Source organism: Cucurbita pepo, chromosome 14 (assembly GCF_057944985.1).
Source record: "Cucurbita pepo subsp. pepo isolate OVF chromosome 14, ASM5794498v1, whole genome shotgun sequence".
Classification (NCBI taxonomy): domain Eukaryota; kingdom Viridiplantae; phylum Streptophyta; class Magnoliopsida; order Cucurbitales; family Cucurbitaceae; genus Cucurbita; species Cucurbita pepo.
The window spans coordinates 10,948,314-11,003,797 of NC_141811.1; the positions used below are offsets into that span (position 1 = coordinate 10,948,314).

The 55,484-nt window shown below is 33.8% G+C and overlaps 6 protein-coding genes across 10 annotated transcripts; 5 read left to right on the forward strand and 1 right to left on the reverse strand.

The window, feature by feature from the left end:
* Positions 1-1,047: 1,047 nt before the first annotated feature.
* LOC111809617 (uncharacterized) lies at positions 1,048-7,026 on the forward strand. Its single transcript, XM_023695962.2, has 4 exons — positions 1,048-1,484; positions 2,488-2,566; positions 2,643-2,711; positions 6,734-7,026. Exons 1-4 carry the CDS (start codon positions 1,156-1,158, stop codon positions 6,839-6,841), a joined length of 585 nt encoding a protein of 194 aa, XP_023551730.1. The 5' UTR covers positions 1,048-1,155; the 3' UTR covers positions 6,842-7,026.
* A 7,732-nt stretch (positions 7,027-14,758) lies between these two features.
* LOC111809618 (ACT domain-containing protein ACR8) lies at positions 14,759-17,183 on the forward strand. The gene is made up of 7 exons (XM_023695964.2): positions 14,759-15,090; positions 15,218-15,263; positions 15,371-15,485; positions 15,576-15,643; positions 15,747-16,319; positions 16,403-16,507; positions 16,588-17,183. Exons 1-7 carry the CDS (start codon positions 15,017-15,019, stop codon positions 16,948-16,950), a joined length of 1,344 nt encoding a protein of 447 aa, XP_023551732.2. The 5' UTR covers positions 14,759-15,016; the 3' UTR covers positions 16,951-17,183.
* Positions 17,184-22,406: 5,223 nt separating this feature from the next.
* On the forward strand, positions 22,407-26,959 carry LOC111810289 (putative nucleoredoxin 1). Of its 2 annotated transcripts, XM_023696978.2 has the most exons (5): positions 22,407-22,564; positions 23,818-24,297; positions 24,366-24,845; positions 25,612-26,237; positions 26,551-26,959. In XM_023696978.2, the coding sequence occupies exons 1-4, from the start codon at positions 22,469-22,471 to the stop codon at positions 26,233-26,235; spliced, it is 1,680 nt and encodes a 559-aa protein (XP_023552746.2). In that variant the 5' UTR covers positions 22,407-22,468; the 3' UTR covers positions 26,236-26,237; positions 26,551-26,959. The 2 variants fall into 2 exon arrangements, with proteins under 2 accessions (XP_023552746.2, XP_023552745.2); XM_023696977.2 differs by lacking the exon at positions 26,551-26,959 and having other exon boundaries at positions 25,612-26,418.
* An 800-nt stretch (positions 26,960-27,759) lies between these two features.
* LOC111810576 (serine/threonine-protein kinase rio2) lies at positions 27,760-38,261 on the forward strand. 2 transcript variants are annotated; one of them, XM_023697299.2, is made up of 15 exons: positions 27,760-27,917; positions 31,109-31,235; positions 31,346-31,392; positions 31,521-31,591; positions 31,671-31,784; positions 31,896-32,071; positions 32,186-32,274; positions 32,695-32,812; positions 33,022-33,095; positions 33,239-33,286; positions 35,502-35,670; positions 36,011-36,124; positions 36,252-36,341; positions 37,134-37,187; positions 37,854-38,261. In XM_023697299.2, the coding sequence occupies exons 2-15, from the start codon at positions 31,152-31,154 to the stop codon at positions 38,046-38,048; spliced, it is 1,443 nt and encodes a 480-aa protein (XP_023553067.1). In that variant the 5' UTR covers positions 27,760-27,917; positions 31,109-31,151; the 3' UTR covers positions 38,049-38,261. The 2 variants fall into 2 exon arrangements, with proteins under 2 accessions (XP_023553067.1, XP_023553068.1); XM_023697300.2 differs by having other exon boundaries at positions 37,137-37,187.
* A 2,668-nt stretch (positions 38,262-40,929) lies between these two features.
* Positions 40,930-43,470, forward strand: LOC111810709 (AT-hook motif nuclear-localized protein 1). The gene is made up of 6 exons (XM_023697465.2): positions 40,930-41,027; positions 41,123-41,462; positions 42,264-42,331; positions 42,425-42,556; positions 42,685-42,846; positions 42,999-43,470. The coding sequence occupies exons 2-6, from the start codon at positions 41,141-41,143 to the stop codon at positions 43,236-43,238; spliced, it is 924 nt and encodes a 307-aa protein (XP_023553233.2). The 5' UTR covers positions 40,930-41,027; positions 41,123-41,140; the 3' UTR covers positions 43,239-43,470.
* Positions 43,471-46,869: 3,399 nt separating this feature from the next.
* LOC111810896 (protein cornichon homolog 4) lies at positions 46,870-49,985 on the reverse strand. 3 transcript variants are annotated; one of them, XM_023697730.2, is made up of 6 exons: positions 49,825-49,985; positions 49,611-49,691; positions 48,596-48,777; positions 47,384-47,506; positions 47,231-47,300; positions 46,870-47,167 (listed from the first exon to the last, which is right to left on the reverse strand). In XM_023697730.2, exons 2-5 carry the CDS (start codon positions 49,680-49,682, stop codon positions 47,267-47,269), a joined length of 411 nt encoding a protein of 136 aa, XP_023553498.1. In that variant the 5' UTR covers positions 49,683-49,691; positions 49,825-49,985; the 3' UTR covers positions 46,870-47,167; positions 47,231-47,266. The 3 variants fall into 3 exon arrangements, with proteins under 3 accessions (XP_023553498.1, XP_023553496.1, XP_023553497.1); XM_023697728.2 differs by having other exon boundaries at positions 46,870-47,300; XM_023697729.2 differs by having other exon boundaries at positions 46,870-47,300; positions 49,611-49,706; positions 49,825-49,981.
* Positions 49,986-55,484: the final 5,499 nt, after the last annotated feature.

Below are 55,484 nucleotides of genomic sequence, written 5' to 3' on the forward strand. Positions count from 1 at the left end.
TTTTATTCTACCAAATAATAATGAATCAATAATGTTCTTCCTTAAAAAAAAAAAAAAACCAATAATTTTGATTATTCTATACTAAATAATTATGTTAATTAAATATTTAATCTCGAATATTAATTATGTAATTTTTTTTCTTCTAAATATATATTTTTAGTTCATAGTATTTGGGTGTAAAAAAAGATTCAGTGTATCTATCCATTTACTTTTTTTTTTTTTTTTAACAATTTTCAATTTATTCCATTACTTAAATTTTAAAATAATATTTACTAAATTGAAAAATATTTAATGGAGGAAAAAAAATCATTTAATAAAGGAAATTTCTAATTAAATTTATAAGAATTAGTAGAATGTTTGAATTTTCCATTAATTTACAAAATATAATGTTATTGTTTTTTTTTTAATACATTACAGCTGTATTTTAGTTCTTAAAGTTTTAAAATATTTTAATTTCTGTTTGGTTTTTGGGAAATTAAACATTTTTTTTTTGTTATTGATATTTGAATTTAATTTTTAACACATATATTTATTTTTTAATTTAATTATATATATATATATATATATATATATATATATATATATATATATATATTATTTGTTCTCCAACTAAATAATTTTTTTATATAAATCTCAATTAAATGTTTAAAAATAAACTAAAGAGATGTTTTAAAAATTAATATTACTTTTATTAAAATTAAAAATTTAAATAAACGACAGAAGTAAATATACATTATGGTTGGATGGTTGGATTTGTAAAGTCCATTATTTAGTAAATATTTTTTTTGTTTAAAAAATTTACAACGAGAACAATTGAGTTGGATTTATAAAATATTTGGATCGGGTGTTATATTTTCTTTTATAAAATAAATATGAAAAGTGACGGGAATATTCATATTTAAAATTTAAAATATAAAAAATATAAAAATCTTTAGTAAATATACATTTTATAAGCTCATTTCATTTTTATAAAAATAAAAGAAAATGCATATAATAAAACACATAAATTAATTAATTAAAATTCATATTTAACGTAATTTAGTGGGAAAATGAGGAAGAAGATGAAGAAACCAAAATCATAGAGATGATGGCGATTCGCTGTTTTCAGAGCAAATCTTTCAGTGTTTACTGAATTTTCCACCCAATTTTCAAATCATGTCGTTCTCTTCCACCTTCTTACATTCCTTCTCAATCCCCAAATGCCCCATTTCTTCTTCTTCTTCTTCCTCACTGCCGACGTCCAGAGATTCTGCCGCTACTTCTCAACTTCCTACCGGAATTCGACTCCGGAGAGGCGGCGCCGGTCGGGTTTTGGACTCGAAATCCATCCTGGTTTTGGTCGGCACTGGTTTCACATTCTCCCTTCTGGGACCTGAATCGGCTTCTGCTGCGACGGAATTCCAGTCTTCGCTGCTGTTTAACGAGCCCCAAAATGCTCTGTCCTTGCCCACCTGGGCCGTACATGTTTCCATCGTCGTTGAATGGTGAGGATTTGTCAATCTGTTTTGTAATGATTTCTTGAAATGGAATTTGTTCGATGTTTTTTTTTTTTTTTTTCCAGAAATTTCCCTAGTTATCATCTTCAACGTGCTTGTAAGAAGTGATAATTTCTCCAAATTCATGAGAAGTTCGACTAATTTTAGAGAGAAGTGTAGGAATGTTGCTGAAAGTTTTGTCCAAAATGTTTAGATGCTATGATAGGGAGTCTCACCTTAGCTAATTTAGGGAATGATCATGGGTTTATAAGTAACAAATACATCTCTATTGGTATGAGGCCTTTTATGGAAGTCCAAAGCAAAGTCAGGAGAGCTTATGCTCAAAGTGGACAATATCATACCATTGTGGAGAGTCGTGATTCTTAACATGGTATCAGAGTCATGCTCTTAACTTAACCATGTCAATAGAATCCTCAAGTGTCGAACAAAGAAGTTGCTAGTCTCGAAGGTGTAGTCAAAAGTGATTCAAGTGTCGAACAAACGGTGTACTTTGTTCGAGTGCTCTAGAGAAAGGAGTCGAGTCTCGATTAAGGGGAGGTTGTTTGAGGGCTCCATAGGCCTTAGGGGAGGCTCTATAGTGTACTTTGTTCAACGGGAGAATTGTTGAGGTTTGTTGGGATGGAGTCCCACATTGGCTAATTTAGGGAATGATCATGAGTTTATAAGTAAGAAATATATCTCTATTGATGTGAGGCCTTTTAGGGAAACTCAAAGCAAAGTCATGAGAGCTTATACTCAAAGTGATATCATACCATTATGGAGAGTCGTGATTCCTAACAAAGTGCTATATTTATAGGTTAGAGTATATTCAATCTTTTATAATTCACAAGTGTTCTTTAATTATTTCCATGGAAATAGACTCTGCATTTTAGTTACCCATTTGATGAATAAGAAATTAAAGGAAAAGGAAGAATGATAAACCAAGCCATTCATATGCTGCTGCTGGCTAGCTTGGTTCATAATTTGTTGATCACAAGTCTTGTGTCGTAAGGATTGCAGCAATGGCTTTGGTGTGGCAGTATGGAGAGAAATCTGGCAATGAGTCTTGGAAAGGACTTTCTTGGGGAATGGCAAGTTCTTTTTCTTTGTCTATAATTGCTTTTTCATCTATCTTCTCCCATCCACTTATTTATGTAACTTGAGCAGGTACCCTCGCTAGGTGGAGCATGTTGTGCTTGCACATTGCATTTTTTCTACAATTCTGAGTCTCTTGAGGTATAGTAAGTTTCTGTTTTTGCAAGATCTTGCTGGACGTAATGAAATGACTGATAGTGTTCGTATATTCTAAATAATGCGTACGAATTTTTAATCCAGTTCTTGATCATGATGATTTGTTAAAGTTCTTAGCTGATATAGTTTAGCTTCTTTCAATTATGCTCAGGATGGAATTTAGACCATTTCAGTGTAGTTTGATTAAACTCTTCAATTTAGTCCTAAAAGAAACCATTGATTAGGAAGCTTTGGCTCTCGACGTAATGGTATGAACACTGCCTGTTATTGATATTTTAAGGGTAATTATCAATACCAAACCTTAACAAAACAGCCAAAAGATGCCCCCCTCGCTTACGCTGCACAAGTACCCTCTCTACCCCTCAAATACCGTCATTGCTTCTTCTCCAGGAAAAGAAGTTCACAACCCGTAGGCCTTCTACCTCCACGCGGCATTGCTCCATCAGGCTTTCGCTTGAGTCCTTGGTACTCATGACAAACTTTTCTTCCTATCAAACTCTCCCCTGCAGCCACGTATACTCCCCGCCTCTATTTCGCTTCGGAAATTCTTAATTGGGGGTCTATGAATATGTCCATCTTCGTTTTGGGTTTTCAATTCTGTCTTTGAACTGTGATCATAAGGAGAATCAAACTTCTTGCTGCTTGTTTTGTTATCAATCAGGACTCTGAGTTCCTACTCCTATCTTGAAATTTTGTTACCGAGCAACTGTTTCTTCTATTTCGGTTTCATGTTCAGTCAAGTATTTGAACTGGCATGGAAGTCCTTAAATTATGAATTTCTCACGGTGCAGTTTGTTTAAAAAAAAAAAAAAAAAAAAAAAAAACTATTATCTTTGAACAACAACTAAGAAGGTAGCTGTATGCGGCACCATGGCATAGATAATGCTGCAAATCTGGGACCCCTGAGTTTTGTTCTAACTCTTACAGATACATGGGTTTTAAACCCATGATCAACCCCTTAATTAGCCGATGTAGGACTCATCTCCCAACAATTCTCAACAATCCTCCCCTTGAACAAAGTACACCATAGAGCCTCCCCTGAGGCCTATGAAGCCCTCGAACAAATTACACCATTTGTTCGACACTTGAGTCACTTTTGACTACACCTTTGAGGCTAACAACTTCTTTGTTTGACATCTGAGGATTCTATTGACATGGCTAAGTTAAGGCCATGACTCTGATACCATGTTAGGAACCACAAACCTCCACAATGGTATGATATTGCCCACTTTGAGCATAAGCTCTCTTGGCTTTGCTTTTGGTTTTCCCAAAAGACCTCATACCAATGGAGATGTATTCCTTATAAACTCGTAACCAACCCCTTAATTAGCGAACGTGGGACTCCTCTCCCAACAATTCTCAACACCTCTCTCTCTTCAGAAGAAACTGAACCAAGCTGATCTCTGTTCTGGGTTTAGGTTGACTGGATTCAGATTCCATTGCTGTTGTTTCAAAACAACAAGGCAGACTTACCATGAAAAGAATAAACAACCTCTCTTTCTCTTTCACTCTTCAATTTGACATGTTCTTGTTTGTCAGGAAATTTTGTTGTGGTAGTGCATGTTAGTTTATTTAATCTTGTATTACAGTTTTAGTATTTGTGGATAAATAGCAAGGGTAGTTAGTGTAGGTTATTATCGGTTGTTGTGTAGGTTATCAGTAGTTATTTTTCTCCTATGTTTAGTTTTTTTTCTGCTATCTATATAGGTGTACAGCAAGTTGAAGAGAGATAACTGAAGTCGGTTTTTGCTTGTTGTCTCTGTCTGTTGTCTCTGTGTGTTGTCTCTTCCTTGTATGAGTGTTGTCTAACAATTGGTATCAGAGCGTGGTTACATGCCAAAGATCATGTCGTCGAAGACTGCAACAAAGGAAAGTCTGGTATCACTCCAATACCCGACGTTATCGAGAACCAACTACTCAGCATGGGCTATGAAGATGAAGGTCTATTTGCGTGCTCAAGGGGTGTGGGACGCAATCGAATCAACTAAGTCTCTGGATAGTCTTGATGAAAGGAAGGATCAAATGGCCTTAGCAGCTATCTATCAAGCAATACCTGAAGAGATGTTGTTTTTGTTAGCAGAGAAAGAGACAGCAAAAGAAGCATGGCAGACGTTAAAAACTATTCACGTCAGTGCTGAACGTGTAAAGGAGGCAAAGATCCAAACTCTAAAGATTGAGTTTGAAATTATGAATATGAAGGAGTCCGAGACTATTGATGATTATGCAGCAAGATTGACAGAAGTTGTTAATAAAATACGTACTTTTGGAGACAAGTTTGAAGAGGCATACTTGGTGAAAAAATTTCTCCGCTCAGTACCTCCTAAGTTTCTTCATATCGCATCGGCAATAGAGCAATTTGCCGATTTAAAGGTGATGACCATGGAGGAAGTCATGGGTCGTCTTAAAGCATACGAGGAACGGATCGGTGGCAACAAAGAGAATGCTGAGCATGTCTTATTGACTGAAGGAGAATGGAAAGCAAAAGAATGTAGCGACAATGGAGGCCATAGCCGAGGGCGAGGTCGCAGTGGTCGCTGGAGAGGGAGAGGTCATGGACGTGGAAACGACTCGTTTCATCAAGAGAAGAAGGCTGACAAGAGCAAGGTAAGATGCTACAATTGTCAAGGCCTAGGCCACTATGCCTCAGAATGTCGGAAGGTGAAGTGTTATAATTGCCAAAAGATTGGCCATTATGCATCCGACTGTAGATCGAAGAAAAGGGAGGACCATTATGCATTCGACTGTAGATCGAAGAAATTGGAGGATCAGGCGCACTTGGCTGAGACGCAAAGTGATGAGGATGAGCCAGCCTTACTTACAGCACAAGTTTGTGAAGTCCGAACTCTCGGTTCACCAGAGTTGACGGAAATGGCTCTTTATGAAGAGAAGATTGTCCTGGAAGAAATTGAGAAGAAAAACAACATTTGGTTCCTAGATACGGGAGCCAGTAATCACATGACTGGTTGTCGAAGTTGGTTCTCGGAATTGAACGAGTCAGTGACCGGCACGGTGAAGTTTGGAGATGGATCACTTGTAGAGATAAAAGGACGTGGAGATGTGAAGGCTGCGTCTGTGAAAAAAACAGAGAAGATGATCGATGAGAGAAAATCGATGGCTCTGTGAAGATTGAATCGGAGGAAAAAACAAAGAAGCGAGAAGAGAAGAAGAGCGATGGCGAGAAAATCGTTGGCACTGTGAAGTTTGAATCCGAGGAGAAGAGCGATGGCGTTGTGGCGGAGGTCCAGAATGTGGCAACGGAGGTAGCGAAAGAAAAGGAGATAAAAGAGAAGGACTGTAACGGCGAGAAGAAGGAGAAGGAGGACGGAAACAATGGCGGTGCTATTGAAAAACAGGTCGCCGGAGAAACGAAAGCGGAGAAGGAGAAGGAGGCCATTGTTTCCGGCAGTGCAATTGAAGTGGCACAGGTAATTAAACCTGTTGAGGAAAAGCCATTGGCCGGACAAGTAGAACAGGTAATTAAAACTGTCGATGAAAAGCAGTTGCCCATTGAAAAGAAGACAGAGAAGAAGGAAGGCGGAGATAATGGCGGCAGCTTTCATCCTATGAAGCGGAGTATATTGTGGCGACATCAGTTTCTTGTCAAGGAATATGGTTAGGACGTTTACTGAAAGAATTGGTTTGAAGAATGTAAGAATGTGAAGATCGAAATACAAGATTAAGGGGATGATTTGTTAGTTTATTTAATCTTGTATTACAGTTTTAGTATTTGTGGATAAATAGCAAGGGTAGTTAGTGTAGGTTATTATCGGTTGTTGTGTAGGTTATCAGTAGTTATTTTTCTCCTGTGTTTAGTTTTTTTTTCTGCTGTCTATATAGGTGTACAGCAAGTTGAAGAAAGATAACTGAAGTTGGTTTTTGCTTGTTGTCTCTGTCTGTTGTCTCTGTGTGTTATGTGTGTTGTCTCTTCCTTGTATGAGTGTTGTCTAACAGTGCAGTTCTCTCCCTGAAAAGGATATAAAATGACTTGGATTTGGTGTTGAGTGCAGGTATTGGTGGCCCTTCAGGCAATGCTAACGGTTATAGGAAATGCTACAATGTGCATTGCTGCATTTCGCATATACAAATCATCACAAGAGCGTTCAAAGAACTTGTAAAGGAAACTCAAGTCTCTGTTACACTAACGTATGTACGTACCACTTTCTTTGTTCTTATTGCTGATCCTTTTCTTTAACATTCTAAAATAATTTTTTTGGCAATAGATCTCGATCAATAAGCAATCGTTTGACAATGCTTTTCAAAATAAAGTCATAGATAACGAGAGACATGTGTTTAGTATCAATTTTGTTTCTCGTTTCTTATAGTTTAGGAAGCATTTCTAAACTTGTATCTGATAATTGTATCTACTGTTTCTTATGAGTTTATTTTTTTAATTGTCGGGCATTTCATACCAGTTTAACCAAAATTTATTTAATGGAGTCGTGTCATGAAGTTGAATACTCTTGAGTGAGGTTCTTTTGGTCTCTTTTGGTAAGGGCTTGATAAAGCATTTCACTAACTGAAGAAAGCGTCAAATGGTCATGAATTTATTTCCTTTTTAGAACAACAATAATTGTATTGAGGACCAATACTAAGGCCTTGGGATGTGTGGCTGACTCGCTCTTTGAGTGGTTGAATTCGAGTTCTTCAAAGGCGTTCCTTGAAAGGGAAGCTAATATAGGCCTTGAAAGGCATAGGTAGGTGGTTTGGAGTGGGCTTGCTTAGACGTTAGTTGGGGGCGTAGGCACATGCAGGGAGGCCCTAGATGGTTACTTGGTCCATGGGAACACCCTAGGTATGGGCGTACAAAAAAGCAACAGCCAGGTGGGGGCGCACTCTAAGCAAATAAAATAATATATCGGTTCATAACATGTCAAATACGGAATGAAAAGACTGTATTATGCAGTAAGTATTAGAGTTTTTTCTGTCGAGGCTATGCATGACAACTAAGCGGATGCATGAGTTGTTTGTGTTGAGGATTGTTGGGAAAGGGTGTCCCACATCGGCTAATTAAGAGGTTGATCATGGGTTTATAGGTAAGAAATACATCTTCATTGATATGGGGTCTTTTGAGTAAACCAAAAGTAAAGTCACGAGAGCTTATATTCAAAATGGACAATATTATACCATTGTGGAGAGTCGTGATTCCTAACTGTTCGTGTGCACTTGGTTGAGCGTTCATGGCCTAGATACCTAAGCGTTGTCCTCTATTTGTGTTTGTTTGAAGTTTATATGAAACTCTGACCTCATTGTCTACATATTCAAGTGATTATGGTTAAAATTTTCACCTGTAATCATAGTTATGATTGGTCTCTTAGACTATAAATCTAGTCGAGCATGATAGCGTTGAGTTTGATCTGTTTGAAGTAAATTGAAGCAAATGGTTGTAATGGTCATTGGCTAACTACCTCACCTACCACCATTATTGTCCATTCCCATCATTCACACCATGTGAGCTCTGTAAAAGGGGCCTTCTTCCAATATGACTTTACAAAATCATCCCACCAAAGCTTCCATTCTATGATCTTTTCCCACAAAAGTATCAGGTGCAACAAACCTTCTTTTTCAAGCAATTCGATCGTTCTTTACTTTCTTCCGCATGTTTGTTCTATGAGTATTTCACGGCATGATCTATATACTAATATCAAAGTCTACGAACCAGATGCACTTTTCTTTTCAGTGGCTCAATCAAAAGAGCTTCATAGTTAAACGTGTTTTACTTGGAGCAATTCTATGTTAAATGACTTCATAAGAATTTGTTTGGATGCATCTGGATGAGAACAAAGCATGCTAGAAGGACTCGTGTTGGTTTGTGGGGATAGTCTTCACTCTTAAGAAGCGAGGATTAGGTAACATGACTATGTCACAAGAGAATGTCAGGGTCATTAGGTGTCGAATCTTAATCCAAATGATGGGCATGAGACGGTACAAATGGGGATTAATCTTAATATTTATTAAAATTACATGGACCGAAACAAAATTCAAACTAGATGATGTTTTTAACAGTATAGGATTACGTAAGTGAACGTTGAGATTTGAATAAATTGAAACAACCGTAAATTTACGATGTTATATTCATAATTTTAATAAATTAATCACAATTCAATCTCACATAATAAAAAAAAGGTCAACCATGACAGATTTTCCCTAAAAAAATGTAATTTATAGTTAAAGAGGTAAGGGTTGTCGGTTAAATGTCGTCCCAAGCAATTATGTTTGAAAAACAGCTCCCTTTCCGACCAACAAGATATGTCCACATCCAATTTTTCTTCAATTCTCTTCTTTTAATTTTGTGCCCACTTTTTATAGCGTAAAAAGGAGAATAAAATTGCGGCTCGATAACGTTAAATTACAAGTTTAGCCCATGAACTTTTATATTTGTGTCTAACAAGTCTCTAAACTTTTAAAAACAGCTGACAGATCCTTTTAACTTTTCAAACGAGTTCGGTTATTTTTACTCTAAATTATCTATTTATTAATGAACAAAACAACTTATTTTTAAACCGGACTGATATGAATATACGAGTTTAGTTACGTCCCAACTTCCCTTTTTTGCGGTAAATGACAACTGTAAACGTCGATGTTGTCGATGTTTTTGTTGAACTTTGTCGGGGATGTCGTCCCAAGCAATTATGTTTGAAAAACAACTCCCTTTCCGACCAACAAGAATGTCCACATCCAATTTTTCTTCAAATTCTCTTCTTTCAATTTTGTGCCCACTTTTTTTTTATAGCGTAAAAAGGAGAACAAAATTGCAGCTCGAGAACATTAAATTACAAGTTTAGCCCATAAACTTTTATATTTATGTCAAGTCCCTAAACTTTTAAAAACAGCTGACAAATCCTTCTAACTTTTCAAACGAGTTCGGTTATTTTTACTCTAAATTATCTAGTTATAATGAAAAAAAACAACTTATTTTTAAACTGGACTGTTATGAATATACGAGTTTAGTTACGTCCCAACTTCCCTTTTTTGCGGTAAATGACAACCTTAAGTGTCGATGATTTTGTTGAACTTTGTTGGGGATGGGACCCACAATGATGGGGCCATGGTGTCGTTAAAAATCAAAGCCATTGGACAACGCAACACATAGGCATGGTAAAGCGTCATGTGACACATAATTAAGAGGGACATATATGTATATATATTATATTATATGGTTTTCAATCTTAATATAAGATCTTGGTACAAAGATTTTGGGCACATTATGTCCCATATTTCTTGTTAGGTGGGAATCCACTAAATTTTGGAGAAGGGATGGCATAAGGATTTCCCGAATCTTCTCGATTCTAGAAACTATATAATATAAGAATATTATGCAAATGAGAATTTAAAATTGGTACATTATCAATTGGTTCGACTTCTGATTCTTGTATCTCGTTTTATTTGTTTAATTTTGGTTCGAGAATATATATGTCAATTTAGTCCGTATGTTATTGTGAAATTCCAATTTAGTCCCTTTGTACATTTACATTTTTCAATTCAGTCCATCGTATTTAATAAATATCGAAGAAAAGGATAATTAATTAAATAATTATTTAATTTATAGTATTAAATTAAATAGACAGAAAAAAAAATATATTTCTCGTTAATAATTATTTAATATTTGTTAAACCTCAAATCATTTTAAAAGGACTTTATGATTTTAAAGTCAAACCCAGTGGTGAGGTAGGGAATGTGACAGACAAATGAAAAGATTGGTGACAGATGTCAGTGTGACAGCAAATGTTGGGATGATAAAGTCAAATAATTTGGGTTTAATTTTGAATTATTATTTTGGTGAATGGTCAATTTTTATTCTTCCATTTCTACCCACCCTTTGATTTCCCAACCACTTTTTTTTTTTTTTTTTTTTAATAAATAAATTTGTATTTTATTTATGGATATTTATTATTTCACATGCAATTTTATGAAGCTAATTCAATTATATTAAAATGTTTTCATTTTTAAATATTTTTATGTTCAATCAATTTTAAATTATTATTCAATTTTTGCTTTTATATTTACCCATTTAACCAAATGGATTAACTTTTAATGGGTTGATTTCGATTAGAATGTCTATGTCATAAATTACATACAGATATACACGGGCATAAGGGGGCTGACGAGAAAAGTTACTAGTTCAATCATAAATGTGATATATATATATATATATATATATAAGATGGGGGCGTGACAGAAGGGTTCGAGCCATGAATCTACTGTTCTAATAAATTTATATTTTCTTTTATTTTGAATTTTTTTTATTTCATTCACTTTTAAAATAACGAAAACTAGTTTTTCATAACAACTATGATTCACTCGAGTTGATATAAAAATAATGGAAAAATACAATTAAAAAATAATATATTTTCTCAACATCGTTTTTAATAATTAAAAAATAATTATATTTTTTAAGAATTAATAAAGAAGACTCAACCGTCTCACTTCTTTAGTTAGAAATATAATATTTTAACTCGTTACATTAATTATTATTTATTAAAGAAATAAAAAAAATATTTTTTTTTTTTTTAGCTTTTTCAAACAAAAAAATAATAAAACATTATTTTGTAAAACAATGTTCCAAAACATAATAAATCCACTCGGTCGGCTACATATTTTTTAAAGTTTTAATTAATAACTCATAAGGAACAAACAAATAATAGGCCAAAACATACCTTTTAGTGAGGCTTCTAATTTTGTTGTCATTTTCATATTTTTATTTTTATTTCTATAACAACAAATATAAAATTATTCCAATTTTATAAATCGAGCTCTCGTGTTTCAATTATATCCCTAAATTTTGAAACGGGTCCAAAAAATATCTTCACGGTGTACAAAAGGTGGAAAAATTAGATAGCGTACATGATATTATTTACAATTTTATAGACGATAGTTAGTATTCGAAGTATCGTGTTGTAAGATACCTACACACTTAAGGAGTGCTTTACACTCGTGGTGACGATCTACCCACTTAAGGAGTGTTGTTCCTCTAGCTCGATTCCACCTCTTTAAAGGATAATCTCGTCCCACGAACACTAACTCACTGGTAGAAGCTGGTCTAAATAATTAACTTCATGGGAACTTTTGTTCTTGTAGGTATGATTTCCATGATGGATAGTAACTTTTCATAGCTGATTTATAACGGATCCAAATAGGTGGGATATTGTCGAAATTCATACTTTGTCTTCGATCTCGAACTCTCGATGTGCAATAGAAAACGCCACGGAATCAATAACATTGTTACACACCTACACAATAGACACAAAATTTTTAATTCAACAATTGTACTGTCGGGACTTAATCTTAAACTGTATCTAAAATAGACCCGACTTATTTATGGAGAGAATATTTAGTTCATAAAAATATGCTCGAAAAGAAACAAAACCGTTAGATCACGAATTAGGTCACGAATTAATAACTAGTGAATGACAAATAATAAGTTAAAACATACTTTTAAGTGATGATCATATTTTTGTTGTCTCGTTCAAATCTTATATTTTTCTTAAATTTTTTTTATAATAAATATTATATCAAATATATAATAAGATAACAACTTAATGTATATGATTATTTTAAAGTGACCAAACTTCTAAAAATCTAAAATTAAATATGTTTTTGTCGCTAACATAATGTTTAAATAAATAAAAATATATTATTCAATAATACACGTACATGTACATGTATATGTATTTTTTTAATATAAAGACGGAATTTGATTGTAACACGAACATAACTCATCAATTAAACGGTCGTAATCTTAGTCAAAATTTTGACTTTTTTAGTTGAAAATATAATGAATTAACTAATTGAGTTAGTGTAATTTAACCATGGTTACTTTAATTTGAACATTAAAATCAGTGTTCAACTAATTAAAATAAATTCCACTCTATCTATTTTATTTTATTCTTTTCGAGCATATATTATATCGGATCGGCTTGTATTATTTCTTCGATATTCTTTTCGAGCATATATTATAGTTATGAGTATGAAAAATAAATAAATTATTTTTTTAATAATTTAAATAGATAAAATTTTAAACCAAAAAAAAAAAAAAAAAAAACCTTTGGCGAGTGCGAAAAGGCAGCCGACGTGGAATGATCCAAGGCGTTCGTTCCCTCCATGGAAAAGATGTGGGCCCCACTTTGGTGTTTTTATATCGAAGCCGCCCATATTATGTCGTTTTATTTTTAACTGTCTCCCTCTAACTGCTTCCCCTCAGACCAAGTGTCCCTTTTTTTTTTTATTATTTAAATTCTTTTTTTTTTTTTGTAATTTTTATTTATTATATTTCAACTCTAAAAAAATTTCTTATAAATTATATATTATAATTATTACGTGTTAATTTAAATTATAATGTTAGATAAGAATTAAATAATTTAGAATTAATTTTAATATATATTATTATTTTATAATTATTTAAAACAGTTTTAACTGTCAACTGTGATGATGAATAGAGGGAGACAGCTTTTTGCAGTAGCGCCACGTCATAGGCGGTGGAGGGAAAATTAGCCGCCAACTCAGGAACGTGATTTCTGACATGCTTTCCACGTGATTTTCAGATAATGCCACCCCTGTGGGCCCCGCCACTGCCTTTTTTTTTTTTTTCCTTCTTTAAATAAAACCTAAATAATAATTTTGTATATTCGTATTTAATAAATTACTAAAATTTTAAAAATGTTTCTCTAATAAATCTAACATTTTGTGTAAATTTAAAATTTTATTAAAATAATATTAAAATCTAAAAAAATTAGAGATTAAATATTTATTTAATTTTTTTATATTCTAAATTAAATATTTCCTCTAGATTTTATAGTGCAAAAAGATAATTAACAGAATTCTTTATTATTTTTATTTTTATTTTTATTTTTATTAAAGACATATCAGCTTTTCTTTTCACCTAATATGTACGAATTTGTTCCTTTTTATTCTATTAATTAATTAAAACTATAAAAATAAATAAATAAATAAAGTGGTTAATCATCAATACATGGGAATTTATTTCCCACTTGCATTATTTATAACCAACTTATTGAAATTAAATTTTCATTTAATAAAAGGCATAAATATATTTAGTTTTGGAACAATATTTATTTGGAATTAATGTAATCTAATTTATTACCACATGGGTAATAAATTAAAATTAATTATAATTACATTTACACTATTTAATGAGCTTATTAAGATTTATAGCATCTATAGACTCAACCCATATTAATTAATATTAATATTATAAACTTAGGATACTTTATTAACCTAATTATTATTTGAATCATGCTTATTATCCTTAAATGATTAACATTGAATTTTCATATTCTTATAAATGTAATTTAATGAAAATAATTAAAAAAGACAGCATAATTGAATTTTTTTTTTTTAATAATTGAATATATTTGTTCTCCCAAGCAAGCATGCTTTCCACTAACCACGTCACTCATCTACTACCTCCTTTATTTACTAATTTGCCATTTTGATTCAAATTTACTCATTTGCCCTTCTCCAACGAGGATCAATTTAAGCATAGTTCAATTAATTATTTAACTAAAAAAATTTAAAAAAAAATCGAAAATTTAAGCATGTCAGCACGTGCGGTGGCATAATTTTGGTCGGCAAAAGAAAACGGAAGGAATTGTAAATCAGGAAGGTGGGACCCACCTGCCAGCTGGATCGAACAACTCACCTTTTCTCTTGGTGGTAGCTCGGCGAATACTATCGAGTCAATTGCAAGCAAAGCTACACGTCAGTAGCTTACGTGGCATCCTTGCTGGACATTCCAGCTACTTCCATTGGTCAAACTCCCACCAATAAAATCAAAGTTGTCTTGCAGTAAAATTTAAATTTTGAGCTGTAACCTTTAAATATATTAATATAATAATTGTGGGTAGAAAATATATTAATTTTTTTAAAATTTTGAATTTATTGTTAAATATTAAATACAAAATTAAAAAAATTAAGAAAGTCCGGTCAGGCTAAAAAATAACATCACGGGTAGGACTTCTCAGCTCCATAAACGATTCAACTGAGAGTAACAGTTAATCGCCAAAAAGTAAGAGAAAAAAAAAAAAAAATCTGAGAGGGAAATAAAAAGGGAAATAAAAAGGATATTGAAGATTTGATAGGATATATTATATAATCATAAATGTTGTTGTTGCTAAAGAGGGCGGGTAGAGATTTAAAGATCCAAGCGACGAGAAAAGGGATTTACAGAAACAGAGCGTGTTTAGAACCCTAATTTTCTCTGTCGATTCTTTGTTTCGATCGTTTTTTTCTGCGTTTTTTTTTTTGTTTTTCTTGGTGGGTTTTGGGTTTTGAAGATGATGATGGAGATGGAGTGGCCTTCTTGTCTTGATGAATACGAAAAGCTTGTTATTAGGATGAACACACCCAGGTTTCACTCTCTGTTTCATCGATTTCCCCTGTTTTTTGTTGAAATTTTCGAACCCATTTGATGGATTTGGCTGTTGATTCTTGAAATTTCTTATGATTTTTGTTTGTTCTTTCTTCACTTGATTTAGGGTTGTGATTGATAATGGCGCTTGCTCTACTGCCACTCTCGTGAAGGTACAAAGAACAAAAATCTCCATTAAAATGCTCTGTTCGTCTCTGTTCATCTCTGTTCATCTGAAACTGTGTTTGATTCTGTCGCTGAAACTGTATTTTGTTTGAAGGTTGATAGTGCTAGAAGATATGGAAATCTCTTGGAGGCTGTACAGATTCTTACTGATATTAACCTCTCGATCAAGAAAGCTTATGTTTCTTCAGATGGGCGATGGTTCATGGATGGTAAGATTAAGAACAGGAACGCTTTATTTTGCCTGTTTGTTCTTCATTTTGAATGTTTTTTAATGGTTGTGTTCTTTAATTTCATTGTAGTCTTTCATGTTACTGATCAGAACGGCGAGAAATTGACCGACGACTCTGTGATTCGCTACCTCGAGCAGGTGATTTAGATTGTTGATTGAATTTATGAACATTCTTTTGCTGGTTTGTTGTGATTGAAACTCATTTTTGGATCTGGGGGTGTTTGTTTGTTCAATTTGGCAGTCGCTCGGGACGACGCATTATCGGAGGAGTGAAGCGTTTACTGGTGCCACCACGGCGTTGGAGCTCACCGGGACAGACCGTGTTGGTCTTCTGTCGGAGGTGTTTGCTGTGCTAGCTGATCTGCAGTGTGATGTGGTGGAAGCTAAAATTTGGACTCACAATGGCAGGATTGCTTCATTGATCTATGTCAAGGACTGCAACTCAGGTTCCCCCATCGAAGACCGACAGAAAATCGACATCATTGTAGCACGGTTAAGGAGTGTTCTTAAGGGAGACAACGACATTCGTAGCGCGAAGACATCGGTGTCGATGGCAATCACACATACAGAAAGGAGACTGCATCAAATGATGTTTGCTGACCGTGATTACGAAAGGAAGGCTATCTTGAAGTCGAACACCGCCGATTCCCCTGGTGTAACGGTTCAGAACTGCGCCGAAAGGGGTTACTCGGTCGTGTACGTTCAATGCAAAGATCGAACGAAGCTATTGTTTGATGTTATATTCACCTTGACAGACATGGAATATGTGGTGTTTCATGCCACAATCAACACGGCAGAAGAAAGAGCATATCTGGTATATATATCCACACGAGTTTAAACTGAACCATTTTTATGTTTTGAATCGAGCTTGAACGTTTTTCGGTTCGGTTTTATCAGGAGTTCTACATTAGGCATAGCGACGGAACCCCGATTAGTTCCGAACCCGAAAGGCAGCGAGTGATTCAATGCTTACAAGCTGCTATACAAAGAAGAGCATCTGAGGTAACACTCTCCATAGCAACTGATTGGTATTGTTTCTTGCAAATGAACCAAACTGATCATATTGTGATTGTGAACTTTAGGGTGTGAGGCTAGAACTATGCACAGTGGACAGGCCAGGCCTTTTGGCAGACGTGATGAGGACGTTCCGAGAGAACGGTCTGAACGTAACGAGGGCCGAGATCTCCACGGTGAGGGACATGGCTCGAAACGTATTCTACGTGACCGATGCGGTCGGAAATGCAGCTGATCCAAAGACCATAGAGTCAGTCAGACAAAGGATTGGATTGAGTAACTTGATAGTGAAGGAAGTCGCGTCGAGATATGATCAAGCGACGGAGAGGGAAGAACAAACGGTTGGAGTTGGCGGGGCGGTGTTGTTTACGCTCGGAAGCATGGTGAGGAGGAATCTATACAATCTAGGACTGATTAAGTCATGTTCGTGAGCGAGTTCGAGATCGATTCGATACTAGAAAAGAGTAGCGAGATTGGTTTTACTTGAGAAAGATTCTTTGCTTATAATATGATTTGGTGTATATAAAGAATATAGAGAAAAGGTGGAATTTGGTGTTATATATTTATATATGGGTTTGTTTGAAATATAGTTTTTTTAGTGTATAGTTCATGATGTAAATATCAAATTTTATATTAATGTAATGAAAAATATTGGATTTATTAATTTTTGTAAGGCTTTACTTAATTTTTTAAAATACTCCTATAAATAAATTATTTTATAAATAGAGATGTTCCGGATGGAGAAGCTTTCCCCCATTTTCGATCCAAGATAAGTTAACGTAGATTCAGTTTTGAAAAAATGTGCATTTATTTAAATATTACAATTAGAGTATTAAGTTAATTAATTAATTTTTTTTTAATATAGCCCAACGTCATGTATATATATTTAGTATGAGTTGAAAATATATTTATATTAAGTGGCGTGGGGCGATGAATTTAGCTATGACATGGATTATAATCATGAGGTGTGTGTGGAGACCGATTTGGAATATAACGGGGCGGTCAATTGAGTTGTGACAGGGAGTATAATCATGAGGTGTGTGTGGAGACAGAGACTTGGAATATAACGAGGCGGTCAATTGAGTTGTGACAGGGAGTATAATCATGAGGTGCGTGGAGACAGAGACATGAAATATAATCTTTTATAAAGCTACATTTATCCCATTAAAAAATGTTCCTCACTATCTCTAAACATAGACAGATAATATAATCTTTTTCCTCACTATCTCTAAACATAGACAGATAATATAATCTTTTCTAAAACAAATGTTCCTCACTCCTCCCTATTCGGAAACTTTTTTTAACAAATCACCTTTGTTAGAAATATCATCTTTTATAAGTTTGATTTTTAAAAACTAAATAATTATAAAAAAAAAAAAAAAACTTTTTTTTTTCTTTTTTTTTTTACTTTTTAAAAATTGGGTTGAATATTAAAAAACATTTGTAAAAAACAGATAATAAAAGAAAGAAATTCGTGATTATAAACTTAATTCTCATAAATACAAAATAAAAATAAATAAATAGTTATTAAATTAATGAAAAATGTTTGGATCCTTTCTAAAGTTTACCATCTTTTGAATATGGTATCTGTAATAAAACAAAACATACGAAAAAAAATATTAAAAAAAAATATTCAAAGATATTAAATTCGATTAATCAAGGATCAAATATAATATTATTTTTCGTTAATTTCTTAACTCATGCGAGAATAATTAAAAAAATAAACATAAAAAGAACACTTTAACTAAGAAAACATATAAACAAACCAAATATGAAGTAGATAAGTTATACATAATTTATTTTAGGCGAAATTGGTCAAAGAAATTATATTAAATAAACTTTATTATATATTATTATCATCATTAACTTAAGACAAAAACACAGCGGTGGACTGTCTAGGTTATTGTCCTCATTTTAATTTTATTATTATTATTATATTTTTGTTTGGTTTATAAATTTTCGACTTATTTTACGGAACTCATTTAGATATGGTCCCGATTTATTCATATACTCCTCTAATCATTTTTAAAGGATCTTTGTTGAAAAAATGGGTGAAAAAGTTAATTATATTTATACTAATTATTTATAATTTTATTAAAATTATTTATTTAAAAATAATTATTCACTCGAAAATAAATTAAAAACCTAAAATTTAAGACGTATTATTTATAATATATTTATTAATAAATAAAAATTAAACCAAAATGTAAACCGTTGAAATTATTTTAATAATGTGACTTAACATAATTAATTATCTAAAATTAATGGTTGAAAATATTAAATAAAGAAATTCTCATAACATTTTTCATACTATTAATTAAAAGTATTTTTTTACTATATTTTGAATATATATTTTTTTTGTTGCACTATATTAATTACTTAAATGTCATTTTTTTTAGTAATATATTTCTAAAAAAAATAGTTTTTAAAGTAATGTGTGTTTTTTATTTATTTATTCCAAAAGGAAAAGGCTGACTTCTAAATAAATAAATAAAAATAATTGTCAACTAGACCATTAGAAATTTATTAATAATGGTGAATTATCAAACTTTTAAAATTTGCAAAATCTCAAATTTTACTTTCTTATTTTATATTATCCCTTTTATTTTTGTTTTCCACCTCTAAATAAATATTACACAATTAATTTTTATATAAATTCATAAATATTTGTTAATTATTATTATTTTTTTTTTGTCAAAGTTATGTTAATTAATTAAAGACAATAATGCTATTCTAATTTTATTTTAAAAAAAATGAGGACTAAATTAATAAAAATACTTTGTATTTGGTTTAAAAAATATACTTTAAACTTTCTAAAAAAAAGTTTATAATACCACAAATTTTCAAAAAAGAAAAAAATAAAAATAAAAATATAATTAACCTTAGTTAGGAATAGAAATGGTTAATATTTTGTTTCAAAAATACCCTTAAACTTTTAAAAATGGTTCGAAAAGAACTTTTAATTTTAAATTTTTTTAATAATACCCTCAAATTAAAAAAAAAAAAAAAAAAAAAAAAAACCTTTACCATTAATTTTAAATGAAAATTGTAAATATTTTATTTAAAAATATTTTAAACTTTACCTTTAAATTTAAATATTGAGTTTTACCTTTAAATTTTTTCAAAAACTTCAGAACCAAATTTAACATTTTATCATTGATGTGTGACGGAAATGTTAATAATACATTTTAAAAATACTTATGAGCTTTAAAAAATAACGTTAATATCTTTAACCATATAGAAAATTACGATTTATAACCCTATCGAAAAATTAGTTATGTTGGTGAATTACATAAATCAACAAGTTTAATTTATATTTAAATCAACAAGTTTAATTTATATTTACCATGAAAATTCTAAATTAATTTAAATATGAAAACAATATATACCAGCTGTGAAATAATGTTAAATTTTATTAAATTATAAATCAAATATTATTATTTAAATGATATCTTAAATGAAAATTATTATTATTATTATTATTTCGTCCATTGAGCTTACAAGGTCTTACCTTTTGACACTTTCTCTTGACAATGTAATGTCAACTCTACTAGTTGACTTTTAATTTTTCAACCCCTATTTTATTTATTTATTTCTATATGTACATATAATAAAATAAGAGATTTTAAGGACTATGTTTTATTTTAATTTAAAAATATAAGATATAACTCGTGCACAACTCATTTGCACAACCACTCATTTGTTCTGGTCAAGTAGGCAAATTTATGTCTCAGCGATTTTTTCTCTATTAATAATCTCAACCGAGGTTTGTTCAATTCGATCTGCCCCTAACTCTATAATCCACCCCTCTTTCCTAGTCCCATCAAGCGCTTCGGTCTAATCCTCTTTTTAAACTCGAGTATAAAGTTCAACCTTTCGTTATTGATGAACTAAGTGCTGTTAAACGTAGAAATAGGGCAAGGAAATCATTGACATGTCTAAATAATATTAGGTTCTAAATTCAATCGTTACCGTTGAACTATGATAAATGAATATAAGAAAAAACTGTAACAGCCAAAACCCATCTCCAACAGATATTGTCTGCTTTAGCCCGTTACATATCGTCGTCAACCTCACAGTTTTAAAACCCACCTCTAGTTACACAATCCACCCCTTGGGAGCCCTTCGTCCTCGCTGACACATCGCCCAGTGTCGAATTCTGATACTATTTGTAATAGCCCAAGCCCACCACTAGGAGATATTGTTCGTTTTAGCCCGTTACATATCAACGTCAACCTCACGCTTTTAAAACGCGTCTCTAGGGAGAGGTTTTCACACCCTTATAAGGAATACTTCGTTACCCTTTCGAATTAATGCGGGATCTCACAAAAGCAATATAATATATATTATTGTTGATTAATATAATTCATGACACGAACATATTCGTAGAGCTATATGATAAACACGAAGATTGAAAGTGAAAATCAATGATAAAAAAGAATAAAATAAAGTTAAGATTCTTATTAATTTTTTTTTTTTTTTTAAACATGGAATATGTGATATGAGATATAAAACTTAGGATAATTTGGAATATATTCTTTCCTTAGTATTTGGAAAAATGCAATGAAGAATTAGGATATAATATAAGATTAAATTCTTGTTTCAAGCATTTATTCATATGCTTTTTGCAATCGAATTTTGAATCTAATATACTATACATTTTATAAAGCATATTACTAATATATTTTAATTATCATTAAATTTATTAAAATAATATTGTCATTTGTACCGAGGTGCGTTACATTTACCAGTACCATACAATTATCTATACAAAAATTATTTTTATTTTTATTTAATTTCAAATTTATTTAAATTTACTGTCTCAAGATTACCCTTGAAGAGAAATATATTATTAGATAGAAGTGTTCATACAACTCGATAATCCGACCAATCCAAACTACCAAATTTAAACCATAAAAGTTGAGTTAGGTTGAAATTTTGAAAATTAAAAAAATTCTCAGTTTGCACGTTAACATTGCTTTAGTTGGGTTAACTGAAAATAGGATTACAATCCAACCCGATCTTATTTTTAAAAAATTAAGAATATTTAAAGTTTGTGGCCGATGTTAGTGTTGTGTTATGACTTGTAAATGTTTGATATTTGAACTTAAGTATGATTTAACCCGACAACCTAACCAAACCCAACTCGAAAATAGAGATGTTGGGTTGAGTTAGGTTGTGAACTTTATTTGAGTTGCTTGACGTGAAAGATTTTTCCAACCCAACACTAAACTCGTGCACCCCGATTGCTAAAGTAGCTATTTAATTGTCATTAGCTCTCTTCCCGTACGGTCTAAGATTTGATCCCTCACCCTTGTTCTATTATACGTGAGTAGTATTCTAATAAATTTTTAATTTGAGATAGTTTGAAACATTGACTAGAAACGGTGGGTCGATACTTTTTTTTAATAAAAAAGTGTAAATGATTAAAATATGTGTCAATACAATTGATACATTTGTAAATCATTCAATTCAGAGGTATTCACCGAGGATGAGAATGAATAAGAGAGAGAGTGGGGAGAGATTTCTCTCTGTTATCTAAGAGGGAGTTGGAGACAGAGATTATATTCTTGTTTCCATTACCGTCCTCGACAACGATCTTGACCACGCCACCTTACTATATACATATATATATATATATATATATATATATATATATATATATATATAAAATACAATCATCCATTAAATAATTAATCGAAGTGAATATTTTTTAAAAATATATATTAAATAGTGGAGAAGACTTACTCATTGAACGTTTTTATCCGACATTAATATATATTATATACATATAGTTTTTAAAAATATATACCCACATTAATATTTTAATCATAGATTTGATCAAGTTGTCTTAAATTAATCCATAAATAATTAGAAATGCTTTATGTTTGTTTGAATCAGTCCTTAATCTGTGGTTCGCTAAATTACTTTGAATTGAAGAAGAAAATAATGAACGTTGACGAACACGACGGTCTCGGAGGCGTCGCTGCTCATGGTCTTCGCTCAGAGTATGGGGACTTCCTCCTCCGCAACAATGGCGACAAGGTACTCCGATCGATTATTCGATTGATTATTGATCCACATGTTTTCGCGCGTTTTTCATTTTGGATTTCTTGCATTCTCAATCGCCGATTCTAGCCTCTTCTGCTCTTACTCTTGTTCTTTAGAACTAGTCATTTAAACAGATTTTGTTAAATTTTTGGTTAGAACTGGAAGTGGAACTGGAACTGGAACCCTTTGTCAATTTTCTTCTTGTTTAATGTATGTTTTGTCTGCAAAAAGTTAGACGCATTTTAAAAATTTTGAGGGGAAGTCTAGAAGGGAATGCCCAAGGAGGACAATATCTGCTAGCGGTGAGCTTGGGCTGTTACAAATGGTATCCGAGCCAAGTTACCGGATGGTGCAAGACACTGGTCGGAGTAGGGCTAGACCCTCTCCATAGTAGACATGTTTTAAAACTGTGAGGCTGACGACGATATGTAACAGGTTAAAGTGGACATATCTGCTAGCCATGGGAGGCTGTTACAAATGGTATTAGAGCTAGACACTGGACGGTGTGCCAACAAGGACGCTGGCCCCCAATGGAGTGGATTGTGAGATCCCACATTGGTTTTCCCTTATAAGGAACGTTTTGTTCCCCTCTCCCTAGCATACCGTTTTAAAATCTTGAGAGGAAGCCTAGAAAGGAAAGTACAAAGAGGACAATATCTACTAGTGGAGGGCTTGAGCTGTTACAAATAGTTTCATAGCCAAGTTACTGGACGATGCAAGACACTGATCGGAGTAGGGCTAGACCCTCTTCATAGTAGACGCATTTTAAAACCATGAGGTTGACGGCGATACGTAACGGGTTAAAGCGGACAATATCTACTAGCCGTGTGTTGATGATTGTGGATTGTTGGGAGGGAGTCCCACGTTGGATAATTTAGAGGATGATCATGGGTTTATAAGTAAAGAATACATCTCCATTGGTATGAGGCCTTTTGAGAAGCCCAAAGCAAAGCCATGAGAGCTTATGCTCAAAGTGAATAGTATCATACTATTGTGGAGAGTCGTGATTCCTAACACCATGGTCTCAAGCTGTTACAAATGGTATCAGAGCCATGAACGGTGTGCCAGCGAGAATGCTGGCTCCCAAGGGGGTGGATTGTGAGATCCTACATCGATTGGAGAGGAGAACAAAGCATTCCTTATAAGGGGAAACCTCTCCCTAACACACACGGAGAGGAGGTTCTGGTGTTTAATATAACAAAAATGGTTTGAATAGTCAAATACTAGCTTAATCTTGAACCCTGCAGGTTGATATTGAGATGCTAAAGGGGAAGAATCTAGGCTTGTATTTTTCAGCAGCATGGTGTGGCCCATGTCAAAGATTCACCCCTTCTTTGGTTGAAGCATACAACGAGCTATCTTCTAAAGGCAATTTTGAGATCATTTTCGTGTCAGCTGATGATGATGAGAACTCTTTCAATGAGTATTTCTCTAAGATGCCATGGCTTGCTATCCCATTTTCTGATTCAGAGAGAAGGGACCGCTTGGATACCTTGTTCCAAGTGAGTGGAATACCCCATCTCATAATCCTTGATAGCAATGGGGAACTCTCTACTGATAGCGGAGTCGATTTCGTACGAGAATACGGAGCCGAGGCATATCCTTTTACCCCAGATCGAATCGCTCAATTGGCGAGCCAAGAGGCCGTGGCTAGAAGGGAACAGTCCTTGAGATCCATCATGGTCTCTTCTTCATGTGATTTTGTAATATCATCCAAGGAAGAGAAAGTGAGTTCCAATGATTTTGCTCATCATTACTCTTATAAACTCGTTTTAACTTGTTTCTTACTTGCAAGGTACCTGTCGCAGAGCTTGAAGGGAAGGTAGTGGGTCTGTACTTTTCAATGTTTTCATATGAACGATGTATGGCTTTTACACCAAAGCTCGTGGATGCTTATGAGAAACTGAAAGCAAAAGGGGAGAGATTTGAAATTGTGCTGATATCCCTTGATCAAGATGAAGAATTGTTTAAAGAAGGTTTAAGAAATGTTCCTTGGCTTGCATTACCTTTCATAGATAAGAGATGTGATAAGCTGGTTCGATATTTTGAGATTTCGACGCTACCGAGCTTGGTTATGATTGGACGAGATGGAAGAACTCTTCAGTCCAATGTTGTTAATGTCGTCGAAGAACACGGTTTTCTGGCATATCCTTTCACGAAGGAAAGGTTTGTAGAGCTTGCTGAGCTTGAAAAGGAAAAAGAGGAAGCTCAAACGTTGGAGTCGGTCTTGGTTTCGGGGGATCGTGATTTTGTCATTGACAACAATGGAACCAAGGTTCGAGTTTTATTTTAAATTCAATCTGGTTTTCATTTAGATAAAGTAAACACTTTAGTTATAATGATTGGCTACCACCCGTGGATCTAGGGGAATTTCTTCTCTACAAACCATGTAAATCTTTGTGCCTTTTTGTTTAATTTCTGTTTGTGGGTGTATTGAGTGCGATCGATCTTGCTTCTGCTTCTGCTATAGCAATTGGGTATCGGAACATTTTGGTTGTAGTATTCCGCTACAAGAACTGGGTATCAAGCATTTTTGGTTATAGGTGTGATATCCCACATTGGTTGGGGAGGAGAACGAAACACCCCTTATAAAGGTGTAGAAACCTCTCCCTATTAGATGCGTTTTAAAAACTTTGAGGGGAAGCCCGAAAGGAAAATCCCAAAGAGGACAATATCTGCTAGCGGTGGGCCTGGGCCGTTACAAATGGTATCAGAGCCAGACACCAGGCGATGTGCCAGCGAAGAGGCTGTTCCCCGAAGGGGGGTAGACACGAGGGGGTGTGCTAATAAGGACACTGGCCCCTAAGGGGAGTGGATTTGGAGGGGGTCCCACATCAATTGGAGAAAGGAACGAGTGCCAGCAAGGACGCTGGACCCTGAAGGGGGGTGGATTGTGATATCTCACATTGGTTGGGGAGGAGAACGAAACACCCTTTATAAGGGAGCGGAAACCTCTCCCTAGTAGATGCATTTTAAAAACTTTGAAGACAATATCTGCTAGTCGGTGCATAAATAACTAAATTGGATGTTTGATTCTTCAGGTACCGGTGTCAAGTCTGGTGGGGAAGAACATCCTCATCTACTTCTCAGCAGATTGGTGCCCACCATGTCATGCATTTCTACCAAAACTCATTGAAACATATCACAATATTAAGAAGAAGAATGGTAATCTGGAAGTGATCTTCATCTCGTGCGACAAGGACGAAGTATCGTTCGAAAAACTGTTATCTCGAATGCCGTGGTTAGCCATTCCCTTTGGTGACCAGAGGAAAGCATTGATAAGGCGTAAATTCAAGGTCCAAATGGAAAATATCCCGGTGCTTATATGTATCGGAGCGGATGGGCGCACGGTTACGAATGATGCTATACAACTCGTTTCAGTTTATGGTGCTAAGGCTTATCCTTTCAGTGCAGGCCGAGCTGAAGAGTTGAAGTCAGAAACTGAGGTGATGACAAAGAATTTGCCTCAGAATGTTAAGCATGTACTCCATGAAGGACATCTTCTTTCGCTTACGCCTCGAAAAGGATACGTGTGCGACGGATGTGAAAAGGAAGGACGTGTATGGTCGTATTGTTGCAAGAGGTGCGATTTCGATCTCCATCCCCAGTGTGCTTTGGAAAAGAATCCAGAATACCAGATGGATACATGGAGAATTTGTGGTTGAAGGTAACTACTTCATTCATCATATTGATAGTTACAATGGTCGTCTCACTTTTCTTACCAATCTTGTGTGCATTTCTGCTTCTTTCTCATATCTGTAGCTGTTTATGTTTATCTTCTCACTGGTTGTGTATGCTTATTTGAGATCTCAACAAATTCTATGTATGATGGCTCGTTTTCTACGTAATATGCGTATTCTCTGTTGAGCCATTGCTAGTCTGTTTTGGCTCGTTACGTATTGCTGTCATCCTCGCGTTTCAAAACGTGTCTACTAGGGAGAGGTTTCTACACCTAAGAACTGCTTTGTTCCTCTCTCCAGCCAATGTGAGACCTCACAATCCATCCCGTTGGGGACTCAATGTTCTTGCTTGCACACCGCTCGGTGTCTGACTCTGGTACCATTTGTCACAGCCCAAGTCCACCGCTAGTAGATATCGTCCGCTCTGGCTCATTATGTATCGCTCTCAACCTCATGTTTTAAAACGCGTCTATTTGGGAGAGGTTTTCACACCCTAAGAAATGCTTTGTTTCTCTCTTTCACTGATGTTGCTGTCATTGTACACCATTGACGATGGTGTAAGAGTTGTTCTCCTCGATTGATTTCAGGTGTAATTTGATGACGGTATCGACGTAGGAACACATTTCTTGATTTCATGGTTGCAAAAGTCCTTAATATTTGACGTTGGTACGATCTCCTACATTTCTTGATTTTCGAGCTTAATTATTGACAATATGTTTGTAGATTATAGTTGAGAGATAAGAATACGTACGTGTTCTTTGAATTGAAATTAGCTCCCTCGATTAGTCAATCAAATATTTTGAATTTTTTGAAATAAGAGCATGATTCCAGACTAAAAACATAACCACGAGAAAGACGTACAGAAGAGGTATGTCCCGCGTGCAGAGGATTCATTGAAACTTTCTCTTGTCTCCGTAGGGAATTGTACGATTTATCCCCTAATTGTATTGAATCAAAATAAAAAATAGAGGTAAGTGCTATGATCGTAACCCGCTGGGGCGAGTGTTCGCCCACTTCAGAGTCTTCACCTTTAGATAACAAAAAAAGGTGTCCGTCCTCCACCAAACTACGATAGGAGTTTCGCCTTTTGGCCGTGCCAGTCGCATAGGGCGACTAGAGCTTCCCCTGTAGTCATAGTACTCGGTTCGTCCCTACTTTGATTCAAAAAGTCAAATAAATGAATTTAATAAAATTATATAAATTTTTACTCATTAACATTATAATCAAATTAAATATTTAATTATACATGTTATATTTAAAAAAAGTGAAACAATATGAAATATAAAAAATAGAAGAATAACAAAAAAAAAAAAAAAAAAAAAATCGTATTAAAAAAAAAACAACAAAAGCAACCAATAAATAAAAAATAAAGAAAAAGAAGAATAAAAATAAAGAAGGCGAAGGAGAAATAATTTAAAAAGAAAACAAATTATTTAAAATTTATTAAAAAACAAATTTGATTAAAACAAAATATTTAAATTTTATTAAATAAAAATCGATATACTAAAAAGAAATAAAAGAAAGAGAAGCATAAACCCTTCCACCTTCATCTTCACGCCGGCTTCCCCTTTCAGCAGCCCAGTGTCTCTCGCTGCCTCTCTCCCGTTCAGCGTTGCCCCGCCGCCGTCTCTCTTCCGGTCGTGTTGCCGCATACTACGTCCTACCAGGTTACACTGATTTTCTACTCTTTTGTTTATTGTTACTGCTATTCTCCCAATCTTCATCTATGTCTTTCTTCGCCCTTGAAAAACTCAAATTAGAATGGTCTTGAAAGAATGGAGGAATTGTTTTGATTTTGTTACTGTTTTTTTAATAACAATAGCAGAATAGCAACGAAAAAGAAATCAGTTGTTGCAAATTTGGACTTTTCGAACTGTCGTGTGCTACCCTCTGCATTTTGATTACTTGCCATATGTTTGTCATTGATCATCTGTCTGTATATCTCGTTGGTTTTGGGCTGAAAATTGGCTTTAGGAGACAATAAAATCTTCATTCATTAGAGGCATAACAAAACACGAAGCAGGCAAAGGGGCAAATAGTCTGTTACCCAACAAAATTACCAGTAGATCTATCTAAATTAATGAGGTAGGTGGAGTAATTACAGAAAACGTGTATTATGTACGCCCATGGGAGGCAGTAGTCCGTACAATATCACAATATAATTAAAGAGAAAGTTATATGTATCTAAGAATATTCTAGCTTTTCTTTCCTTTCATAAAAGCCACAAAATAGCTGTAGAAACATTTGACCTCAAAGAAACTGTATGCCTGCACTGTTGCAGACTTTCGTTCGTCCTATAAGTCTTAGACTGGACTATATAAAATCATAGTAAGGGTATTATCAGTGTCTTAAAAAGGTACTCCCTTTCACAGTTACCGTGCAACATACAACTTTTGTAGAGGGGCGACAAATTCTCGATGCATCCCTCATGACAAATGAACTCATAGATGAATGGGAAAGAAAGAAACAAAAAGGTGTGGTCATCAAACTTGACTTGGAAAAGGTCTTCGACAAGGTTGATTGGACTTTCTTTGAAAACATTCTTGTAGCAAAAGGATTTGACTCAAAATGGCGGAGGTGGATAAAAGGATGCAGCTCATCCACAAACTTCTCCATCATCAATGGAAGACCAAGAGGGAAGATTTATGCCACAAGGGGTCTTCGACAAGGGGATCCACTATCAAAATACGAAAAAAGCAGAATACGAAGGCCAGATAAAAGGTTTTCAGATTGATAATGATGGCTTAAGCATGAACCACCTTTAGTTCGTGGATGATACAATCCCCTTTCATGACTTGGTAGAGGTCTCTTCCATAAAAACATGATCGAGACAGTAAAAACCTTCGAAGGTTTCTCTAGACAAAATATCAATCTCCAAAAAATAGAGATTATGTGCATCCTAGCATATATGGTTGTAAGAAGGGAGAATGGTTGAATATGTACCTAGAATTCCCCTTAAAAGGAAACCATAATATTTTTTCTTCTGGAAGACTATTATTGAAAAAATAGAAAGAAGTCTGTCAACATGGTTATCATGTTATACTTCAAAAGATAGAAAACTCAACCTAATACAAGTCACATTATCCAACCTCCCCACTTACTACAAGTCTATTCGAAATGCTACAAAAAGTGGTATTGGATATAGAAGATTATTCAGGACTATTTGTGGAAGGATGACCCATACCTTGGTTGATTGAATATTATAAACCTCCCAACAGAAAAGGGAGTCCTCGGTCTTTTCTAGATAAAGAAGAAGAAAAAAGCTCTCCTTGCAAAATAGATATAGAAAGATAATCACGAAGAAAATGCCTTGTGGAGAAATCTTATAAAGGTTAAATATACTCCTACATCAGACAAAAATCAACCCCCCATCATTTGCTAAAGGGCCTTGGAAGTACATAAAGAAACATCAAAACCTCATTGCCAACCGAATTTGACATAGGGTGGGTGATGGAGGAAGCACTTCATTTTGGACCGACCCATGGATTGACAACACCACGCTAGCTCTACGGTATCCACTTTTGTATAGAGTCTCTCATAATAAAAAAGCCACGATCAATGAAATGTGGAATGTTGTCAACAAAGTCTAGGACCTGAAGCTTGGTAGGAATTCAATGGATAACGAAGCAACGGAATGGGCCGAATTAAGCCTTGACCTTGTCCCAGTGGTATTGTCAAACGAAGTAGACTCATTGACTTGTCTCCCTAGCGTTGACGAGGTTTTCTCTACAAAATCCTTGATGATGGACATGAGAAAAAAGTAGAAGTAATAAATCTCATGCTAGCACAGATAATATGTAAAGGACATCACCCTAAAAAGGTGAAGTTCTTCCTTTGGGAATTAGTGCATAAAGCTATTAGCGCAGACGAAAATCTTCAAAAAAGAATGCCTCACATTACTTATTCTCCAAATTGGTGTCCATTATGCAAGAAAGAACAAATCACAGAGCTACTTATTGTTGCAATGCACATAAGCTCAAAATTTTTAGACAATGATTCTCAATATATTTGGATGGCATCTCACATTTCCTAGGGAGGATCTATTGGACATGACCTTAACATACCACTCATTCAAGAATGCAAAAGTCCTACTATAGAAAAACCTCATCATGACTTTCTTTTGGAATCGGTGAAGAGAAAGAAATCAGACTTAGAATTATACAAAATTCTTCGACAATATTGTTTACCAAGCTATATCCCGGTGTAAGCTCTCTAATATTTTTACTTCTTATAGTTACACCTCACTCATTGTAAACTTGGAATGTCTTTTATAATTATCATGGATATTACCTCCCTTTTGTAAATTTCAATCATCAATGAAATTGTTTTTTATAAAAAAAAAAGTAATAAAAAATAAAATAAAATAAATAGTAGCAATGAAGTTTTGACTTTACCCGGTGCCAGACCCAATTATGAAAAAAATTTAGGGTTAATATTGCCCTCCATTCCTTTGATTTTCAATTTTTGAAACCATAGCTGCTGACCTTTCAGAATCAAATCAGCCAGAATAGCGTTATAAACCTGAAGTTTCCAGGACGCAACAAACTCACCACAGCTCAATGGAGATACCCCTTTTTGCAAGTCGTTATTAGATGTGGCGGCTCCTTTATCCATTCTCCTTTTAGTCCTAGCTTATAGTGTATTTTAACCTTCAATCAATCCCTTCTCAGATTCAAGCTTTAGCTCATATATAATTTCACTGCTTCCCACGCTCTCATAATCTTCCTCACCGTTCATTCTTTTCTTTCTCTTTTGTGAAGTTTGAAGATGTAGATTTTTATTCCTTTGTTTCAATTTTTTTTATTTTTTATTTTTATAAATTTCTTTATGCTTTATTGATGTTCACTTCCTATTGTAGGTTGGGTATTTAACGTTGTTGTGAGTTTGGTCCAAATTAGAAGATGAAGCTTGACGTTAATGTGCTGCGTTATCTCTCGAAAGATGATTTTAGGGTTCTTACTGCGGTTGAGATGGGGATGCGGAATGTATGTATTTCTATTCTCTTCTCTAGAGGGAGGAAATTTCATTCATCTTTTTAAGTTTTTTTTATTGTTCCTTCAACTTGAATTTAATGTAATTGTTTTTGTTGTTTCAGCATGAAATTGTTCCTTCAGAACTTGTGGAACGTATAGCTTCTCTAAGGTATGACTGCTATTATTTTTGTTAAGAAATGTTTCTTTCCTTTGCGTCTCGTAACTCATGTCTTTAATTCTTTTTCCCTTTTTTACTGGTGGGTGGTGAATAATAATTTTTTCCTATGGTGTGTGTAGGCATGGGGGAACTTACAAAGTCTTGAAGAATTTACTCAAATATAAGTTATTGCACCACGATTCCTCTAAATGTGAGTAGTTGTTAAATTACGGTGTGGGAATTCTGAATTTTAAACTCTCTATCTCATTATCTTTCTTGTGTTTGTCTAGATGATGGGTTTCGACTTACGTACCTGGGATATGATTTTCTTGCAATTAAAACTTTGGTAAATCGTGGTGTGTTTGTGGCTGTTGGTCGTCAAATTGGTGTTGGGAAAGAGTCTGGTAAATTTCTAGTTAGTTAGAACTTTAAAAGTTGTTTTCTTTTTGGTATCTATGAAGTGGAATACTATTTGACTCATTATTTCTTGGCTGGGTTGTTATGGCTGATTATAGATATTTTTGAGGTTGCAAAAGAAGATGGCACTGTGCTTGCCATGAAGTTGCATAGACTTGGTAGAATTTCTTTTAGATCGGTAAAATCTAAGCGTGATTATTTGAGGCATCGCAGTAGTTACAATTGGCTTTACTTGTCTCGGCTTGCTGCAGTTAAAGAATTTGCATTCATGAAGGTGCTCTGTTCATCGATTTTCTATTTGAATTTTATTAATTAGTTACATTTTATTTATTTATTTGAATGAATTGTGGTATTGATGGAGGCTTGATTATTGTGCTCTGTGTAATAGGCTTTGGAAGAACATGGTTTTCCTGTTCCAAATGCAGTAGACTCTAACAGGCATTGTGTCATTATGTCACTTGTTGAAGGTTATCCGCTGTAAGAGTTTCATTGCCAAACAAATTTTCATTGTTAAGCTGCGATCCTCTATATGTTCAGAAGTTTCAGATTTATGATATATTATTCAGTTGTAGAAACTATAACAGAAATACAGTCTAATTAGGCACCAAAATTATTATTTTAACCAAAGATCCTTATTTTGATAAGGAGGGAGAACTTCAAAACCGGTTGAGGATGACAAGCTAAGTCCCTCACAAACTAATATAAAGAAGAACCAATATTTATAAAGGTCTGAGTGGTCCATCCTGGAATTTTAGTTTTGGAAACAACTAGCTGGAGTAGGGTCATGAAACCTTTTGATGAGCACATGTGCATTGACGAAAACTATAATTCTATGTTGTGCTAATCCTTTCCTACTTGTTCCAAACCAGAGTACCAATCCTTCTTGGTTTAATGCAGTGTGCAGGTAAAACAGTTACAAAATCCAGACGTGGTGTTTGAAACAATCATTGGTCTTGTCGTTCGTCTAGCTGAACATGGACTTATTCATTGTGACTTCAACGAATTCAACATTATGGTATATTCTCGAGGATTTTTTGGAAGCAACAAAACCATTTATTGTTTTATTACTGTCCCTTTTCCTTGCCAATTTTTTTTTTTCCTTTTTCCTCAACTTTATATGTTGTCTTTGTTGTTGTGAACTTTCATTTTTTAACTTGTAAAGCAGTTCAACTTTTCTCTTGAGCTCAACAGTTTAATTAATCTTTCTATTCTTGTGCTTTGTAGATTAATGATGATGAGAAGGTCACCATGATCGATTTTCCACAAATGGTTTCTGTCTCACATCGCAATGCCCAAATGTAAGAAATGCAATATGAGGCTCGAATTAATTTTTCTGGGTTATAAATTTTCTCCTATGATATGAATCCTGAAGTTTATGTTATTAGCTTACACTTTATTGGACAATATTTTGATTTTTTTTTTTTTTTGTTTTTAATTTCAGGTATTTTGATCGTGATGTTGAATGCGTCTTTAAGTTTTTTAGAAAAAGGTTGGTGCTTAGTTGTTAAGAATATTGAAATGTGTATGTTTATTGTTTGGATTATGAAATTACAAGTTGAATAATTGCATGCAGTCGTATGAAGGAATATTTTATGCTGTACTGCCTATGAATTTGCATGATGAATGAGTTTGGTAGGAATTATGTTTACACTTACGGAATTTTATGTTTAATTTCCATGCAAAATTGAAAATTCTAATATGTTTTACTGCCTTTTGAGATAATGCGGATACGGTCTTTTTGCCTGCTTATTAGAAATTTTTATCCCTTATGATTTTGATATTTCTTATAGTAGATTTGATTGGCTGGTCTTTTAGCAAAATGGATATAATCAAATTCATCTTTGCTGGCTTTGAAGCACAAAGGAGAACCAAGAAGTATAGAATGAACATTGGCTTTAAAATTGTTGGAGAATACCTAATTATGATCGAAATAGGAGAACCAAACGTACCCAACAAGCTCTAGCGTAAGGGCAGTGAAAAAAGATGTGTTTTAAATCTGCCCAGCCGACAAACAGAAAACACAAACTAAAGGCATAAGACAATGAGATGCAAGCTTCCTTTGTAAAACTTCTGTCAAATTAAGAGTTTGTTGAGCATGATCCATAAAAGAATGTTGATTCTTTTTGGATACTTAGATTTCCATAAAGCATTAAAAAGATCTCTTTTCATAGGCAAAGAAGATTCCAACTACGGAGTTAGAGACTTTACTGAAAAGGAACCAAATGACTTCAAGGACCAAGAACGAGAATCATCATCTGAAGAAACTCCAAGAAAAGACAGACATCCCAATAAATTCTGAAAATCGAGAATTCCCTCCTTAAGAAATCGTCAAAATATAATATTCCAAGAACAATGAGAAGCATCCCAAAAATCTGAAACCGACTTATCTCTTCACCTAATCTTAATAAAACATAATTGGTATGCAATTAACAAATTTAGACAAAATTGACAACAGTGAGATTTTTTAAAGAGTTTTGAAGTTTTTTATTTTGTTAAAATTAGTGAATAAATACCAAAGTTTAGATGAAAAGTAAAAATTGTGCCTCAAGAAATTTTTCAGTTAAAAGTCTCTATGCAAAGACATTGAGTATGAGGTGGAGATCTTGGGTGGGAATTATTTGCGTTTCATGAACTTTTGTATTTTGATAAGAGTAGCTCCAAGGGTAAAATTTATGCATCTAGAAACATTAAACAAGGGGATCCTATATCTCCATGTTTGTGCTTCTTAGTTTCTAGGGGTATGGATAGGAATTTTGTTGAGGCCTTTGGGATAAGGAGAGATAAGCTTAGCTTAATGTTTATTGTTTGTTGATATCATTTTTTTCTGGGTAGATACGGTTTCTTATCAATTTGAATATCTTTGTCTCTTTGAGTTGATTTTTGCCCTGGTTGGTGTCGGTTTTGAATCCCAATGTATTTAGGAGGTGGGTTCAGTTGTTGGTGTATCAAGTCTTCTATGTCTACTCAACTCATACTTGAGTCTTTCTTTCTTTTTCTGGTTGTTCCTCTTTGTTGGTTGGTGGTAGTATAAAAGGTCGCATAATGGTTTCTACTTTCTGCCCATAGTTAGCATCTATCCTAATGGGTCATACTAGTGATTTCCTTGCTTTATTTCTTGTATTAAATTGTCAGTTGGAAATAGTTCAATGATTCCATTTTTGGGAAGATCTCTGGACTGGTTGTAGTTCTTTTAATCACTTTTCTCTTATCTCTCTCTCGCTACTGTCATTAATTCTCCCATTGCTTATTTATATTTTTCAATTTCCACTTTCAAAGAGCCTGGTTCGAAAGGGAGTTTTATGAGTAAATTTTCTTGCTTTCTTAACCCATTCTCCCCGCTCTGAAATATCCAAGTCTCAAAGATAATGTTTACTCCTGGTTTTCTGTGTTTGAGATTGAACTCCTTGGACTTCATCCGAAGTCTTTCCTGTGTTATTAGGCTTGGGTTTGTTGGTTTTTTGTATGTCTTTGTATATCATTTCTTTTCCCAAAAAAAAAAAACAAAAAAAAAAAAAAGAAAGAAAGCTAGAGACATGATTTGTGATTCAGTTTAAACCCTCGCAAGTTCAATTGAAGTATATGTAAATAAGATGTTCGTACTCAACTAGCAGGTTTGCATGTTGTTTAGCCATCTCACAGTATATCAGCGGGTTAGTGGCTCTTCTTATTGCTATGCTAAAGACTTAAGTTCCTTTCTCTCACAGGTTTAACTTGTCATTCCATGAGACCGTGGACGATGAAAATGATGTAGAGATTGACAATGATGAAAGTGCAAGGCCTTGCTTTTCTTCTATATCTAAAGGTGCAGGAAGTCTAGACAAGGAACTTGCTGCCAGTGGGTTCACACGAAAGGAGCAGGAAGACATTGAAAAGGTATGGAAAACCATCTATTGCTGAGTTCAGAGAGATGGAATTGCAGCATATTGTCTAATTTTGGTACGGCCTCAAGTTTCTTATGATGTTTGCTGGTATGCAATGTTAGATACACATCTCTCATGTGTAATGTTGAACATATGGCCAATATAACAGTAAATTCTTCTCCCCAGTAACAATAAGTGACCTCGAGTTTTTCGCAATACTATGTGATGATTATATCTCCCATGTCAAAGTTCATCGTGGGGATTTAAAATTATTTGACCAAATGTGATTAACCAGCTCATTCTGAATTGCTTGACGATTACAACGTTTGTCTATTTGATATTGGTACATGTAGTTTATTGAAGGCGGACTCGAGGAAGATGCAGATTCTGGCGAGGAAGAAGCTGAAAGCTCTAAGTTAAATGAAATGGACATCAATGCAGTGGAACATCTACGCATATCAGTTGAGGTATTAATTTTATCACTGTGCTTAAACTAAGTTCGAAATTGCGGAGTATCTTTCAATCAAATTTAATTTTCATCTTCTCTTGATGTCATAAAAGTCTAAATGTAGCTGTTTTATTTGTAATTCATAGGAGACCTTGAGTGGTGATGAAAATGTAGAGTTGCAGGGGAACCATGAAGCATGTCTGGATGATGTACCTGAGAATGACTCAGATTCAAATGTATTATTTCTAACTTATACTATCCTTCTTTTACTTGCTTATGTGGTTGAGGATCTAATTTATGGCATGTCTGCTATGCTCTCTCTCGACTCATCCCCCGCTCCTCCGCCATCTTCCTCCTTGACGTTCGTCAATCACGAACCTCTGTCCACCCTCTTATCCTCAGCTCGATGAACCTTCTTACAACTCTGTGATAAGGGTAAACAGTATACTGTAGAAATAGACCATAGTTATAGAGGGGAGAAAACATAAATCTCAAAAACCACCAAGAATCGCACCATCTTCATCTCCATTTATCGATCCCTTTGACCATTGCTGGTAGATTGCTTCACGGATCTCCAGCATGCACGGCTGAACCGACATTTCTTCAAAGAATCCATCCCTAAGTGATGAACAAACCTTATGATTGGAAAATAAATCTAAGCGAAAAGACTTCTTGAGGTAGCAAAACTAGACAACAATGGTGGGCTAAACAAAATTATAGTTCCAATCAGTGTTGGCTTCTTGTCTTACCAAAAGATATCAACAGTTTTCTCTACTATTTTCTTAACGGCCATCCATTCATGGATGGGAAAAGAATCCTTTGGATGCATCTCATTCTGGCCTTTTTGTGGATAACATGGCACGAACACAACGATCACATCTTTTGAGATAAGGAAATAACATTTAATCGCTACTTCAGTAAAACTTTTCTTTACTGTTTTAGAAGGCGAACGCTTAGGTTCTAAGTCTGCTCATGGATAATGTGTATAATGCTAAATCATAACTGATATTCATCTCCTCTTTTCTTAGCAGAACCAAGAAGCAAATGAAACTGGAATCTTGGAGAATGGCTCAAGTGAAACGGTATTAATCCTTAGAATTTACGCAGCCAATTGTTTATTTATTTATTACTATTATTATTGTTTTGCATGAAATTGGTTTTAGGCTATATTCTTGCATAGGTTATGCTGCTTTGGCAATATCGCCAATACATTTTGAGAATTTTGAGAATTTATGAATGTTAGTCCATAGATAGTGGAGAAGATAGCACACGTCCTCTCATGTAACCATCCGATGTTGTTCTAGTGATTGTTAACAGCCCAAGCCAACCACTGGCAGATATTGTCTTTTTTGGGCTTTCCCTTTCGGGCTTCCCTCAAGGTTTTTAAAATGCGTCTGCTTGAGAGAGGTTTCCACACCCTTATAATCCCCAACCGACGTGGGATCTCAAAATCTGGACTTATGAAAAGGCGTAGGAGCTTAGAGGGAATGTTTTTGAACCATGATAGTCCTTCACCTAAAATTGAAAACGTAATAGGGAGATGTGGACACAAATTGACCGGTAAACTTGCCGAGGTGCTCGATAGTGTAAATGCTAGCGATGTTTGGAGATGGCCTCAAAGATGTTTTATGTTCAAGCCCTCGAGTTTAGAACTGAATAATTTAGAACCTTCATTGTCTAGTCATAGTCTTAGGGTGGTCAGTGGTCTAATATTGAAGGTAACATTTGATGTCTCTATTTATCTGCAGAGAGATGATGAAGGTGAGGCTAGAGATGAAAACGACGATACTGAACTGAACAAACGGTTGAACAAGCAGAGACAACGTGCCATAGCATCAGCCAGCGGAGGACGAAAGGGTCGTGCCTCGAGAAACACCTACAAAGACAAGGGTAGGAAGTCTTCTAACAATTCCAAGATTCATAAACAAATCGGCCTCTGGTGACGTTTTGGGATACTTGATGCTCACATACATCCTCACATTGTGTCAATTTTGTCCTCGTGCTTTAATAAAACTTCGGTTTTGGTTTCGGTTTTATCCCTATGTTTTGGTTATACTCGAGGCTAGAAGCCTTCTCATTTGTAGTATTTTGACATAATGATTAAAGTATATTGACAAAAATAGTATTGGGTACGTATATATAATGAGTTAGATACATTTGGTTTTTAGAAATTAATATATGTCTATGCATTTCTTTAGAAATTAATGTGAATCACTATAAAATGAAAGGTGATTAATAGGATCTACTATTGGTTAACATAGGGTCCATAATATTTTAATTTTTTTTAGTTTTGGTTATAGAGCAGTTGACTATAAGTATCAGATTGTTAACATGAGAGAATGTTAACATGAGAGAAGACAATCTCTTTCGAGAAAGATGACCTAATGCTAAAAGGTGGAGGAGAAGCAAGCCGAAGCTCTAATCTAGAAACATAACAATTTCTCGAATCTAGAAACATAACAATTTCTCGACGTTACAACATTTTTCCTCCCTTGGTCTCTCTCAACTCCATCTTCTTTTCCTTTCTTCTCCTCCGTCTCTTTTTGGTCTCCTTTCTTATTATCCAAATTGAAGGTGAAAACATCATTTCTGAGTCAAATGGTAAAAAAAACAATCCATTTTGGTCAATTAAATTTTTTCCTTTCTTCTCCTCTCAATTAAATTTTTTCCTTTCTTCTCCTCCGTCTCTTTTTGGTCTCCTTCTTTCTTATTATCCAAATTGAAGGTGAAAACGATCATTTCTGAGTCAAATGGTCAAAAAAACAATCCATTTTGGTCAATTAAATTTAAAGTTATAGTCTCAACTTTTTGAAGCATAAAAATTAAGATGGTTTGAAATTTTTTGGTCAATTAAATTTAAAGTTATAGTCTCAACTTTTTGAAGCATAAAAATTAAGATGGTTCGGTTGAAGAAAAATCCATGGTCAATTACCTAATACATATTAGAAGAGATATGACCCAAAATATAATCTTAATAATAATAATAATAATAATTTATATGGTGTGAAATTACCAAAATACCTTTTTTTTTTCTTTTAATAATTAGGAGGGGTCATGACAAAAAGCTAGGCAAGAGGAGCATATGAATTCATAAATTATTATATTAGAAAGAAAACTATGATGAGAATATGAATAATATTATATAGATGAAATAATTTTATTTTTATATAATTATTTAGAAGAAATTAGATTAAAAAGAGTTTAATAATATTATAATGGAGGCCATTATTAATTAGCAAAAAAACAAATAAAAAGGGCAAAGAAAATGGTGCAAATGTGCCTCGAACTTCTCACCCATATGCTTATGCTATTAGTTTTTAATAAATTAATTAAATTAATTAAATAAATAACAAATACCAAATAATTAAACAATTGGTTGGTTCTTATCTATACTTTCCTTTATTTAATGCTTTTTTTGGACTATAAAATATTTAATTTCAATTTTTGAAAAAAAAGATGCTTTCTGAGTATTTTATGCAATTACTTGGTCAATGCTTCTATTTAAATCTTATATATATATATATTTATATAATAAAATAAAATGGTAGTGGCTTAAAAAATAATTAAAATATTAAATATATTCTTAATATTCTCAATATTGTTTTATATGTTTGATAATTTTTTTTTATTTAGGGTTCTTCCCAAGCACGATTCCAAATAATTTTAAATTTTAATATATTTTTTAAAGAAAAAAATATTTATAATAAATAACTCAAAAAATTGACAAATAAATAAATAATTAACTCGAATTTATTACTAATTTTAAAAAATATATTTTTGTTTACTCTACAATTATTTATATATATATATATATATTTATTTAATTTCCTAATTAATTTTTATTAGTTATTCTCGACTTTTAAAAATAATTTCAAAGGTATTTTTTAAAAATATATATTTAAATTTAATTGTAAATCTTAATTAAAGATTTAAAAATAAATGTATTTTACTTTTATTTAATTTTTTTAATAAACTACCCGAACAACTGAGATTAATTCAACCCAAAAAATTTAACCAAAATTTTTACTTTAAAAAAGCTAAAATTAAAAAATATTTTAATAATAATAATAATAATAATTTTATTAAAGGAAAGACAATTCCTTTAAGGCTTAGCAAACCCATAATTTTATTTTGTTGCACCTAAAATATATTATATAATATTTGTCATAATAATTAACATCATATACTTTTAAAATATAATACTTTTTAAAAAAAAAAATAAAAAATAAAAAATAGAATATATTTTATATATTTTTTTTTATAAAAAAGAACCGTCTACCCACTTTTAAATTTCGCTGGTAATTTAATATTATACGTTTCCAGCGGATTCCAACCAAAAACCCAAATTATTATATTATTAATTCAAATAAATTATTTAAAATATTGGAATAATTTATTTTCTCCTCTCTCTTATTATTTTATTCTTATTAAATGTTTAATTCTATTTTACACCCTACACTATAAATATTCCAACAATTTTTAAAAAAATAAAATTTTATTTACAAATAATCAAATAACATTTTTATGCAATAACCCATATACATAAATAAAATATTAAATAATTAGTGTAAATAGTTTAGCTCGGTGTGACGTTCGTGCTTTCTCGACTCTCACATAGCTCGATATGCACCAATCGTGTGCGCCTTCTGTACGTTTGATGTTATAATCTTCTCTTTCCTTCATATAGTTGTGACACTCGACATATAACACAAAAATTACTGTTGAAAATCGATAATTTAATTTCATTTCTATCGAGCTTAGCAAAAAAGATTTCTCATGTAAAAAAAAAATTAAAAAAATTAAAAAAAAAATAAAATAAAAAATAAGATCTCTGTTTTTGGTGTTAAATTCTGATCTCTGTTATCAAACAACAAAACAGAGCTGAGTGGAACACTCTCAGTGTTTGTATTTTCTGTTTGCAGGTCAAATCAAAATCCTCCATTAATGGAACCTTTTATTTTGCTTATTTTATTTTATTTTTCGATTGAAAAATTAATGGGTTTTGTTTTAATTGCAGAAAAATCCACACAGATTCATGGAGGGAGGAGAAGGGGATGCCGGAAATGGGGCTACTGCAGCTGCAGGATCAAGTCCTCCGAGACCTGAGATGGCAGCTCCGGCACCGGAAGGTGGCGGTCCGGTGAGTTCTGCCGCGGCGGTGGCGGGGAAGAAGAAGAGGGGAAGACCGAGGAAGTATGGGCCGGACGGGAAGTTGAATGTGGCGGCGCTGTCGCCGAAGCCGATATCGGCGTCGGCACCTGCACGGTCGGCGGTGATTGATTTCTCGGCGGAGAAACGTGGGAAAGTGCGGCCGGCGAGTTCGTTGAGCAAAACCAAACATGAAACGGAGAATTTAGGTAACCAAAATTCGACTTCAACTGCGTTAGTTCGAATCATAGGAAACGTAATTTCAAAACATATTTTTAGTTCCTAAATAATTTATGCACAGAGCTATTCATAAGATTCGAGAATTGGATCCATTCAAACTATTTAACTCGATTATTGTTCGGTTTGGGTTGGCTCTAATTTCAGTAAAATTGAAAATTTTGGGTCAGCCCCTAAGTACATTTTTTTGGTGGGATCAACCGAACCAACCCACCAACCCAAAAATAGGGTTAGAACCCAACTGAAGATTATTTAACTCGATTTTTGTTCGGTTTGGGTCGGGTTGAATTCTGATATAATTAAAAATTTGGGTCAGTTCCTCTTTTTTTGTTCGATCAACTGGACCAACCCACCAACCTAAAAATAGGGTTAGAACCCAACTCAAGATTATTATGAATATTAAGAATATTTAACGTTTGTAACTAATATTAATGATCTGCTACGACTAAATATTTGATATTTAAATTTTATGAGATTTTAGGTATTAAAATAAATATTTTTCAATAATTAAAAAAAAAAAAACCAGACACACAACGGTTAGGTTGTGAACTTGGTTGATTGAGTCAATCAGCCCAAAGGGTTCAAAAAAATTTCTCGAATTCAATCCAACTCAATCTATACCGTTGATTTTGTAAATATTTAAAAATATTTTGTTTTATTTTAAGCAATTAAAAATGTTAAAAATGTTTTTTTTAAGTCTCTTTTATTTATTTATTATTATTATTATTATTAAAATTAAATAAAATAAGGGGTTAATTTTGGTTGTTATGAAGGTGAATGGGTACCTTGTTCAGTTGGAGCTAATTTCACACCCCATATCATCACTGTCAACACTGGTGAGGTAATTTTGTTATCAATTTACTTCAAACTCGGTGTTCGTAGTCGACGTTTCTATATTTCGATGTAATAACGATGTTCGATGTGTTATTTTCAGGACGTTACGATGAAGGTTCTCTCCTTTTCTCAACAAGGACCTCGAGCCATTTGTATTCTCTCTGCTAACGGTGTGATTTCGAGCGTCACTCTTCGTCAACCCAATTCTTCTGGAGGAACATTAACATATGAGGTTGTATCTTTAAACAGAGATCTGTTTGTTTAACGAACATTCTAGTTTGCAATTGTTTTATGAAGTATGAATATGGTGATTGTTGTTGCAGATCATAAGACGGAACTCTCTTTCTTTTTTTTTTACAGGGTCGTTTTGAGATATTGTCGTTGTCGGGATCGTTCATGCCGAGCGACAATGCGGGAACAAAGAGTAGAACTGGTGGAATGAGTGTCTCGTTAGCGAGTCCAGACGGACGCATTGTTGGTGGCGGAGTTGTTGGTTTGTTAGTAGCTGCAAGTCCAGTTCAAGTATGTCTTTTTTCTCTTATTTGTGGTTCATTAGTCCATTTAGTCTTAGAACTCGAACTTCTAATTTATCACCGAGCACATAACTTAGTCGAAATCAACCCACCACCTAATTCTTAACTATTTCTTCTCCCGGACAACTTTGACAAATTCAGGTGGTAGTAGGAAGCTTTATATTTGGGAACCAACACGAGCAAAAGTCGAAGAAGCCGAAACAAGATGTTATATTACCGGTTTCTGTTTTTCCAATTTCGAGTGTTGAACCGAAATCATACATGACAACAACGACGACAACGACGACAACATCTTCCCTTCGTGCTGAAACGTGGTCACCTTTAGTTCCAGATTTGAAAAGTCAACCAACTGATATCAATGTATCGTTAACTAGTGGTTAAGAAATACCAGTATCGTATTATTGTTCGATCGCATCAACCACATCGTCGTCGAACTTCGATTTGGGTAGGTGTTGTTCTTCGTTTTATGTTGATTAACAACTGACTACTCTTTGTTACCATTAGTATCAATTTTTAATTTTTGTTCTTGTTTTCATACGTTCGTTTAGTTTTAGGTCATAATCGTTTAGATTGCAGCTATGTTATGTAACGTAGAATATAGTTTAATACATAATCAAAGTTCTAAATCCAATCTTTTGAATCTGATTGATTAAGATATTTGTTCATCTTTTCTCGAGATATTTTAGGCTTCTACACGTCTTAAATTCATTTGTTCGAGTGTAACAACCTTGTCCAATTGTAACCGCCCAAACCCACCAATAGTAAATATTGTCTTGGACTTTTTCTTCGGGCTTCCTTTCAAGGTTTTAAAACACGTCTTAAACCCACCGCTAACCGATATTGTTTTATTTGAGTTTTTTCTTCGGGCTTCTCTTTAAAGTTTTAAAATGTGTCTTAAACCCACCGCTAGTAGATATTGTCTTGGGCTTTCCCTTCAAAGTTTTAAAACGCGTCTTAAATTCGTTTGAAAACGTGTCTTAAACTTACCGCTAACTGGTATTGTCTTATTTGAGCTTTTCCTTGGACTTCCTTCCAAGGTTTTAAAACACAGTCTTAAGTTCATATATTGTCCTATTTGGGCTTTCTCGTCTGGATTTCCCCTCAAGGTTTTAAGGGCTTTCTGGTCTGGCCTTCCCCTCAAGGTTTTAAAACGCGTCTTAAATTCATTTGTCTGACTCTGTAATGGTCCTATTTGGGCTTCTGGGTTTCCCCTCAAGGTTTGAAAATGCGTCTTAAATTCATTTGTCCGACTCTGTAATAGTCGTCTGGGCTTCCCCTCAAGGTTTTAAAACGCTACTTAAATTTATTTGTTCGACTCTGTAACAGTCCTGTTTCAACTTCTGGGCTTCCCCTCAAGGTTTTAAAACACGTCTTAAATTCATTTGTCCAATAGTCTTATTTGGGCTTCTAGGCTTCCCCTCAAAGGTTTTAAAATGCGTTTTAAATTCATTTGTCCGACTCTGTAACGGTCCTATTTGGGTCTGTAACAGTCCTATTTGGGCTAGCAGATATTGTCCATTTGGCCATTCCATTATGTACTTATCCTCAAGACTTTAAAAGTCGTCTTAAATTCATTTATCCGACTATAACAGCTTAAGCCCACCGCTAGCAGATGGTGTTATATCTGGGTTTTCCCTAATGGGTTTCTCCTCAAGATTAAAACAGGTCTGGTAGTGAGAGATTTTCACATCCTTATAGGAAATGTTTCATTCCCCACTCCAACTAATGTGGGATCTCACACTGTCATAGTTACTATCTATTACCAGAGCTGAATAACTAAAATATATATATATATTCCTCTTTATCTTGAGTTGATGGATCTTCTCCACTGAAAGCCTATATGGATAACACATTTTAATTCAACAAACCCAATTCTAATTGTTTTATTCGGAAGCAAACCATAAGAAAAATTGTCTTATTCATACAATCACGACCATGAAAAGAGAAGGAACCGAAAATTGGAATGCCAATAGATGTCATCATTGAATTGACTCGATCCTACAGTACCCCATTTCTAAAACATCCCGTGCCAAAATCACTGAACGAATGTTTTGTCACAATGTTCAATAGAACTCATTGGCTCTACGCCCATCAAAACTAAAAGTAAACATGCATTGAGGTTAAACTTTTCGAGCATCTAATCAGCTTTAGATCAAAATCAACATGTTCTTACTTTTTCATTCTACTAAAAACCGATTCTATATCAATCGAGAAATTCTATTTACCATTAGATTACGAATTTATTTAGAACGACTTTTAAAGTGCTTAAACCTAACATATCTTAAGCATTCGTAAGACCTTAATTTACAACCGACACAAAACCACAGTTGGATTGCATAACGAAACAGGATAACGATGTTCAATTCACAAAAAACGGCCTTGTTTTAAGAACGGTTTCTTACGATCCAAGCGATATAGGTTTAAATAAATACATTCCTCAAATGGGCAAATTTTTGTTTCTTTAGGAAAAGTCTTTTAAGGCCAAGATTATAAAAATTTGCTACCTTATATTAATGCAAGAACAATGGAATTGATTTTCCTCCATTTTACTTGAACAACAAATAATCCCATATTATGCTTGCAAGCTTTCATTGCTTCACAACAACATACCCAAATTAATATTCTATACGCTCTTTTACCTTTTTCAATATTGACGGGTTTAATTTTCTTCACTGTTTGTTGAATAGAGAAATTTTATAATTTGTCTCTCGTGTTATGTCATTCTCGATCTTGCTTACGACCTTTTAAGAGTAACGACTTTATTTTTTATACGTCAATCGGATGCAAACCTCGAGGAATCTTAGAAGACAGTCTACCTAACTTCGTGAATCTCGTAAAATTTGTTTATATTGCAAACGATTATCATTGAATTTGAACCCGTCCTCGAAAGTCTATTTTCTAAAAAAATGAAATTTAAATATTTAAAAGATTAGATTATATATAATGAGGGAAGTATAAATAGCAATGAAAGGAGGAGTTATTGAAGAGGGAGTGAATGGAAAAATGGGGATGAGAGTTATGGTGGGATTGGTACCTATTTTGGTGGTGATGGTGCTTTTGTGGGTATCATCAAACCCATCTTACCTTTTTGGTAGTCCTTATATCATTTTTTCAATCTTCAACTTTATAATTCTTCTCGTAACGGTTCGAAATTATGAGCCACGACCTCTTCTTCAACCTTCCTCTCATAAGCTTTGTCAAGACGCTGAATTTAGTGCTAGTGAGGAAGAAGAAGATAAAAGAGAAGATGATGAAGACGAAAATGCAGATAGTAGTGAAAATGAAAAAATAGATAGAGACAGAGATGAAATTGAACAATTGAACGAGGAAGATGAGGATAATGACGGTGTTGATGAAGATGAAGCCGAGCGGTGGGATGACGAAGAGGAGGGAGAAGAAGAGGAGGAATTGGTGAGGAGGATAGAAGAATTCATAGCTAAGGAAAACAAGAGATGGAGAGAAGAGAAGTTGAGAGAATTTATTTTTTCAAATTTGTTACTATTAAACTAAAATTATGTTCTTCCAAAACCCCTTTTCCATTCATAATTGCACGATGTCAAAATAGGCCACGATCCTATGATTTCAAATCTCATCTTTTGTATAATATTCTAATGAATTTCTATTTTAAGAACAATTTAGAAACGTTTATGAAAGACTATTCACTTAGAAATTGAATCGATAATCCACTCGATAAAGATGACATGCTACTTACGTTATAAAACATTTCATACGATGCTAGCATCGCAGAATAAACTTAATAAGTTGAGCTATGAGCTATGATCAACTAAGCAACACAAAACCCTAAGCAATTCATCCAATGTCATGCTCTCCTACACATCCATGTTAAAAATTCTTTTGTTTCGATCCAAGAATACATATTTTGCAGACATTACACAGTTGAGTACAATGCTCTTATGCATTTTTGTGTGTTGTTCTTGAAGGAAACTGGACATCATACTAGACTGTTCTTTCCTAAAGTTAATGTAGCATCGTTCCACTTGAAAACAAATACTTTCATCAACAAACAATCTCTTTATCCTGTCTAAACATATATAAATAATGTTCTCAAACATGAATTTCTACTTGCTACAAGAAGAAAAATTACAAGAAACAATAACTAAAGAATGTGAGACTTCCACCATAGAGCAACATTATAATTTGATTTCAATGTAATCGCCATTCCTAAATTGTGAGTGCTGGTGGTGTGTGTGTGAGAGAGACATCATTCATATTTCAACCATGAAAAGTACCTAACAGAACAGTATTGACACTTAACGAAGTTCCCAGCTCAACAAGAATGCCATTGATATCTGCAAAGTGCAGCAGCTTCAGGGAAAAAAAAGAAGGTACTTTAAGGATAGGATTCAACTCACAACTGATGGCATCAGCATGCAAGCAGTTGTTTCTATTTATTCATCATCTTCCAAAGCAGAGTATATCATCCTGCAATGACAAAGCAGGCGAATTCGGTCGGAGGCATTTAACTATTTAAGATTCGAAAAAAACAACAAAGTACATTGAAGTACCAAAATATAGAGAGGAAGAGGAGGAAAACTAGATAGGCTAGTTTGAAAAGCCGGCGCTTCTTTTCCCAGTTTAGCATATTGAATATCTCTGTAACATCTACCAGGTACTGTCTTCGTAGGTACCTGATCACAAGAACAGACTAATGAGTATAGTGATATGCAGATCATATGAAGGTGTGTTTCAGAAGTGAGCCGAGGATTTGTGCTTGTGGGCTAGGGTGAATGTAGCAGACCAGCGGATCTGGTGGTCGACAATCGTTCGGACTTGGTAAAGGTTGATAGAAAGGCCATATGAGGTAATTGTTAGTAATATTATTAGATTCAGAATGGTAATGGAAAATTAGTATTTAACAAAGGAGTTGATACCAATATCCAAGGATGAATGAAGGTAGAAAATACTTTAGTTGGTTAGGCTTGAGAATACTCAAGAGGGATGTTCTAAGTACCTCAAATACATAGAGACAGCTAAGAGTTATATCACCAAAATATCATAATATTCCGAATGCTTACTTTCCCTAGTATACGATATGCCCGATCATAGAGCCAAAGAAGGATTCTGCCTCAAATATTTTGAACGGTGCCTTCACCACTCGATTAAAAACCAACTTAAAAGTTGGCATTCTTAATTCTAATTCTCCTTGAGAATCAAGAATACCATTAGATTCAGAATGTGATGACTCCAATGCATAGAAATTAGTTTTTCAACCAAGGAAGTTCTGCTACTACTCTACACTACCACATGAATTTTCTGAGATGGAAATAAAGCAAGCTCCAACCATATACCTTACGCAATACATCAAAGGCAGTCGTTACTCAGTAGTCCGACAAAATGGATTAGAGGCGTAACTAGATCTGATACATATTCTCTAACTAGTGTTCCCTATCACATCCCAACTACAATAGTAAGCAGCCACAGCTTACAACCAGATACCAACATGGTCTATGCTGCTCTGACAATAATCCCAGCCCAACAAGGTAGATCTTATAGCTTCAAGGATAATCCTCAACTCTAACATCTGGTATTTCTTAAGCTATGTCAAATCAATGGGATGTCTATTAAACGGTCAAAATCAGAAGTAAATATCCTATGCAGTAAAAACTGTTCAAAATCATGTGTTTCTTTGGTTGAAAGAATTATACAATACAAATCATACAAATTGTTCTTGATTTAGATCATAAGTTCAATCAAAGGTGATGGATGAAAACACTTACAGTCTCACATTATAATATATGTACGGTCCACATAACATTGACATACCCCAATGCCCTGTTAAAAGATAGAAGAGGCACAAAACTCCCATAGCAATGAACTCCGGCATAACCACTTTATTTATTCTAGAAGCAGAGTCATAGGGGTTGATATAATCAAACTCGAGATCCGCCAAGCACATGAGCTACACACACAAAATAATGACGATGAAACGACAACGAAAACAACAATAGATTCAAAACAAGAACTTCATATTTGATCCTGCATACATAAAAAGCTCAAAGATAGGAAATTGATATGTTTAAATACAAAAAGGAAGACTTGATCGAACAAATGCTAAAACGTTATTTAAATGTTTTTAACATTGCCAGCCTCTTGTGAAATTAAGCTTCTACCAACAGATATTCTGAAGATCAATATCACAAATTCTGGGCGTAATAAACATTCAAACTAAGAATCAGCAGTCAACATGATATAATGACTCATTGCATCCATAATCTTTCAAGTATATATGCCATGAAATAAAAGCAGCTCAAAGGGCGCTTACCATATATTCTTAAATTTTAGCTTTAATTATACATCAATAAGAAGAAATGGGATCAAAAGAATAGGTATTGACAAATAATCTCACAACAATTGACCACCAGGAAAATCCTGACCTCAGAATCTTTTCAAGAAATTGGGGAAAAGCAAGAAAACTACAAAGCATGACATCCAATCAATATAAATCCAATCCAAGTTGCACAACGAATCTACACTTTCTTTAAAAGTGTTTCCAAATTGACAAGCGAAGAAGAATATGTGAATTATAGTTGTGCTAAACCCTAATATCTCCGAGCTGAACAAAACGCGCATCGAAATCCTAATCTAGTTCAAATTAATGTTCAGAAATTGTATGAAATGTATCCGCCATCGAAATTTTGATATAAACTGTCTTCGATTCAAATTGATTCTACTTAACGAACTCGAACAGAAATCAATGCGAGACAAACAGACGAGACAGGGTTTCGAATTTACCTGATAAACAAGGACTATCAGAAGAGCAACGAGGGAGAAAAATGATATAAGCCACACAAATAGATCCCCCATGCTCCTCTTCTGCGGTCAATCAAGCTATATTATCAGTGATTTTTGGTTAAAGGCGAACAGAGAGATTGAAGCACCACCATTGCCGAGAAAGATGGCGGCTAAGTGAAGATGCAGTAGAAAGAGATTAGGGCAGGAAACTCACGCTACAGTCCTCGGAGGTTCACGCAGGATTCCCGTGAAAGATGAACTCGAAAGTGGATTTGGATGACCGGAAGATCTCGTCGTTGACGAACGCCGCCGTATGTCTAGGGAGTCAAATTTCCAGGGACACTATTGGAAATCAAATTTTAAAGGGTTTTCTTTTTATTAATTAAAAAAAAAAAAAAAAAAAAAAAAAAAAAGCTAAAATCTCTTTTTATATTTGTTTCAAAATATTTTTTAAAAATACTCATAAATATTTTTTAAAAATTCAAAAATATTTTTACTGTTAGTACTATGTTAAAAAAATACTCATAAATTAAAAAAAAAACATTAATATTTTTTACTGTTGACGAAAAATGTATATCGATAACTCATAAATTATCTTCAATATTAAATTTTTGTACGTTTTAAAAAAATTAAGGATATTAATAAAAAAAAATTAACATTTAAAGATATTTTTAAAATATTAAAATATTAAAAAATATTTTTGAAATAAAATACTAACCGTACACCATGGTGAGTCAGGGACAACCCTTCTTCAGCGAGCGACTGTGGGTGTTGTTTGAAAACCAAACCAACTCTTAAGGCGTGCTGTAATGTCCCACATTGGTTGGGGAGGAGAACAAATCACCGTTTATAAAGGTGTGAAAATCTTCCCTTAGCAGACGCGTTTTAAAGTCTTGAGGGGAGCCCGAAAGGGAAAACCCAAAGAGGACAATATCTGCTAGCGGTGGGCCTGGATCATTACACGTGCATTGTCTAACAGGCATGCATGCGGTTCCAACGCCGCCACACAACCAGCTTCAATGGTAGTAAGATCATGAGCAACAAGCAATACGACTAGCAATCGAACATGCGAGACGACTACAATGGGTTTGTGAATAGCATCACATTCGATTGGTTAGTGTGCTGTCTAGTAATGAATTGAATTTAAGTTTTGGATATAAGAATGTATGGATAATATTCTATCCCACCTTTTCGATTCAATTAAGGAGCTCTGGTATGGTGTAACCGTTGGATCTTTGTTATATGAACAATTTTATTAAGACCCGTTTTAAAATTATGGTTTAGACCGTTACAAATAGTATCGGAGCTAGACACTGGGTAATGTGTCAGTAAGAAGGCTGAACTCCAAAGGGGTGAACACAAGGCGGTGTGTCAGCAAAGACGCTGGCTCCGAAAGGAGGTGGCTTGTGGGGGGCCCACATCGATTGGAGAAGGAAATGAGTGCTAGTGAAGACGCTGGACTCCAAAGAGGGGTGGGTTGTGAGATCCCACATCGGTTGGGGAAGAGGACGAAACATTTTTTATAAGGGTGTGGAAACCTCTCCCCTCTCTCCAGCGACGCGTCTTAAAAACCTTGCAAGAACGCCCGAATGGAAAAGCCTAAATAAAAAATTATCTGCTAGCGGTGGCCTTGGTCCGTTACACCAAAAATAGTAATCAAATGTCACGATCAACCACTATTTTATTGCCTAGTTTTTATTAATGGCAACGACTGATGCCGGTGGGAACTAATCATCAACTGTCAGCAGAGTAAACAAGTCATGAGCAAGTGACAAAAGGGAGTATCTTATTGAATATTTTTAATAATCACCAAGATTTAAATAAGGGTGTGACGCGAAAATGACACGTAGGGTTAAGACAACCCGGCCTCTCCTTTTAACATGTTTTGTGTTATGAAGCTCCTTGTCTATGGGCATTACAAACATTGTGAATGATTGTGTTTTTCTAATAAAGTTTCGTAGTGTTGGATTGTTTTGTTTAAATGTTTGTCTTCCAAGGTTCGGGGTACCTCAAACATGTTTGAATTATTTAATTTGGAAACATTATACTTGCTTTTAAAAGCAACGATCCTAATTGGTACGTAAACAGACCGTTTTCACTTAAAGCTAATGGTAAAGGTATTGAGTGTGACGAGAGACTTAAACCTCTAACCTTTTAATTAATAGTATATACTTCAAGCCAGGAGTATTCGTGGGTTGGGTTGGGTTGGGTCGTGTCGTAACATTTCTTAACCCAAACAATCCTTAAATTTTTCGTGTTTAGTTGGTTCCGGTTATTTATTCATTTTTCTGACATTTAATTAAATTTGCAACTTAATTTGAGTATATTTTAAAATTAACAATAAATTTGAATTGATGTCACGGTCATGTTTGCCTAAAGTATGACATGTCCCAGTCTTGCTTGTCCGAGTCAGTTGACAGGGATGCCACGATCATGCTTGCCTAAAGCATGACAGATGTTTCAGTCTTATCTGTCCGAGTCAGTTGACAGGGACGTCAACTAATTGAGTGGGGGAGGATATCTCAGTCATGCATGTCCAAGGCGTGTTGTCAATGGCAGCATGATAGATATCCTAGTCTTGCCTGTCCAGGACACGTTGTCCATGGTTGCATGCCTGTTCCAAACCCCTTTTACATGCTTTTTTGGGTAAATACACGGGTGTAGATTCAACTCAATCTAATTTTAGGGAAACTCACGAACCAACCCAATTCATAAAGTTTTCATTTATTCACAACTCAACCAAAATCGTACAGATTGGATTAGATCGATCATATTTGTTTAGATTATTATCGAGTTTTTTGAACAATCCAACCTCAAAGCTAGCGAGCGTATAACGACGTGCATCATAGTGACTTTGCAAATGAATCTCGAAAAAATCGAGCCACATGCAATGTCGAAAAAGAGATCAAAACACGAAGATTTGGGTAAATTTTCACATGGGCAATGCATTTGAATTAGCATGCTTAATCATCAAACTTGAAGGCATGCATGTTCATATCAATTCATTCAAATCTAAAGTACAAAAAAAAAACCCCCATTTGCATGCAAATTAGTATTTTTCTTTTTCTTTTTGGCCACAAACAAAGATATAATTGAAGCAATGATCATGACAATGCAAAAACCAAGACCAACTTTTGTTTTTAGAGAAACACATGAAGAGCAATAGTTACCCACATTCACTTTCCCCTAGGTTTTCGGATTGCATTTCATGATTCTCGACCCTGCATACTTGATTTTATGATCTAAAAAACTCGATCAATCTAATCTAACTCATATCAGATGTGATGTCCCACATTGATTGGGGAGGAGAACAAATCACTCTTTACAAGGGTGTGGAAACCTTCTCCTAGCAGACGCGTTTTAAAGCCTTGAGGGGAAGCTCGAAAGGGAAAGCCCAAAGAGGACAATATCTACTAGCGGTGGATCTGGGTCGTTACATCAGAAGTGTATACAGGTTGCCTCAAATGGGTTAAAAAAATCTTTTAAACCAATTTCGGGTTGGTGGGTTGGTGGGTGGGTTACCTGAGAACCGAATATAGTTCATAACCCAACCAAACCCTGTATATATTGCATTAATAACTAAAATCTCATAAAGTTCAAACATCAAACATTTACAAGTGGCTGTAACCCTATTTTTGGGTTGGTTGAATTGACTCGATTTTTCGAAAAGTCAACTCAACCCTATTTTTGGGTTGGTTGAATTGACTCGATTTTTCGAAAAGTCAACTCAACCCAAACGAAAAAAAGTCCAGCCTAACTCATCCTTTATGGTTTGAGTTGGGTAATCTAGGCTTGTCGGTTACAAGTGGCTGTAACCCTATTTTTGAGTTGGTTGAATTGGCCCGATAAAAAAATGTCAACCTACAAACGGATTCGAATTTTCGATTTTTCAAAAATTCAACTCAACCCAAACGGAAAAAAAGTCTAGCCTAACTCATCCTTTATGGTTTGGGTTGGGTAATCTAGGCTTGTCGGGTTATCGAGTCATATGAACACTTTTAATGCATATGATTTGAATAAAATATTTTAATTTATTATATATATTTATATTTATTTTAACTTATTATTAACTCTAACTACTCTTAAAAAATATTTTATAATTTATTTAAAAGTAAAAAAAAAAAATATTATGAAAATGATGGGCCCCACTAAAGATCTCTCACAATGAATGGTGGGCCCATTATTCATAATTAACTTTTAATATTTGAACTTTGGGTTCTCTATATTTATATAATTGAATTTCGACCCCTACTTATGTCCTCTTCAACCTTTTTACCCCCTTTTTTTTTTTTTTACTTTTCTTTTACCATAAAGTAATTTTCTTACCCTTCTTATTTTAGAAGTTGTTTCAAAAATTATATTTTTCATTTAAATAAAAAATTATAATTGATGTGACGCATAATGGATTTCAATTATAGAAAATAGATTGTTTTTACCATTTATTTTATCTAAAAAGATTTTGTTAATATCATTTACCCACCAAATTTTTACCAAGTGATTAATTTACGTTAATGCTATTTTAAAGGCTAAATTAATAAAAATAAATACCATAAACTTTTAAAAATATGAATAATATCCTTAAATTAAAAAAAATCTCAAAAATACCTTTAAACTTTTAAGAAATTTTGAATTACCGTTACCGTTACAGTTTGAAATAAAAACCGTTAATACTTTGTTTTAAAAATAACTTTAAACTTTTTTTTTAAAAAAAAACATATTTATCATTAGTACCATGTTTCTGAAATACTCATGAACTATCCAAAGTAACATTAAACCGTCCGTAGATAATTTATGACGTGTTGATAGACGATTTTCGTCTATATATTGACAATAAGATGATTTTTTTTTTTTTTATATATATAAAGGTAAAGTGTGTTAATGCTACTTTTAAAACTTTGTTGGTATTTTTTAAATAGGGTATTAGCTGTAAATGTATTTTTGAATTGTTTAAAAATCGTGTAAGGGTATTAATGGAACTTTTTAAAGTTCAAAGATATTTTTCAAACAAAATATTATCTGTTTCCATAAATTAAAAAAAAAAAAAAAAAACTATCCGTAAATATGTTATATATATATATTAATTTTAATGATATTATTAAAACTTTTGAAAGTTGAGTATTTTTTTTAGAGAGAGTGCAAATTTGAATGATATTTTTATTAATTAAATCTATTATAATAAATCTAACCCGCTCAATTATATATATATATATATATAGATAAATTTGTATAATATAATTTTTTTTTATTTTGATAATAAAAATGAAAATTGGATAGATATTTAGAACGGGATAAAAAGGAGTGAAGATTGGTGAAATCTCGTAATCAAGCAATAATTTAAAGAAATGGTATGATTAAAAAGGGTTGTGGGGGATGATGTGAAAAGTCGAAAATAATCGATGGATGAAAGAATGATGGTGTTTGTATCGTGTATGACAATGTCATTTTAGTCTTTTTTGATGATTGAGCGTGACTATATATATATCTAAATAAATAATAATTTTCGTATCTCTCAAAAAGTCAATTGGTCAAACTTTGGCGGCTCTTGTCGTTTTCTTTGTTTTTATCCTTTTTTTCTTTAAAAAAATTATTATAACGGCGCAAATCATGAATTTTGATCGAGATACTGTTTTTAGATGGTAAAATTTGGATTCATAATTATCCGTTGTTGGTTTTTTCTTCATCGAACTATTTTAGTTTTTTTTTTAATGTTTGTAGTGTGATCTGCTGGTGTCGGTGTATATAGGTTAGGTTGGGTTGGGTTGAGAGAATTTTTTAAACCAATCCAAAAATCCAAGTTAATTGGGTCGGTGACTCGAATGATTATTCACGACTCTACCATTTATTTTTTTGAGTTGAGTTGCGTTGTGTCTCGTA

Bases quoted from the DNA above. Each gene is read 5' to 3' on its own strand.
- LOC111810289 (XM_023696978.2), top strand. From the start codon at position 22,469: ATGAACGTTGACGAACACGACGGTCTCGGAGGCGTCGCTGCTCATGGT. The intron at 24,298-24,365 runs GTGAGTTCCAAT...CTTACTTGCAAG, and splicing joins TATCATCCAAGGAAGAGAAA to GTACCTGTCGCAGAGCTTGA. The intron at 24,846-25,611 runs GTTCGAGTTTTA...TTGATTCTTCAG, and splicing joins TTGACAACAATGGAACCAAG to GTACCGGTGTCAAGTCTGGT.
- LOC111810709 (XM_023697465.2), top strand. From the start codon at position 41,141: ATGGAGGGAGGAGAAGGGGATGCCGGAAATGGGGCTACTGCAGCTGCA. The intron at 41,463-42,263 runs GTAACCAAAATT...GTTGTTATGAAG, and splicing joins ACATGAAACGGAGAATTTAG to GTGAATGGGTACCTTGTTCA. The intron at 42,332-42,424 runs GTAATTTTGTTA...TGTTATTTTCAG, and splicing joins TCACTGTCAACACTGGTGAG to GACGTTACGATGAAGGTTCT.
- LOC111809618 (XM_023695964.2), top strand. From the start codon at position 15,017: ATGATGATGGAGATGGAGTGGCCTTCTTGTCTTGATGAATACGAAAAG. The intron at 15,486-15,575 runs GTAAGATTAAGA...ATTTCATTGTAG, and splicing joins TGGGCGATGGTTCATGGATG to TCTTTCATGTTACTGATCAG. The intron at 15,644-15,746 runs GTGATTTAGATT...TCAATTTGGCAG, and splicing joins TGATTCGCTACCTCGAGCAG to TCGCTCGGGACGACGCATTA.
- LOC111810576 (XM_023697299.2), top strand. From the start codon at position 31,152: ATGAAGCTTGACGTTAATGTGCTGCGTTATCTCTCGAAAGATGATTTT. The intron at 32,072-32,185 runs GTGCTCTGTTCA...TCTGTGTAATAG, and splicing joins AAGAATTTGCATTCATGAAG to GCTTTGGAAGAACATGGTTT. The intron at 32,813-33,021 runs GTATATTCTCGA...TGTGCTTTGTAG, and splicing joins TCAACGAATTCAACATTATG to ATTAATGATGATGAGAAGGT.
- LOC111809617 (XM_023695962.2), top strand. From the start codon at position 1,156: ATGTCGTTCTCTTCCACCTTCTTACATTCCTTCTCAATCCCCAAATGC. The intron at 1,485-2,487 runs GTGAGGATTTGT...TTGTGTCGTAAG, and splicing joins GTTTCCATCGTCGTTGAATG to GATTGCAGCAATGGCTTTGG. The intron at 2,712-6,733 runs GTATAGTAAGTT...TGTTGAGTGCAG, and splicing joins ACAATTCTGAGTCTCTTGAG to GTATTGGTGGCCCTTCAGGC.
- LOC111810896 (XM_023697730.2), bottom strand. From the start codon at position 49,682: ATGGGGGATCTATTTGTGTGGCTTATATCATTTTTCTCCCTCGTTGCT. The intron at 47,507-48,595 runs GTAAGTGTTTTC...TCTTGTGATCAG, and splicing joins ATATATTATAATGTGAGACT to GTACCTACGAAGACAGTACC. The intron at 47,301-47,383 runs GTACTTCAATGT...TTGTCATTGCAG, and splicing joins CTCTTCCTCTCTATATTTTG to GATGATATACTCTGCTTTGG.